This window comes from Mesoplodon bidens (genome assembly GCF_964165515.1).
Source record: "Mesoplodon bidens genome assembly, chromosome: 5".
In the NCBI taxonomy this organism is placed as follows: Eukaryota; Metazoa; Chordata; class Mammalia; order Artiodactyla; family Ziphiidae; genus Mesoplodon; species Mesoplodon bidens.
Window position 1 is genome coordinate 68,503,953 of NC_138161.1, and position 72,089 is coordinate 68,576,041.

At 41.3% G+C, this 72,089-nt stretch overlaps 1 protein-coding gene across 1 annotated transcript; it reads left to right on the forward strand.

Annotated features, from left to right (window-relative positions):
- Nucleotides 1-16,502: 16,502 nt before the first annotated feature.
- Nucleotides 16,503-56,613, forward strand: CD86 (CD86 molecule; the record flags this gene model as incomplete). The annotated part of the gene is made up of 7 exons (XM_081234700.1): nucleotides 16,503-16,534; nucleotides 31,803-31,852; nucleotides 41,305-41,640; nucleotides 43,213-43,521; nucleotides 46,457-46,609; nucleotides 53,985-54,030; nucleotides 56,517-56,613. Exons 1-7 carry the CDS (start codon nucleotides 16,518-16,520, stop codon nucleotides 56,611-56,613), a joined length of 1,008 nt encoding a protein of 335 aa, XP_081090826.1. The 5' UTR covers nucleotides 16,503-16,517.
- Nucleotides 56,614-72,089: the final 15,476 nt, after the last annotated feature.

Below are 72,089 nucleotides of genomic sequence, written 5' to 3' on the forward strand. Positions count from 1 at the left end.
GTATAGGTGATAGTTGAAATTCTCATTGTGGGTGAGATCACTAGGGAGAGGGGATGGTGAACTGAGAAGAAGCCAAGGATGGAAGCTGGAAAATTTTGACATTTAAGGAGGTAGATGAGGATAAAGAGTCCACAGTAGACACCAAGGAGGGACTAGAGAGAATGGGAACAGAGCAGGAGAAAAGTGATATCATAGGAACCAGGGGAGGAGAGAGATGCAAGAAAGAGAAGGACAGCTGTACACCTGAAACTAATATAATATTATAAATCAACTGTACTTCAGTTTAAAAAAAGAGGAGGACATGTTCATGGAAAGACAAAGCATATTTACCAAATTTCTACACTGAGCACATGAGATACAGAAAAAGTGACTAGGGACTAAGGGTTAAGGGTTGATTGTGTCCCCTCAAAATTTATATGTTTTAAGACTCTTGGTACAGAGTCTTAAATTGCTTTCCAGGGCTTCCCTGGTGGCGCAGTGGTTGAGGGTCCGCCTGCCAATGCAGGGAATACGGGTTCGTGCCCCGGTCCGGGAGGATCCCACATGCTGCGGAGCGGCTGGGCCCGTGAGCCGTGGCCGCTGAGCCCGCGCGTCCGGAGCCTGTGCTCCGCAACGGGAGAGGCCACAACAGTGAGAGGCCCGCGTACCAAAAAAAAAAAAAAAAATTGCTTTCCAGAAAGGTTATAGACATTCACAATCCCACAATCAGTAGTATATGAAAGTACCATTCTTCTTAATGATATCTCAGGATGTGACTGTATTTAGAGATAGGGTCTTTACAGAGATAATCAAGCTAAAATGAGGTCATTAGGATGGGCCCTAATCCAAGATGACTGATATGCTTAAAAGTAAGAGGAAATTTGGACACAGAATCATGCATAGAGGGAAGACCATGTGAAGAAACTTGGAAAAGATGGCCATCTACAAGCCAAGAAGAGAGGCCTAGAACAGATCCTTCCCTTAAAACCCTCAGAAGGAGGGTTGTTTAAACCACAAAGTTTGTGGTACTTTGTTATCACAGCCCTAACAAACGAATACATTTGGTGAGTGTACATAATCCTTTGGTGAGAGTGCAAATAGCCAGAGAAAGAAACTGTGAATAAGTATCTCAGAGAGGTTGGTGAGGAACCAAAAAAGGATTAGGTCACCTAAGCTAAGAGGAGAAAAATATTTCAAAAAGTAGAGGGTAGTCATGGTGTCAAATTCTGCAGAAAGGTGAAGTAGGAGAGTGACTGAAAACGTCAGTCCAGAGGTCCGTGGTGACCTTTGCGGAGCACTCCCAGCTGAGTAGAGGGGGTAGATCTTAGAGAGCTGAGAACAGAGAGAGCAGATAGATCACTCCCACAAAACATTCGGTGATGAAAGGGGACCTCTTCACTGAACCAAACTCACCTCTGCTGTCCATAAAGAGCCACACGGAGACACCCTAGAGTCAATCAGCCAGACCTGGAGTCTCCTCTGCTTTCTGCAGCTGTCATTTTACATGTTGGATTTTTGGTACTGACATAGATTCCATTCCCTTTTGTTAAGCCATAAGAAATGTGTTTTTCAAAGCTTCTCAGAGATGAACCCTAAGATGAATCTGATGTTGTAAGGGGGATGTTGTAAGACTGTGGTGAATCTAATGATGTAAAGGAAAAAACAAGCCTGAGTGGAATTTGGGGGATCATTATAACTTAGGTCAATAAGCAGGAAAAAACATAGTAGAATTGGAATAGGCAAGTATTAAAGCATTGTCTTAGAAAGCTTTGAAGTCAAAGTGAGTCTAAAATTTTCCTTCTGTAGCCTCAGGATATTATTGGTCAAGCAATGCAAATGTCACACTTCTATATTATTGGGGATCAAATTAATCAGGTTTGACTCTACTAAAAGATCTAATAAAATTTTTTTAAATGAACATTTAGCGAAATAAATGAATTAGTCAATAGCAGCCAGGAAATAACCATGGGGTAAAACCTGAAATAAATAAGTACCCAAAAGATAAACCTAGATCATCACCTCCATCTTACAACTATTTTCAACCAAGTAAACAACAAATCTTTATCAAGAACCTGATAGTTTTAAGGCAGTATGGAGGATACAGAAGAAAAAGCCAACATACAATTTTTATAATCTAATTGGGAATGGAAAACAACAATTATGAAGTGACAAAAGCAATCCAATGCCATTAATAATTAAGTGATTTTAAAATATACAAATAACAAAAAAATGTTCATTTTCAGTAGACATTGAAGAAACACCAATGAGATGTTTTCACTTATCAGATTAAACAGTAAACAAATAATCCAATTACAAAATGGGCAAAAGACATAAAAACATTTCCCCAAAGAGGATATACAGATGATAAGTAAGCACATGAAAAGATGTTCAACATCATTATCCGTTATGGGAATGAAAATTAAAACCATAGTGAGCTATTATCGTACACCTATCAGAATGGCTAAAGTAAAAAATAATGGTAACACCAAATGCTGGCAGGATGCAGAGAAACTGGATCACTCATACGTTGCTGCTGGGACTGTAAAATGGTACAGCCACTCTGGAAAACCGTTTGGCAGTTTCTTACATATAACCCAGCAATTGCATTCTTGGGCATTTATCCCAGAGAAATGAAAACCTCACACAAAAAACAGTACATGAATATTCATACCAGCTTTATTCTTGTTTTGTTTTTTGTTTTGGGTTTTTTTTTTTTTTGTGGTACACGGGCCTCACACTGTTGCGGCCTCTCCCGTTGCGGAGCACAGGCTCCGGACGCGCAGGCTCAGCAGCCATGGCTCACAGGCCCAGCCGCTCTGCGGCATGTGGGATCCTCCCGGACTGGGGCACGAACCCGTGTCCCCTGCATCGGCAGGCGGACTCTCAACTACTGCGCCACCAGGGAAGCCCCCAGCTTTATTCTTAATAGTCAAAAACTAAGGGGAAAAATGTCCTTCCTTGGGTGAATGATTAAACAAACTGTGGTACACATATACCATGAAATACTACTCAGCAATAAAAGGAAAGAACTACTGATACACACAGAAACATGAATGAATCTCCAGGGAATAATGTTAAGTGAAAATGCCAATCCCAAAATGCTACTGTGTGATTCCATTTATATGACATTCTTGAGACAACAAAAGCATGGAGATGAGAACAAGTTGGTGGTTGCCATAGTTAGGGGTGGTGGGGAAAGGAAGAGGTATGTGTGGCTACAAAGGGATAGCACCAGGGAGCCTTGTGGTGGTGGAACAGTTCTGTATCCTGATAATGGCAGTTGTTAACATGAATCTACACATGTGATAAAACTGCATAGAACTACACACACACACACACACACACACACACACAGAGGAGTGCACATAAAACATAAAACTGGTGAAATCTGAATAAACTCTGTGGATTAAACCAATGTCAGTTTCCTAATTTTGACATTGTACTAGTGTTATACAAGACATTACCATTGGGGGAAATTGGTTGAAGGGTACATAGGGCCTCCCTGTACACTTTTTTCCAGCTTCCTTTGAATCTTTAATTATTTCAAAATAAACAGTTTAAAATGTAATTTTAAAAGACAAAATTTTCATCTTCACTAAGTATTAAGGAAATGCCAGTGCAAACACCAATGAGATATATTCATTTATCAAATTAATAATTTATATTTCATAAGGGAATGGGGGTATTAATGCTCAGAGTATACAGGAAGAATGGTACTTTCATATACTATTGATTGTGGGATTGTGAATGGCTATAACTTTTCTGGAAAGTAATTTAAGATGCTGTATGAAGAGCCTTAAAAATTCAGATACAAGCAAACTTGGCCACTGCCTATCTCTCTATGTTCTAAGTAATTTTTTCAGTTCATTCAGCACCTTTGTTCCAGGCACTATGCCACACATTTGAAATATACCAAAGACGAGCAAATATGATTTCTGTCCTGAAAGAGCTCAGCTTAGTGGTAAATATAACAAATGTGGTGATATTTTTATGAGTGAAGTGTGTGAGTTTCCCCAGGAGCACAAAGGTGTCTGTTTTCCGTTTGCCTGTAGGTAGTATTGTGTCTTAGATAAGTGCCAGCGTTTTGAGTCAGTCGGGCTGGTGTCAAATAATAAGTAGTTAATAAGTAATTTTGTACTTATTAGCGATGTCACCTTGGGGAAAGCTATCCAGCTCCCTGAGCTTCAGTGCTTTCATCTGTAAAATGAGACTACTGGTACTTACCAATGCTATGAGGTTTATAAGAATTTACAATGGATGTAAAGTCTTGTGAAAATGAAATATTTTAGGCTTCACATTCTTTTCTTTAAAATCTGTTATTTCCTATCTTTTAAATGAAGTCTTAAATTTCTTTGGCTCTGCCTTTTCTGACTCAGTTCTAGCAAATGGATTTTTACCTATAACTCAAAAAAGTTGCTATAATAGACCTCCTAATTATAGATAAGAGAAGGCCAGGCTCAATGCAAGTGAATAAGGTGAAAGCCAAACAAAAAAGCCACCTAAAATATATTTATATGAGGTAGGATGCCAAAAACATTAAAATGAAACCCTGTCCTGTGATTGGTAATCAAGTGAGTGTCTTTATGAGGTTGTCCTTGAAACCCCCTTTTTAGCCTTTTGGACCTCAAATATTTTATTTCTGCTTGTCTGCTTTTAATTTATAAAGATGATTTTGCTCATTAGTCATCATGGGTATCATATTCAAATTTACACTTCTAATTCTAGAAGATACATAAACTATCATTTTTCTTTATCATAAAAATACGCTTATTTATCTTGTTCTAATAATTTCACCTTTAGGGATCTATATAATTAGATAATCAGGGATGTTAACAGATTTGTGCACAAAAATGTTTATTACACCATTATTTACTATAATGAAAAATAAGAATCAACCTAAATTTTTCATAGTAGGTGAATGGTTAAGTAAACTAAAAGTGAAGTTGATGATGACTTCTTGATGACAGAAGAAAACATAAGACTATGGAATTATAAAGAAAATAATGCAGAGAAACAAGATAGCAAGCAAATACATCAAAATAGTCACAGTGATTACCTCTAGATTGGTGGGATTGCAGAAATAGGGATTTCATTGCTCTGCTAAGGAGGATGAAATCAAGGTAAAAAGTCATCTAGTAGGGGGGGGTACAGACTCTAAGTCAGAAGTGGCAAACACAGAACACCTTTGAGACCCTCAGATAACAGAAGTGAGTGATGGAACAAGACAGGTGAGATCTGGGAGACAGAAGCTAAGGGGGTTGAAAGTGTGGACCCAGCAAGACACTTCCTTATGGAAGCCAGACCCTAAGGCAGAGGCCACTTATCTTCTTCTCTTCTGACTGAGTTGGGAGTGTTCCCAAGATCTTCCCCTGGGGGTTGGAAGGAAGTGGATTGGGAGCGAGGGGAGAACTTGATTGAGAGCTCAGTGGAGAAGGTGGAAATTCGAGGAACATGGAGAATTTAGACAGTAGGGAGTAGAAAAGTTAATGTGCCCATTCAGTGGCTCACCCAAGACTTTATTTCCAAGAGAATTCCCTGGCTTGTTAAGTGTTCATGGTTGCCAGAAAATAAAAGTTAAAAAAAGGAAAACAGGCTCAAACCCAGGCTCTTTAATGCCTCCCGCTGAATTTTCACACTTACAGGCAAAATGATCCCTTTAAACGCTACTTAGTTATTGATATCAGGGGCTTATTCAGTTCTGGGGGGCCTTAGGAAAAACATCTGCTTAAAGGAACTTTGGGCAGGTTACTTAATTCTCTAAGCCCCAGTTTCTTCATCTGTTAGAAGGTTTAATAGTTTCAGTTTTTCAGAGGGTAAGGATTAAGTGAACTAATGGAGGAATATGAAATGCGTGGCTCAAAGAAGGAAGGAACAGTGATGGCTGTGATGAACAGGGACAGGGCTAGGAACTTACATAGGTGTTGTCCCTGGATCCTTACGATGGCCGTGTGAGCTTGGTATTATTTTCCCCATTGAAAAAAAAAATGAGGAAATTGAGGTTTAGAGAGGTTTAGTAAGTTACTCAACATCACAAAATTAGTAAGGGGCAGAGTAGAGACATGTACTCAAAAAAGTGCCAAACCACACCAAAAAAGTACGCTGACATCTGACATTCTAATGATAGTCACATAGTATTATCAGTTAGAAATTAAAACAGATTCAATTCTATGTACCACTAAAACCTTGAGGTTGCCAGCTGTGTGTCCCTGAGCAAGTGGCCTAACTTCTCTGAAACTTAGTTCCCTCACTTGTAAAACTTTGTATGTTTGTTGTGCAGATTAAATGAAGTAACAGATTTAAAGTACTTAGCAGAGCACCTAGCTTATAAGCAATCAGCTAACAGATATTAACTTTAATAACATTTACTGGACCTGTTCCTTTGCTAAGCACTAGGAACGCAAAGGGGAATGAAACATGTCCCTTGCCCTTGTGGAACTCAGGACAGGAGAGCCATATGAGCAGTGAGATTGTAGCACAATGAGGAAATAGCTATAATGGAAGAATAAGTAATGTGATTTGGGAGCAAGGAAGATATAGATATTGTGAAAAGAGGAGGGGAAGGATGGCCAAAAAAAAGGTTTCAGCTGTGAACTGTGGAATGATCTGGATCTTAAAGGAAGAGGAGCATTTTGCCGACAGAGAAGGCATTCCAGACAGAAGGAACAGTTTGTGCAAAGGCAAAGAAGGCAAAAAAGTCTTGAAAGGATTTGAGAGGGTCAGGGAATAGTGAACAGTTCAAGTGTGACTAGAGGGTAAGTTATATGAGTTGACTGACAAAAGCAGAAGAGAAAACTTGGATTCAGGCTGCCAAGGGCCTCATGTGTCTTGCTAAGTAAGTGTGACTTCTGCCCATGAGGAACAGGGAGTAAGTCTTTAAAGCAAGGAAGTTTCATAATCAGATTGTTTTTGATGAAAGATAATGGTAGGGTAAAGGATAGTGAGAGGGAACCAGCCTGGAGGCTGCTGCAATAGTCCAGACAAATGGTGACAAAGATCCTAACATTGACCGCCATTGATATTGGAAGTGGGTGGGGAGGAAGGGGAAGTGAGGGGGTCACTTAAACACGTGTGAAATCCAAGGTATGAAAATGGCTTGGTCCCTTCTTACCACAGTCATCCCAAAGGACCAAAACAAAAACACAGAAAACCTCTTTTAAAAATAATCTCTTTTGTTTGTATGCAAATAGGCCATGCACAGTGAAAATGCAACTCAAGTGTGATGACAGATACAATATTCTGTCTTCAATCCATGAAACATGAAGATGGAACTGGTTTACAAATGCTGTCCTTCTTAAAAATTCCAACTCCTCACATTAAAGCTGTAGCTAACCAGCGCAAGGCTTATTTGAAATTGTTTTCAGTCTTAAACCAGATATGTGGAAATCTATTTAAGGCACTTTTCAAAAGAAGCTTTACTGACATTGCTGCAGAGTAGGAAGAGCAACATCTTGTTTTACTGGAAAATTTCTTTCATATAGCAACACCTCTGCGTGGTGGTGGGCATTTAGAATTTTCCAGATAAAGGTGTGTGAAGGGAACTGCAAAAATTACACTTCTATGGTTCTGCACCACCAACTTGAAAATTGCAAATTCAAGTTGACAAATACATATTTTAAGGGTTCACAGAAGTCTTATGTGCATTGCTTTTGGTTACAAAGATGACACAGGGAAGTGAGCCTTTGGGTATGAAGTACCCCCTCCCTCAACCCTGCTGTGAAATGGAAGCTTTAAAAAATCCAGTGGTTTTTTTCTTTTTTTTAAACAAGCTTAGTCATATTCGTTGTGTTCTGTATGCCCCAGTCTATTTTATTTTACTTTGTAGTGCACATTTTATTTATACTCCTATATAAATATTTTGCATAAAAAGGTGCTTTCTCAGGTCTTTGTGCTTCCCTAAATTTGAAATATACTGCCATTTGTTAAAATGTGTCAGTTTTGTTATGTATTATATTCCCTTCTCTGCACACAGCAAAAAATACATGGACTTAACTCTTCTAGCATCTTTTACATTTAGAATATTACCTCATTTTATTTCTCCTAACCGAGGTTATAAAGGAAATGGCAAATGTCAAACGCTTTGTGAAAGAAATGACAGTTTCTCAGAATGCGTAAGTGCATACTATTAAGCAAGGGGCCCCTTTAAATTCAGAGATCACAATCTTCTGAACTGAGGTTTAATGTTCCCAGGTAATGCTAAAGATTGAAAGGATGTAAGTTTGGAATCAGCTATTCACCGTTAGATTCTGAAAAGTTCCATCACCAATGTTGGCAGTTTATTGTATCAATTTTTAAACTTGCCACTGTATATATTTCCTTCCTCTTGGAAAGATTTTATGTGGTTTTGTTATCTGTTAACTAATAGGCCATCTTTTGAGTAAACTATCAGAGAAAGTCCTGGGATTGTAAAATTGTATTGTAAACCTCACTGAATAGCTAGAGCATAGAATTGAATCTACCCCTCCCTCAAGTGAGCTCTCTCGATTGCTCCACCCATGACTAATGGTCATGCAGACACTGAGACCATTTAAAATATGAAATATCTCTCAGAGAGCCTATCCTTGAGATGGAGGGCCTTGGAAAATTTTTCTTAACTGTGGCCTACATGATCTAGTTAGAATCTGCCTCATGCTTTTAAGATGGTATTTGATCATTAGGACATCATATGTAACTGAAGTTGTTTATGTTGAAAATCGGTTGGTGGCAAGTACCTTGACATTATTAGATTGCGTAGGTCTCCTGCACTCACCTGCAGGATCTGGGAGGACAGGGACCCTCTGCTTTTGCTCACCTTGGATCCCAGGACCAGCCCAGGGCCTGTACTTAATCAAGGCTGGTTAAGCATTTGTTGGTGAATGAAGGCAAATTAAAAAGTAGAACTTCCAAATGGTGCAATTACATCTGTGGATTTTTAAGAATTATTGAAAAATGGGAAATGTTAACTGAGATACAAAGATCAGTGGGAACACAGGTGAAGCATAAAATGTGTGTATTGGGATGCCACTAGAGTCTATAGTTACTACTAGTTCCCATGTATGCTCTGGCACCAGCCCTGATGCCCTGCCCAGCCCTTCCAGGAGGTGTTTGTGCACTCAGCAGGCAGGCAAGGCAGGAGGGATGCTCTGGATGTGATCTTGCTGGTATAATCCTGGTCTCTGTCCACTGAGTTGTGAATTCCTTGGTTCCCTTAAGCTGCCGTTCTTCTCTGGCTTAACCTTGTTTCTGACCTGTGGTCCAGTTCCCCGCTGGTCCCTAGGGCCTGTCCCCCAGTGAAGGGCCTTGTTCCATGGGGACAAACAAGGCAGTATCTCCATTCACCACACTGTAGATATCACACTTCTCAGAAACTCCTGATTCTGGGTGTGTCGTAGCACACCCCCACCCCATTCTGCCCTGTCTCCATCAGGCCACCGATGCCTCTCAGACCCTGAGTGTGGGATGGCTGGCTCCTCACATGCTGGGGTTGTCGCCCCAGCTCCATCTTCCTCCCTTTCCTCACTCACCCAGACCACTAAAGTAAGAGCTCATCTAAAGGCCACCCCCATCTCCGGTACAACAGTACTTCTTTTTCTAAAATGCATGTACCCTGACGCTTACCCTTTCGACAGTTTTTTTCCTTAACCTACTTTTCAATACATGCTAATGTAATCTTCAATCCAAATAGATGTATTTTGCTGCTGAATATTAAGCCACCGTGTGATTTTGAGAGAAGAATGTTTTGTATTCACTTGATAGAATCTTGCAAAACAACTGTTTGTGCCTCTTGCCTTTCTGACTTCTTAGAGGACATCTAGGCAAAAGTGTATCACTGGGTCCTAGTTTCGGTGTTCAGAAGCTGATCAAATACAAGTTAAGAAACAATACACATGGCCTCTTTCTTAGCATGCATGAATGATAGGTGTGAATTTGCATCATGAGAAAGTGAATAGAAGGAGGGGCAGCTAGGGAGACCAAACAAGCCAGCCTAGGATGGGAGGGGAGCCCGTGCTAGAGGTTGTAAGGGTGAGGGTCTCTCCTACCTTGTCGACCCACTTGTAGGATAGAAATACTGAGGCTGCAGAATTTGGGCTCAGAGAAAAAGACTCTGATGTTTAACTATATAAAATCTATTTTAAGTGTAGGTCAAGATTGTATCTCCCCCTCAAAGAAAAAAGAAACATTTTATTTCTAAGAATGTTCCTCCAGAAACATGGAACTGAAAGCTATTTTTTTTGATTGATCTGGCCCTTAGAAAACAACGGGGGCTTTTTCTTTAATTTACCTAAGGAACTGACATAAAAACCTATGGCTCTGCACCAGAAAGATGCAGAAAATGTCAAACTAGAGGGCAGAACCACAAAACTGGAGATTTTTCACTGCAACATTTTATGCATGGCATCTGATAAGTGTGCAACATGGAGAAGTGAACCTCTGGAGTGTGAAATTCATGCTAATTTCTTACCCACTAGTCTAGAAGCCCTCTAAAATGTCACATCGTTCATTTGGTTGCTTTACCAGGAATCATTGCATGTGATGAGTGTGCATGTCTGTGTTTAATTAATAGATTTTATTTTTAAAACAGTTTTAGATTTACAGAAAAATTAAGCAGATAATACAGAGAATTCCCGTATACCCCCTACACTGTACAGTTTCCCCTATTATTATCATCTTGCATTACTGTGGTATATTTGTTACAATTAATGAACAAATATTGATACATTATTATTAACTAAAGTCCATACTTTGTCTCCCTCTTTGTGTTCTATGGCTTTTGACAAATTTATAATAACCTGTATCTACCATTACAGTATCATACAGAGTAGTTTCCCTGCCCTAAAAATTCCCTGTGCTCCACCTATTCATCCCTCCTCAAGTACCCTGGCAACCACTGATCTTCTTACTGTCTCCATGGTTTATGTCTTTTTTAGAATGTCATCTAGTTGGAATCATACAGTATGTATGCTTTTCAAACTGCCTTCTTTCATCAAGCAATATGCATTTAAAGTTCTGCCATGTCTTTTTGTGGCTTGATAGCTCATTTTTTAATCACTGAATAATATCCCATTGTGCAGACATATCACGGTTTGTTTATCCATTCACTTATTAAAGGGCAACTTAGTTGCTTCTAGTTTTGGCAATTATGAGTAAAGCTGCTGTAAATATTCATGTGTGTTTTTGTGTGGACATAAGTTTTCAATTCATTTGGGTAAATACCTAGGAGCATGACTGCTGGGTCATATGGTAGGCTTATGTTAAGTTTTATAAGAAACTGTCAGATTGTGTTCCAAAGCGCCTATATAATTTTGCATTCCTACCAGCAATGAATGAGAGTTCCTTTTGCCCCACATTCTTATCAGCACTTGGTACTGTCAGTTTTGTGAATTGTAACCATTCTAACAGGTATGTAGTTAGTAGCTCGTTGTTGTTTTAATCAGCAATTCCCTAATGATATATGAAACTGAGCATCTTTTCATATGCTTTATTTGCCATCAGTATATCTTTGGTGACTTTGTATAATCGGATCTTTGGCCATTTTTAAATTGAGTCGTTTGTTTTCTTATCTTTGAGATTTAAGAGTTCTTTGTTCATTTTAGATACCAGTCCTTTATCAGATTTGTGTTTTACAAATATTTCTCCCAGTCTTTGGCTTGTCTTTTCATTCTCTTCGTGGTTAGTGTGTTTATGCTTTAAGGAGGAAGGTTCTAAAAATACAATTTTACAACAGCAGTAAAAGGCAAATGTCATAGCAAATGTACTATGCTCTTTCTCAGGTGGTGTCAGGGAATCCTGTTTGTGGACCCAGCAGAGTTTCATTAAAAGTAGAGTCAGATGCTGGGGTGGCTGACCATCCTGCATTATTAGAGGTTGTGCGACAAGGCTGGGAATAAGAACAGGACCCAGCCCTAGGCTGCATCACTTCTAAATAAAGAAAAATTCAGAAACTGTGTTTACAGTCCAATCTTGGGCCCCCTCCATGGATTATACCATGTGTAGGCTATGAATTTCTGTCCATGAATCCAAGTGTGTAAGAGATGATCACTTTTCCTATTTCTTAATCTCAACTCTGAGCCCCCATTCTGCCAGTCGGACAAGAGACTCCATCTTGATCATACAGGGGTGCCCTTCCCCTCTTGTGGCCCAGTCAGAATTCAGGAAGTTTACCTGGTGCCTAAGAAGTGGTGGAAGTCCTAGTCTGTACTGGTTGCCATTGGCAGCCTTACTTTCTAGCCCACAGTGGTCTGTGAAGTCTGGCAGCTCTTTGCCCCATGCCATGGTGGGGAATGAGGTCACCTACTGAGGCTGGCTCTCTAGGCATGAGCCACTGCCCCTGAGGTTGTTGTCTCTTTGGGAGCAGTGTGAGTGGTGCCTGATTCCCACTACACATGGGCCGCATGCCCCTCTGCCCTCTCTCCCTTCCTTCTGCATCTCAAAAGTACTCTCTGTGTTGTCTCTCACCCTCTAGGGCACCTGTATTGTCTTTTCCAGGGGCTTTCACAAAAGTCCAGAAGTGCCTTTGACTTTAGGTCTCTTCTGCTTTCTTCTCTGCAAAAATCTCTGTGTCAAGGAAGCTCAGAAAACAAACACTAATTAACATTTCAATAAATCATTTCTCTACAATTATTTGTGGAAACTATTTTATCCGGTATCAGAACCACCACCTGGAATACTTTTAGAGTGCCTCTTGACCACTGGCCACAGGAAGCCATTTATATAAAGCAACAAATATGAATGGAATTGGAAAATTCAGCTAAGTGTTTGGCTGTTTCCAAATACCACAGGTTTCTAGCTTTGCCTCCCAGAGTGGACCCTAATGATGTTTTCCCAGAGGAACATCTCTTGAGCAAAGCTGAGCAAGGACATCGGGAAGGGATCTGTTTCCTCCACTCAGCCACCATCTATAAGCCACTCCCCTCCTGCTGCTTTCCTGGTAGCCTTGGCCTCCTCAGACCTTAGAGCATCTGGGAGTGAGGCAGTGGAGGAAGCAGCCCCACACAGAAGGCAGGTTTCTGAGGTTACCAGCAACTTCCTCCTCATTAAACACAAGGAACTGATCTTCATTTTGCTTGACCTCTTAGCATTTGAAACTGTTGACCACCATCACTGCTGAACCTTCTCTGTCCTTGGCTCTGATGACCCTTGGTAAGGCCTCCTTATCAGATATTCAAGTGGCACAGGCTTGGAGGGATGGCTAATTTACAATGGATGACATATGTGGGATTCAGAGTAATTTCGATTGGCTGAACGCTGGCCCCAAATACTGATACACAAACAAGATGGGGCCAGAGGGTGGTGATCTGACTCGACATGTGAAAAACATCATGGTTAGCCAACCTCCCAATGCAACTATTTACAGGCTAATTTGATCTCTGACTCATTAACAAAAGGGATCTTTTCACTGCCCCTTTCATTCTGTGAGCAAAGAGACAGTTGACAAACTCAGGGAGATGGGTGCCAGTGCGAGAGCCACCAAGTTGATTAGGGTTCTAGAGACCAAATCATATGACGAACAGTTGAGGACACTGACCATATTTAGTTGAGAGAAGAGACTATTAAGGAAATTTATAATATCTGCTTTTGACTATTTGGAGGAATTTATATCTAGATAGATATAGATACAGATATAGATATAGACACACGCATACATATATTCTGGTAGTTGTAGAAAACGTGTCAAGGACAACTAGATGGTACTTATGGGGGTGAGGAGTAAGGAGTGAGAGATTTGGGATTATTATAAAGAAGATCTTTGTCTTTTTTTTAATTAATTTTATTGGAGGATAGTTGATTTACAATGTTTTGTTAGTTTCAGGTGTACAGCACAGCGATTCAGTTATACATATACATACATTCATTCTTTTTCAGATTCTTTTCCCATATAGGTTATTACAGAATATTGAGTAGAGTTTCTGTGCTATACATTAGGTCCTTCTTGGTTAGCTATTTTATATATAGTAGTGTGTGTATGTTAATCCCAAGTTCCCAATTTATTCCTCCCCCCCATGTTTCCCCTTTGGTAACCATAAGTTTGTTTTTGATGTCTGTGAGTCTGTTTCTGTTTTGTAAATAAGTTCATTTATATCATTTTTAAAAATTAGATTCCACATATGAGCGATATAGTATGGTATTTGTCTTTCTCTGAAGAAGACCTTTGTCTTATAACTGTCTTATCAGGTAGTGAGTTTTCTAATATTAGTGAAAAAGCAAAGACTGGACAACCATCTATCAGAGATGATATCGAGGGGGGTCGTTACTTGAGTGAGAGACTGGAATGACTTCTGAGGTCCCTTAAACAACCCTGCAACTCAAATTAAGTCATAGAGTAGGAGAATTCCATGACACTGTATCATCTTTTATTTCTGCTGCCTGTCTCATCTCCCTGCACTTCTATGTTACAGCTTTGGAGGAGGCTGCTCTAAGCAAGAACTAAAATAAATGTATGAAAGAAGGGATATGGAAAAAAGAAAACAAAAACAAAAAACCTTTTTTAAAAAAGGACCTACTACCTGCCAGAATCTGTGCTAGGTATCATGTATATATATGTATATATGTCATCCTATTTGACCCTCACAACAAGCTTATAAGATACTTAGTATTACTTCTGTGAGGAAACTAAGGCTCAGAGAAGTTAAGTAACTTCCCCAAGAACACACATTTATTAACTATTGGAGCTGGGGTTTGAACACAGGTCTCTGTGATTCCAAAGTCCAGTGTGGCGTGTTATTTTTATTCATCCTTTATTTATGGCAAATGATACTGCTTTTTAAAATTTTTAGTATTGACATAAGGATTCCTTTTAAAATAAATTCACTTAAAGTAAGTTAAGAGAAAAATATTGTACAAAGAATAGTACAGATTTTACATGGGTATGAAGTGGTACTAGTACCTAGAATGACTGAAGTTTGGGAAATACTATTCCAAATATTTTGATAGCAGGACTTTCCAATTTAGTCAATCTTATATTTTGACTGCTAAGTACAAGGACGAGAAGAAAATTTGAAGAGTAAGTTGAATGTGAATTAGTTCCCTGTGCTCTGATAGGTGGGGTAATTTCATGTGTTACAATAAGGAAACCAAATGGACCCTTTCAAATTAAAAACTATATGATTGTAAAATCCAGAGGAAAACCCCAGGTGGGGCCTATTCGAGTAAAGGATGACGTTGCCAAGGTATGCACACAGAGTGGCTGAGGGGAAGTAGTGGGGAAGAATGATCATCACCTTTCCAGTGATAGAAGGAAGATCTTTGTGGAAAAGTCAAAGTGAGAATTGGAAAGTCCAAAAAGAAGATAGGAAAGTAGTAATGAAGGCTAAATAGTGCAGAGCTTGCTCTGTGTTGGGTGATTTACATGCAAGACCTCATTTGTTTTTCACAACAACGCAGCAAGGAAGCTATTACTAGTCACAATTCATAGATGAGAAGACTGAGACTGGGAGGCGTTCAATAACTTGCCCAGGGTCCAGTGGCTCAAGCCAGGATTTGCCCTTGGGCTGACCACCAGTTCCAAACCCGCACTACTTCCCCTGCACCACACGTCCTTGCTTGGTTGGACCTCCTCCACCCAGACAACATCAAGCAGTTTTCACTTTGTCACTCTTAATTTCTCCAGCCTTGCAGCCACAACTAGCCTCCAAGAGGCGGGGAGGCATGCTCAGAGGGGGCTGCCTCTCTCCTGAGCTGCAGACTCAGAGGCACATAATTGCTCCCAAAATTGAGCAGAGGGCACTGTAGGGTCTGATCGGGTTCAGAAAAAGAAGCTATGCGTTTGGGGCAGGATTATATATGTGAGGCCTATTTCTGCCTAAGCACTGGAGTTGGAAAAATCCACTTGGAATTCACATACTTTCGTACTTCTTCTTGTGACTTTTCCCCAGACTCAAGAGTACCATCCACTTCCAGGAATAGCAAACCAAGGTAACAAACATTCTAGGCTACGACAATTTGGATTAGATTAGGGTAATGTGAAAATAGGGGCTGTGTAGGCTCATTGGGTTCTCGCAGGATCCATGGAGTGGTACTCAATGAATGATTTTGTGGGGAAGGTGACAGGTGAAACACCGGGACTCTCTGCTCTCTCTCGTTGAGGACTGTCTCCTGCAACCTGGCAGAGCCAGACACAGTATCTGGCACATGGCTGCCCAGTAAAACATTTGCTGAACTGAGCTGACTCTTTACCTGTAGACCTCTGTAATCTGTCAGAGAAGGTGTCTTTGCCATGTTTGTGGCGGGGCTGTCTTTAGGGGGTTTCCTCAGGGCTTTACAGTCACTCGCTCTCAGGAGTGCATTTGTAGTCATTCTCATCAGTGGAAATGCCCACCTGTCAGCAGAAGTTATCTGGAACCAGCGAGAACACTGCCACTGTCTGTGGTGTTATTTCTCTCTGGTCAGTTCCCCTTTCTGCATTTGAGATCTAGCCTCAGCCCTGACATTCTCTCTCTACTAGGAGTGTTAGGAGGTATGGGGAGCTCACAAAGGCTCCTCTTCGTTTATTCTTAATACCTTGTTTCTGTGTTCCTCGGGAATGCCACTGGGCTTATGCCTCTGGTCTCTGGGAGCTGCAGTGGATGGGCATTTGTGACAGGTATGTTCTTATGAAGCTTGTATGCCTGGGAGAGCATGGTACGGGATCAAGCTGCATCTGGGGCAGATGTTCAGAGGTGGGGCTGACAGCCAACAAGGGAGTGGGTAAGAAGGGGTGAGGGGTACGTGCTTAAAACCTTTGACCATCAGGCTTGATTCTCAGACTGGCTACGTCGGAGGTGGGACATTATCAAAACGTGTCTCTTTCAGTCAGATCCCTTTGTCTGCTTTGGTGAGCTAAGAGACATGACAGGCAGGAAATAGAGGGCACCACTTACCAAACAACTGGCAGCCGCTCTTGGCCTTGGAGTGCTGGGGGCTACAGGCAGCTCTGCTCCAGGAGAAACTGTCCAAGTATGCTAGCCCTGACTGAGCCCCTTGTGCCAGCAGAAAGTCCAGAGGACGGGGACAAAACTTACACCCTCTGAAATGGCCTCTGCTTTCTTGTTTGGCCTTTCCCTTCTCCTGTCCAGAAATCTTTGCCCATTTCTTCCTCCCATCCAAGTGCCCCATCCCAATATTGGCCCCTTTTGGCACAAGAGACCAATAGCTTATTTGGAAAGAAATAGTCCTAGGTCAAAAGGGAGCCCAGGCAGTGGTTTATCATGTTCTGTATACCATGAACATATTTGCATTTGCAAATAGGCTTAAAATAGCGCCTCCACTAATAGTTATTTAAGGCTCTGGAGAGACAGGTGAAAATAATTTTTGGCCAAGGGAACTTCCCACTCCTCTCAAATTGTAATAACTGAGGAGTTGACCTGTTCCTCCCAACCTCAATCTTGGGCCTCAGGCTCTGGACTAAAATAAGTCAATTTAATTATGTGCACAAGTTCACAGTTTTATTATTATATCTTCTGTTTGCTGCTACAGATACCACTAACTCTATTTACATGAGCTATCCTGTTTATAATGGAAGCTTTTTCAAATCTCTGCTCATTTGTGTGTTCTAAATACATTTATTGAATGCTTCCTACATCCTAGGTACCGGGTTTCTAACAGGGAGCATAAAAGACATGGTCCTTGTCCTCCTGAAGCTTCTAACCTAGTGGGAAAACAGTGCTAATTAAATAGTCACACTAAAAAATGACCATATAGCAACAGTGCTTTGAAGAGAAGAAATGGTTCTTTGTGATTGTGCTCACTGTTCAATAACTATGCCTTTGAGCTTGATATTTTGGTTCCTCTGATATCCCAGATAACAGATGTCCCCTCCTGGTGGAGGTGAGGACTGGATTTCATGAAATTGAGGCTAGGGTGGGAGGGGAGAGAACATGAAAGGTGAAAGGGTGAGCCAAGCTAGATTCCTTAGGAGAAAAATCAAGGTTCAGATACCATGCTTCAAAAATTAGATGGGCTTCCCTGGTGGCACAGTGGCTGAGAATCTGCCGACACGGGTTCAAGCTCTGGTCCGGGAAGATCCCACATGCCGTGGAGCAACTAAGCACATGTGCCACAACTACTGACCCTGCGCTCTAGACCCCGTGAGCCACAACTACTGAGCCTGTGCCTTAGAGCCCGTGCCCCATAACAAGAGAAGCCACTGCAATGAGAGGCCCACACACCGCAACGAAGAGTAGCCCCCGCTCTCTGAAACTAGAGAAAGCCTGCGCACAGCAACGAAGACCCAATGCAGCCAAAAATAAATAAACAAATAAATAAATTTATTTAAAAAAAAATCAGATAGAGGTGGGAGTTGAGTTTAGGGGTCTCTGGGCCAGGAGATTGAAGCTGTGAAGACACAGAACTAGAGCAAACATGTCTAAACAAGCGAGGAGGTGGTGGGGAGTTTCCTGGAGTCATTCAGAGTCCAAGCAAGTGGGGACACTTCACCTTTCATGGCCAGGAAGGATGGATAGGGCTCTAGGCTGAGCATATAACCATTTATTAGACCCTTATCCTCATCTCGAATCTGATATAGAGACCTTCTGAGCTGCACATCAGAGTATACTTAGGCTGAGGTTTGGGAGAGAGACACCATTTTGAATATATGTAGAAGAAGAAAAGTATCCAGCACTTTCTGTCTCCCCATCAAGATGGGAAAGGTCCCATTCCCTGTTCTTCTCCCTCCTTTCATGAATATGATTTCTTTCCGAGTTCCATTTCCTATTTAGATAAATTAACTTGAACTTAACTTTTTTCTCTTTTTTAATTAATTAATTTATTTGTTTTTTGGCTACGATGGGTCTTCATTGCTGCATGCAGGCTTTTCTCTAGTTGCGATGAGCAGGGGCTACTCTTCGTTGCGGTGTGTGGGCTTCTCATTGCAGTGGCTTCTCTTGTTGCGGAGCACAGGCTCTAGGTGTACGGGCTTCAGTAGTTGTGGTGCACAGGCTTAGTTGCTCCACGGAATGTGGGATCTTGCCAGACCAGGGCTCGAACCCGTGTCCCCTGCATTGGCAGGTGGATTCTTAACCACTCTGCCACCAGGGAAGCCCAAACTTAACTCTTAATAGCTAAAAACAAAAGACATTTCTCCTTTCCAGATAGCATTTGCATTTTAACAGGGGCTTTCAAAAAATGCCTTTACCCAAGGAATGAGTAATTTGGGAATTCCAAGCACCAGGGTAGGGTTAGTACATGGAATGGGGAGAAGGGAACATCCCTCAGATTGTGCACTTGAAACTTTGGTTTTCTCTTTTTGACCATGATTCTGGTTCTGAGAGAACAGGAAGGGGCTCCCTTAGGTTGCCGGAATTGTCATGGCTGCCTTTTGGTAAGTTCTGTGGGTCTTATTCATGGCAGGCAGAGCTCCTGATTGGGTGTTTACAGACTCAAAGAGAGGAACTTGTAAAACTTTGCATGATACTTACCCATAGGAATTTTTTGGCAAAAGGGGAAAAGTGGTTTCCAAAACCATTGATAATTTGAAAAAGCAGTGCTTCTTGACTCAGAAAGGTCCGATTCTAGATACGACTAGGGAAACTGGGCATCTGTCTCATACACAAACTTGCTGTTGGGAGACTGGAAAAGCTAATTACTATTGCCATGTTACGCTCCTTCTTCTGGGTAAGTGAGGGGAATGGACTCAATTTTAAGACTTTAGTTACCTACAATATTGGGGAGTGAAGAAAAGCATCCCCCTGCTCCTTATGAATCTGCCTAGACATTTCTTCTTTGTACCTAGGCATCTTTGATACTGCTCCCCTCATATCTGTGTGGAAACACTGTGCTCCCAAATGGGTGAGGAAAAGGACAGCTAATGAAAGGAAGGCAGTGTTAGGTAAGAAACTTCTCTGCCAATGAGGGCCCAAAGGGATTTGCTCCAAGAAGAGACTGGAAACCAACTCAGACATATGATCCAGCCTAAGCTAGGAGATGTGGCTGGTGGGGAAGCTCAAGGAAAGCAGAGCTCAGGATGGGTGACATGTATCCATACCAATCACCTCCCATGTCCACCAGACACCAGGAAGTGTTCACGTTTTCATCAAGGCATCACTCATGCCCATATTCTTTCATGTCATGCCTGCTGCCCCTAAGCTGGTTCAGCCTCTTCATCTCAAGGTCTACAAGCCTTTAACATTGTCTTTCTTGATCACCCTGATATCAGCCCTTGCCTCCTTCCTCAGGCCACTGACAGGATTATTTTCTTTAAATTTTCATTACATAATTTTTTTGCTCCCACACTATTAATCCCAAACTCCCAATTTTCTATCAAATCAAATATAAACTCTTTATCTGACTTTCTAGGCCTTGTTAAGCTATCCTACGCTGCTTACAGAAACTCATTTCCCATTATTTGTCCAGAGTCAACCATCAACCTCTCTTCCAGTCCAGCCTGATTTTCTTACTGTCCTATAAAAAGACCATGGTCCTTCCCATATTTCCAGGTGTCATAACATTACTATATTTGATTGTGGCTTAGGAAGTTGCCAAAGACTTTTATACTAGTAAGAAACATTGAACACAGGGTTCTGCCTCTGTTCTTATACATGTGCGTGCACCTCAAGAATATGGATAAAATATTTATCCAGTTAAACTCAATCAAACATTTAAAAGTGGTTCATCAGGAGGCAGCAGTTTTTTTTTGTTTTTTGTTTTATTTTTTGCATTACGCGGGCCTCTCACTGCTCTGGCCTCTCCCGTTGCGGAGCACAGGGTCTGGACGCGCAGGCCCAGCGGCCATGGCTCACGGGCCTAGCCGCTCCGCGGCATGTGGGATCTTCCCAGACCGGGGCAGGAACCCGTGTCCCCCGCATCGGCAGACGGACTCTCAACCACTGCGCCACCAGGGAAGCCCGAGGCAGCAGTTTTTTGAGACACATTAACTGCATGCCTAGGATGGTACTTCTTCAGGAATCTGTTTGAAGGGCTGTCCTGGGAAGAATTGTTGGAAGCTTGCAAAGGCTTTCAAGGACAGAGGCAGATAGCCACCACATCGAGTTCTGAACAATCAACAATTGCTAATATGAAAGGAAGACAGAAATTCTCCTAGAAAGATTCTGTTACGCAGTGGCCTAGGCTGACAAGTCTCTGGAGTGGGAGTATCAGAATGAGTGGGCTTAGGTGGAGCACTGGGTAGAAGCCTTATCTGCTCTAACAGAACTTGACTCTCTCCAGCAAGCACTAACACCCCTAGCTTACTCTGTTCCTGTCACCAGAGGACAGATCTGAGACCAAATCTGACCTACTTTTAAGTCCCAGGTCAGTTATCACCATCTTCACCCCACCCTTCTGGACTATAGGAGTGCTTGCTGTTCTCCATCTCTTCTGAAGCCTTAGACCACATGTCAGCTCAGCAGACCCTCCACAGACCCTGGGATCCTCTAAATGCACCCTACCATATACTATGCTAAAAATAAGAGGGGGTTTCCCTGGTGGTGCAGTGGTTGAGAGTCCGCCTGCCGATGCAGAGGACACGGGTTCGTGCCCCAGTCTGGGAAGATCCCACATGCCGCGGAGTGGCTGGGCCCGTGAGCCATGGCCGCTGAGCCTGCGCGTCCGGAGCCTGTGCTCCACAACGGGAGAGGCCACAACAGTGAGAGGCCCGCGTACCGCAAAAAAAAAAAAAATAATAAATAAAAATAAGAGGAATGGAATTGGGTGGGGGCAGGGAAAGGTGGTGTGTCCAGGTTTTCTCCCTTATTTTTCCTCCCTCCTGGGAATGGAATGAGAAGCTTCAAGGTAAACTTAAAAGTTATGAAGTTCAACCACCCACCCAATTCAAGCATCTCTCTTAAAATGTCTCTCTGCATTATTACCCCACTTTTGCTTGAGCAAGTCTGGTGATGAGGAGCTCATTACCTCACAAGAAAGTCCAGTCCTTGGTTGTACCACTCTATTCAAAGTCCTTCATTATCTGAAGCTGAGCTCTGGCTCCCTGTAACTTCCAATTATTGGAACTACTGGCCCTTTAACAACAGTGCATGTGTCTTCCTGTGGGAGGGCCATTAAATATTTGCAGAGGGCCATCAGGTACTTGTAGGCTTCTCTTCTTTAAGTTAGTTAATCCCAGGCCTTTTAACTGTTCCTCATTTGACATACTTTCACTATTCCCTGGTGAATCCCTTGATAAACTCTAATTTGTCATTGTCATTCAAGTATAACCGACCGTGGTACCACAAGTGATGTGGTCTGATTAGCACAGAGCACATTTACCACATTCTACACTAAGAGTGAATTAACTTTTGGTTAGCCTTGTCATGCGAACGCTTATATGATTTTTACCTTTACTATGGATAAGCTACTTCTCTATTGTCTACTTAACTACTTCACGTAAGTGCAGATCTTCATGTGTATCCTGAGATTCAGCATGCTAGTATCACACTTTCTTTTCAGGCTTTATAAATATTAATTCAGCTTACCAAATGACCAGTAGCTACCTGGCTCATTCTTGTACACATTTTTATGCACATCTGCACATTTGAAAGCAGAAGTATGATTTCTGTGCTTTCATTCATAGTTTTACTAAATATGTGAAAGTGAAAAAGTAAAAAAACAGCCCCACAGCATCCACCATGGTATCAGTCTATTAAACAAGAATGGTTCCTGGCACTCAGTTGTTGAGTGAATGAATCAATCAATACCTTGTCCTCATTCCCCATATTTAACCCATCACCATGTCCTGTTGGCTATAATCCTGCTTGAACCTATAAACTTCTATCTACTTTTGCCACCACAACCATAGGCCATCTTCTTTCACTTAAACAACTAGAGTAGCCAACTGATTGGTTTTCTGGACTCTGCCCTGGCTTCCCTACTATCCATTTGCTACACAGCAGCCAGTCATCTTCAAAATGCAAACCTGATTATGTCACTCCTCTGCTGTTGATGTTGCTCTCAGAATAAAGACCAAAATCCTTAACTGACCCATAAAATGAGCATGGTCTGACCCTTGCCGACCTCTCCAATCTTGTCCTCCACTGCTCTCTCCACATTGACCTACTCTCATGTGCCCTCAGTGCCTTTGCACATGCTATTCCCTTTGCATAGCATCCTTCCAAGTCACCCCCCCAACCCTTCACCTACTTAGCACCTATTCAATCTGCTCTGCTTACCTATTGATGCATCACAAACTGCCCCCAAACTTAGCAGCTTACAACAATGAATACCTTACTCTTTCACAGTGTGGGAATCAGAAATTTGGGCAGGCTTCTGAGTGATTTTTCTGGTCCTCAGGGCATCAATTGAGGTCACTTGGCGGTATTAAACTGATGAATGGGCTAGTCTGGAAGTACACTGTCCAATTCAGTAGCCACTAGCCACATGCAGCTACTGACTGCTTGAAAGGTAGCTCATCTTAATTGAGAGTTGTTGTAGGTATAAAGTGCCCACAAGATTTTGAAGATTTAGTACAGAAAAAAGAATGTAAAATATCCATTAATAATTTTTATACTGATCACATGTTGAGGTTATTATATTAGGTATATTGGATTAAACAAAATATATTATTAAAATTAATTTCACCTATTTCTTTTGAATTTTTTAATGCAGCTACTAGATATTTTCAAATTACATATGTGGCTTGCATTATATTTCTGTTAGACAGTGCTGATCTAGAGCAAGGGTCAGTATTTTGTTTTCTATAAAAGGCCACATAGAAAATATTTTCAGCTTTGCAGGCCATATGGTCTGTGTCACAGCTACTCAATTCTACCATTGTAGTACAAAAGCAGTCATAGATAATAATTAAATAAATGGGTACGGCTGTAGTCCAACAAAACTTTGTTTGTAAAAATAGGTGATAGCCTGATTTGGTCTTCACGCTGCAGTTTGCTGACCTCTGATCTAGATGATTCAAGGTTTTATTCACATGTCTGGTGGCATGGAAGAGATGGCTGGAAGGCTGGGTTCAGCTGGGTCTATTGACCCAAACACCTACACATGGCCTCTCCAGCATGGTGGTCTCAGTAGTGGGACATCTTACATGAGTATTCCAAGAAAGACAGAAGCTGCAAGGCTTCTTTTGACCTAGCCCCAGAAATCCTAAACATCCCTTCTAGTGCACTCTATTGGTCAAACAAGCCTCTAAGGCCAGCCCAGACTCAAGAGAGGAGATTAGCAAAGACTATGTGTCCATCTTTAATCTATCACAACATTCTTCAAAGTTTAGACTAGACCTATTATGGGCCCTCAAAGTACTATGAACCTCTCCTCTGTAGCACTTGTCATCATTGTAATTTTACATTTATTTGTATGATCATTATCCTGCTCCTCTGCTAAACTGTAAGCAACCACATGAAAAGGAGTCCTTTCTGGTTTTGCTCATCATTCTATTCCCAGCACCCAGCACAAGGCCTGGCTCCCTAAATATTTGTTAAATGAATGAACGACATTAGGGCACAGCTTTTCAGCCAAATAATTGTATGAGTGTATATCCCATATTTCTCCATTGCTCTCAAGCATATCATGAGACACCCTGTCAGAAGTTAAAATTCAGATACAGTCAAGTCCCAGCAACCTTCTTATTTTGCAGTTCAGAAACTTCGTAAAAAAAGGAAATAAGCCTACCCTATTCCTCCCAGGGCCTCAGAGGTTATCATAGCTGCTCTAAAGGTAGAGCTTCAGGTTCTGGTGCCCTGAGAAGTGATTCATGCAGCACGTCACCCCAAGGCCAGCCAAAGCCCTGGGGAAGCCTTGTCCTCCTCCTGGTCTTCACTCTCTTCTCACCCGGCTGGCTGTGCCCATCCAGCACACCTGGCTTGTCCAGTCACAGTGTGAGCTGGCAGAAGGCAAAGGGCCAGGGCCTGAGCACTGGGCTGAGGCCCATCTAGTCCTCCCTCCACGGAGGTTGTGGTGTCTCCCGCTTCGCTCGGAACAAGGACTCTCGTATGTGCCAGGAGAAGATAAATGAGTCCACCTTCCACACTGGCCTGGAGCTTGAATGGTAGCTATTTGTGGACATTCTGTTTCTCTTTTTAGTGCTGGGTCAGGGACCAAGGGCTGCACATCTTTACACTCCCCCATAACCTCTAGAACAAGCCTGATGCTGAGCAAATTCACTACATGTTGGCAGGAGACGGTCTCAATGAACAACCTTCCTTAGACACCAGCAAAACCTATCATCATTTTTCCTTGTGCCCTGATCACCACTAATATTCTAGACGAAGTTGAGAAATAGGGAAATTTTTTTGTTGCTCCCCAACTTCTGCCTTGGAATCCTTCTCTCACTTCCTGAGTCATCATGTCTGTGCTCCCCTGTCCCACCCCATGGCTGGCCACCCCTACACCACACCTCTGCATACTGCCTTTTGCCTGAACTAGATCCCACATCCTCCTGCAGACCCGAGATGAAAAAGAACTCTTCTTAATCCTCTCCTTTTTCTGCCCCAATACCTGTAGTTCCCTGAGCTCTTCTAGGTGAAGCTTAGCTGAAACACAGTAACATGTATCTGGAGGTCAGCCCAGGCCAGGAAACTGATTACCTGTCTAGGGCTGGAATGGAGAGGAGCATTCTCCGCCTGGCACATAGTGGGTGCTCAAGCAATATTTGTGGACTGAATGGCAGCTCAGGACAGAACTTTTCCGGATACACAGGAACACTTATGGCTCCCTCCTGCCCGCAGCCCAGCCTGTCCCCCTGAGTGTCACACTCTGATTCCAGGAGCCACCATCACACTTGGCCCCAGGGATGTGCTGCTCCCCTGTTGTCCTGAGAGGGTAGAACTGGGATCCTTTCACTGGGTCCTACAGCACATCTGAAACCAGCTGGAACTTTTAAAGGAACCACACCAGTGTTAAAAAGAACACAGCGAGTGACGGATGGAAACTAAATTTTTGGTGGTGAGCAAGCTGTAGTGTATACAGAAGTGGAAATATAATGTTGTAGACATGAACCTTATATAATGTTATTAACCAATGTTACCTCAAAAGAATTTAAAAAGAATGCAAGGAGGCTGTGCAGGTTGAAATCTCAACCTCGGATCTCCACCTCTCAATCTCAATCTCAACCTCCAGGTGACTCAGAACTTTCTTTAACCTCTCTGAAACTCCATTTCTTCATCTGTAACATGGGGAGAAATAATCTCACCTTGTTGTGGGGCATAATAATATACTTAGTCATTCAGCTGACTCTCACTCACATTCTATGATGGCCAGGTATGTAAAGCAAGGGAAAGTAGTGTCTGATGGGTACTTTTCTTTGGTTTCTGAAGTGAACCTCCAGCTAAATGGAAGCTACTCATTCTAGGTTTTTGACCAGTTCACACACCTACAGACTTTACTCTGCTCATAGCTGACAGAAATCTCCTCTCAGAGAATCCTCCCTGTAAATTCTTAGGTTCTTTCCTCTCCCATTCCCCTTTTTGCTCTCTCCCTCCAAAGGCTAGAGTGTCTACTTCTCAGGCCCTCTGGAAAAAGCAGTGACTCATAGTTGGGGTTAAGAGTTCATTGCACAGGAAGCAGTGACATTTCTGCTCTTCTTCAGAGCCGATGACATTGAAGAACACTGGCTTCCTAAGTCAAGCCTCTACCCTCACGCACACTCCATGGCTAGAGGTGAGAGAAATTTTTTTCATGGGGCATTTATACTGTATAAGAGAGAATCATGTCAATCTCAAGTGTTTTAGCCCTACATTTTAATAGGGCCTCTGATAAACTAAGTGTCTAAAGTGTTGGCCAGGATGGTGGGCAGTCTCCAAATTAATGTCAGTGAAGTTTACTAGGAATGTCACTGCTGGGCCAGGATTTTGAGAACAACCATGATCTCTACCCCCCAAATCCATGAAGGGCTTAGATAGAAGTGTGGTAGACTTATTCTGCATAGTTTGAGAGATCAACACCAGTATCAATGAGAGGAAGTTAAGGAGAGGCCGCTTCTCACTTGGGAAGAGTTTCCAAACAGAGAAGTCAGAAACGATGTTGACTTCCTTCTCATACCCAGTGCTCCTCCCCGCTGCACGAATCACAGGGACCATCTGTCCAGGATTTCCCAGGGCCATACCAATTTCATGTAATTGTTTGAATTAAAGGTGATTCATTAAATTTATAACAAAATATAATTTTTTTAATTTTTAAAATTATTTATTTATTTTTATTGAAGTATAGTTGATTTACAACATTATATTAGTTTCAGGTGTACAACATAGTGATTCAATATTTTATAGGTTATACTCCATTTAAAGTTATTACAAAATGATGGGCTACACTTCCCTGTGCTGCACAGTATATCCTTGTTGCTTATTTATACATATACATTTTATTTTATACATAGTAGTTTGTACCCTTTAATCCCCTACCCCTCTTGCCCCTCCCCCCTTCCCTCTCCCCACTGGTAACCACTAGTTTGTTCTCTATAACCATCTGTTTCTGTTTTTTTACATATATTAGTTTGTTTTATTTTTTAGATTCCACATACGAGTGATAATGTAGAGTATTTGTCTTTCTCTGTTTGACTTATTTCACTGAGCATAATACCCTCTAGGTCTATCCGCATTGTTGCAGATGGCAGAATTTCATTCTTTTTTCTTTTTTTGGCTGCATTGGGTCTTTGTTGCTGTGCATGGGCTTTCTCTAGTTGTGGCGAGCAAGGGCTACTCTTTGTTGTGGTATGTGGGCTTCTCATTGCGGTGGCTTCTCTTGTTGTGGAGCATGGGCTCTAAGCATGTGGGCTTCAGTAGTTGCGGCACATGGGCCCCAGAGCACATGGGCTTCAGTAGTTGTGGTGTGTGGGCTCAGTAGTTGTGGCACATGGGCTTAGTTGCTCCATGGCATGTGGGATCCTCCTGGACCAGGACTCGAACCCATGTCCCCTGCATTGATTGTGTGTCCCTGTTCGACACATCACCCAGGGGAAAAATATCTTTGATTACGTCAAGCATACTGATATTTGGTTTGCAAACAATGGGAGATTTTTACACTAGGTGGGAGTTCAGACTCAAAGGGTTCCTAGTCCTCAGATTCTATGATAAATAGGATGCTGGCGGTGATTTAGGATGAGGAAGTACACAGGAATCAAACAGAAAACCCCTTTACCATATGATCCAGCAATCCCACTCTTGGGCATATATCCAGAGAAAACTCTAATTCAAAAAGATACATGCACCTCAGTGTTCACTGCAGCACTATTTACAATAGCCAAGCCATGGAAGCAACCTAAATGTCCACTGACAGATGAATGAATGGATAAAGAAGATGTAGTACATATATACAGTGGACTATTACTCAGCCGTAAAAAAAGAATGAAATAATGCCATTTGCAGCAACATGGATGGACCTAGAGATTATCATACTAAGTGAAGTAAGTCAGACAGAGAAAAGACAAATATCATATGATATCACTTACATGTGGAATCTAAAAAAAATGATATAAATGAACTTATTTACAAAACAGAAACAGACTCACAAACATAGGAAACAAACTTATGGTTACCAAAGGAGGAAGGGGGACAGGGATAAATTAGGAGTTTGGGATTAGCAGATACAAACTACTATATATGAAATAGATAATCTACAAGGTCCTACTGTATAGCACAAGGAACTATATTCAATATCTTGTAATAAGCCATATGGAAAATAATCTGAAAAAGAATATATATATATATATGTATGTATATATAACTGAATCACTAGGCTGCACACCAGAAATGAACACAGTGTTGTAAATCAACTATATACTTCAATTAAAAAAACAGAGAACTCTTTTTCCAGACTCTACCACTGAGTGGTGTCAGCGCTGGCCCAGCAGATAATGCCTGAGTTCTGAAACCTATTGAAATCACTGGAAGGAAGGCAGAGAAATTGGGAGAGAGCATGAGGTGCATAGACTGAACACCTACTGTGTGCTTCAGCAACTGAATATATTTGCAATTCACTGTCACAAAGCACTAATTTTCTAATTGTTTACTAATCAGCACTAATTTTTTAAATATAAAAGAGTTCCTAGAAATCAATAAGAAAAAAGGCCAAAGACCCAAGTTAATAGTAGGAAAAAGAAATGTACAGATATCGAACAGGAAATATTATCTCTCATACATTTGAAAAGACGCTCATACTCAGAATAAAAGAAATTCATTTTAAAATTACAGTGAGAACCACCTCACACCCATTAGCATGGGTACTAAAGAAAAAAATACAGAAAATAACAAGTGTTGGCAAGGATGTGGAGAATTGCAACTCTTGTACACGGTTAATGAGAATGTAAAATGGTGCAGCCGCTATGAGAAACAATATGGAAGTTCCCCCCAAAATTAAAAATAGAATGACCATATGATCCAGTAATTCCACTTTCGAGTATATACCTGAAAGAAATGAAAGCAAGGTCTCAAAGAGATATTCGCACATCCATGATCATAGCATTATTCACAACAGCCAAAAGGAGGAAGCAGCTCAGATGTCCATCAACAGTTGAATGGATAAACAAAATGTGCATATATATACAATGGAATATTATTCAGCTTTAAAAAGGAAGGAAATTCTGACATATGCTACAACATGGTTGAACCTTGAATACGTTACGCTAAGTGAAATAAGCCAGATACAAAAAAAAATATTGTCTGATTCTACTTACATGAGGCCCCTAGAGTAGTCAGATTCATGGAGACAGAAGGTAGAATGGTGGTTGCCAGGGACGGAGGGGTGGGGGAGAGTGTGGAGTTAGTGCTTAACGGGTACAGAGTTTAATTTTGGCAAGATGAAAGAAGTTCTGGAGATGGGTGGTGGTGATAGTTACACAACAATGTGAATGTGTTTAATACCACTGTACACTCAAAAAATGAGTAAGATGGTAAATTTTATGTGTAATTCATGACAACAAAAATTTTTTAAAAATTACAGTGAGATGTCATTTTAACCTTCCCTATTGATAAAGATCGCAAATTAGAAACCTTTGTTGGCAAAAGCTACATGAAACTAAGCACACTCATGTTTTGCTGCTGGGAGCATAAACATAAAATTTTAGGGGAGAACAATTTTTTCAGTATCTGTGAAGATTAAAATTGCAATTACCTTTTGACCTTTTGGTCAAGGCATTCTGCTTCTAGGAAGATAGCTTACTCTCACATATGTGATTTGGCATATGATCAAGGTTTTTCATTGCAGCAGAAGATTGGAAAAACCTAAACGTCTATTGATAGGGGCTGGTAAAGTAAATTATTGCCATCCAATAGAATACACCAGAATAATATACGACTGTTAGAATGAGGATACTCAGCACGTGCGGTTACAGAAAAATCTTCAGGGGAGTGGTTAGTGTGCAAAACTGCATTATAGTATGCTAACATTTGTGTTTTATAATAAAATGAAAAAAAATATGGGTATAAGTTTTCATTTCGTTTTGCCTAAAATAACTTCAAGTAGAGGCAAGAAACTGCTAACAGGTATCAGTGGTCACTCCAGTTATTTCTATGGGGGAAAATCAGACTGCTAGGGGGCAGGGTTGGGAGTGAGTTGCTTTCCACTATTTATCACCTTTACATTTTAAATTTAGTACCATGTGCAGGTATGATCTACTAAAATTTTTTAAATTAAAAAAGAAATGTTATAGTACAGAAGGGAAGAAACAGACACTTTTGGCCCAAAGCTGTGTGCTGGGTGTTATGGGAAAAGAAAGAAAGGGTGTCTAGCCTAGCCCAAAGTCATCAGGGATGGCTTCTAGACAAATCACCCCTAAGAAAGAAATTTCTGCTATTGCATCAGGAATAGTTGCACACTTTCCCCTGAGCATTGGTTTGTTTTAATCTCATGGACAGATCTGTAAATTAATTCACCAATTAGGTTTACCTTTTCTCTTTGTCTGTTAAAAAAGCTACAAGCCAAACTTGTGACCCACACCATGCAAAGTGGGCAGAGTTCTATGGTAAGCATTTAGCATTTGCCTTGTACTCGGCTCCATTTTATATTCCTGCATTTGGTTTGCTTTTCCCCTGTTTGTAATGTTGGTCATCTTTCCTATTCTGTGCTTCCCTGTAAGCCACTCTATAGCCTTTTTGGTCTAAGTTGGGGTAAGTGGGTGAATGAAGAAAGACAGAGAGCAGGAGAGTTAAAAAGAGAGGATGGAGTTTATAGAGCAATGCCTGTCATTTTCCCTGGCTCCATCATGTAGATTAAGTGAACACTCTAGCGCAGTGGTTCTCAAAGTGGGGTCCTTAGACCAGCAGCATCGCTATCACCTGTGAGTTTGTTAGTCATGGGCTTCACTCAATCTACTAAATCAGAATCTCTGTGGACAAGGCGCAGGAAACTGCTTTGACATGCCCTCCAGATGATTTTTGTGCACAATAAAGTTTGAAAACCACAGGGAAGCCAAAGAAAAATTGATTTCTAAACATAAATACTTTCTGTTTGCCCCGCCATACCCATTTATTGGTCAAGATAAGTAATGCTAGCTACTGCAGTAAACAACTCCCAAAATTTCATTAGCTTAACACAATAAAGTTTTATATTTTGCTCATGTCACAGTCCAATATAGATCACTGTGGGGTGTTAAGAGCTGTTTTATTAATTTGTCCAGCAAACCAGCTTCTTTCATAGTGAGGCTTTGCCATCTTCTAGGCCCTTGGGCTCCTCCTCTGGATCCTCTGCATCCAAGAAGGCAGGGGAAGGAGGCAAGAGAGAGGCTTTAGTGCTGCTGTATCTGGAAGTAACACCTGTCACTTCTGCCCACAGTTCTATTGGCCAAAAACCAGTCACATGGTCCACCTAACATGGGGTGGGGGGACTGGGAAATAGGGCGTGTCTGTGGGGTTAGGAGGAAAAGAAAATGGCTTTGGTGTACACACTGTTTGATCTCTGCCGCACCCATGGGCCTGAGTGAATTTCAAACTCCACTTGTTATATTTTGGTTTTTGGTTTCATTTTCTAATCAAGCTTTATCTTCTCTTTTTTAACTTTAGCACTATGGGACTGAGAAACACTCTCGTTGTGATGGCCCTCCTGCTGTCTGGTAAGCACCCTCTGGGCTTTATAAAGTCCTAGAATCCTCCCACTGTCTCCCGATGAACCTGACCTACAAGCTGGGGTTTGAGATTTGATGGGTTTTACTCACTTTCTATTCAGCGTTCACAATACCACATGCAAAAGACTTTCATGGAGAAGAAGGAAGTATCACAATCGAGAACAAGTATCTCAGCTGATGGCGGGCCCAGCCTGAGATGGAGCCCTACACCTTCTGTCGTCTCACACCCGTGGTCCTGGATGCACAGAGGAGGGTAGACTGGCCTGTCCATCGGTGCCCAGGGAGCTGGGGGAGGGTCCCTACTCTGAAAGGCCTGAGGCTTAACCCTTCTGCTCCCCTGTTCCCACTTCTGGCATTCTCACACTTTTAGGAAATGGCTGACAGGCTTCTAAACGTCTCCTTGCACCAGCGATCATTGTTTTTCTCGTTCCCTACCTTCCCTCTCCCCCACAATCCACTGGCCTCCCCACCAGCCCGTGCCCATAGATCATAGTTGGCACTGATTACTGGGAGGATCAAGAAACCCAGCTCTGCTACCACCTGCTTCAGTGACCCTCAGCTAATTGTATCAGCTGATTTACCGTCAGGATAAGGGACTCAGCTTCAGGGCTCCTCAGTTGCACAGCTCTTTCCAAGCCCCTCCGAGACCCCAGGAGGAGCCCTAACAGTGTGGTCCTGTGTCTTAAGCCTTAGTAAAATTTTCATTAATAAGATATTTTAACCACAGTAAGTTAAGACCACTGTCTCTTTCCACTGCGACTTTTCGACTTTTGTCTCTATCACATTCTCCCCATGTTGAGTGGCACTGTAGTGGCCATGGGCATTTTGTTTTGTGTTCTGTATTCTTTTTCTGAAAGAGCTCTTCCCCCTCAAAGGAAATTTTAGAAGTGTCAGGCCTCACAAAACCCAGACCTTCCCTGTTTACTACTCTCTTTGAGTTTCAGTTTCATCTGTAAACTGGGGTTGGCCGAGGTTCCTGCCGCCCATCCTGTGACTGGATGCCTTTAGTTTCTCCTGGCCCATCCCCTTCCTGCTGCTTGTTTTCCCCACCCTTAGCAACGAGAGGGAAGGCATCCCGTCCTGGTGTGGGGCAGACAGGGAGGGGGAGCCCAGCCTGCTGTTTGGCTACAACAGCACACAGGCTGCCCCTGACTAATTGGCCTGGCCATGAGCTTACCTCCTTCTGATAGCCACACACCAGGCCTTTGGCCACTGTCCTTGTCCCTGCTGTGGGTAAAAGGAGTCAGGCTACAAGGGAGAGATGCTCCCTCAGATTGATGCTGGCTGGGACAGGCCTTTTGTGATGTGTTTTCTGTTTAGCACCTTGGAGCTTGTTGGGTCTGTGCTATAGATGTGCTGCCTGATCTATAGATGGGCTAACTGATCACTTTACTGACTTAGGTCATAACAGTAGCTTCCACCTCCCAGCACCAATATGACCTGTTACTCTAGCTCTTGGGGAGGTAGAAGTTATGTGTGAACAAGAGAAAGAGAGAAAGGGGATAAAACAAAGCTTTGCAGGACATTATCCAGCAAGAACCCCTTCCCATCCCACTTCTTATTTTATTTATTTGACAAAACAGAGATGTAGTGCTTACTTTGTGCCAGGTACTGTTCTAAGCATTTTATGAATATTAACTCACTTAAACATCATCATAACTCTCTGCTTTAGGTCTTGTTATGATTCCCCACTTTACAGCTGTGCAAACTAAACCCAGAGAGGTTAAGTAATTTGCCTAAGACAACATTGCTAATAAGTGGCAGAGCTTGGATTCACACCCAGCAGTATAGATTCAGCCTCTCTTCACTTCACCTTGACATTATGCTGTTCCTCCTAACTCTTGCTAGGGAACTCTCCATAATACTATGATTTGTCCCTTGGGGACTCAAACAACTTTGATAGATAATGTGGCTTGTGCCTTAGCCAAGTTCACAAGTTCCCCACCAGGTACATCCTCCACCTTCCCAGCAGCTGACACCTTAGCTGTCCCTACAGCTCGGGCCCTGGCCCTTCTCATACAGTGACCAGCCCAGCTCTTATGACTTGGGAGAGAAGAAAGAAAAATGTCCTGGAAACAGTTTTTCAGAAAAGCCTGGATTGAGATACCATTCACCACCACCACCAACCCCCCCCCAAACTTTCTGACTCTGCCCATGGAAAGTGAGAATAAAACTGAGAAACCTTATCAAAACTGAGTCCAGGTGTCACTTTTGCCCTTGCCTTGCATTTGAAACTGCTTGGACACTTCCTAAATTCTAAAAAGAGAGTTATCAATATTGAAACTTTAAAAATAACTCCCCCAAATGGAAGTCATTTAAGCTTTATGGTGGTGAGAGAATAGTAGTTATATTTTTGGCAGTAGAAATTTAAAGTGGGATAGGAAAATGGTGACACCTGATTGGAAGATAACATTGCCAATACTTAACACATGATTAAAAATAATAAAACAGATTTCATTCTTTTTTAAAGAATGAAAAAGAATCTATTTGAATTTTATCTTTCTTCTCAGGGCACATCTCTGCTTGCTAGGCTGGCAAGCAGTGACCTGCCCATAGGCAGGAATCCAAAGGGAGAAAGGAGATGCAATTGACCCAGATAATCCACAGCAAAAATGCAGGGCTGAATAATTCATCTGACAGCAGAGATAAAACAGTACAGTGAAATAATTCTGTTTCTCCTTTTCCCTCCATATGTTTTGTGTCCTCTCCTAGTCATGGAAATCAGACATTGTAGTTGCTGCCATGGCCCATGAGGCGAAAGTTGGACGAGAGTTTAAAACCTAAAAGGGCGAGAGGGCAGCCATGGCCTTGCAGAATTAGGTTATAATTTGTGTTTTGTATTCATAAAGCTAAAGGAATGTTGAAGTGCCACTTGCAAAGGCACCTCTAACTGTCCAGCTCTGTTGGCTGCTATCTCAGCACCTCCAGCAGTACTTAAAGCTGGAGTCAGAGTGGTATTTGGAAAATCAGTAGCTCACGTTATCAGGAGGAAGTTTCTTCCTAGTTTGACTTTCTATGGTTGCTCTTATTGTCTGGGGGTTTTCTGGGTCCTAAGGCTTCTCATTTCTCTTGAACAATACCTCTGGTTCAGTTAATGTACCAGGAGTATAGTTGGTGGTCTTCATTCACTTTAAGATTTACATAAAATTGGCTCAAACCCTCATTTCCTATCTTGTGTAAAGGTCTACTGTTTCCTCCCAGGTTTCTGCATGTTCCTACATGGGTGGCTGCATGAGGATTATGTTTATATGATTACTTTGACTCCCACTTCCTGTTGCTGTTGATAGTTGTCACTATAATCACAGAGGTGAATAGATAGATAGTTCAGACGTAATTCCCAAATTCCCAAAGAATTGTCATGGAGCCTAGTAGTTCTCCTATTGGAGTCACCCCTTTATGTTAAGGTACTGTCTCAGAGGCCTTTGAAATAGATGTTTGCTCCCCAGTAGGGAGTATCTTACTTCCGACGTAGTGGATCATTTTAGTAGAGTATTTAGTAGGTTCCAGAGAGAATGGGCTGTCAGACAAGTTAATTTACTGGAAGATGGTCACTGAATAGGATAAGTAGAGGGCTGATTGGGAGCAAGAGTGAAACTTGTAGGGAACAGAGAGGCTCCAATGGCAAACAGACTACTTTGGAAAGGAGCAAGAGTTTGAGAGACTGTGGCGCTGTGGCTTGTTTTTACTCTGTAAGAGATCTTAATACCATTTCCAGAGTATGCAACTCGGGATTTTGGCCCCCTCGGTACTGTTAAGATTCACAGAAACAAAAACACTTGTAGCCCTTCCTTTATAGCCATTGCCAGTCATAGGGCCAAGTTCCAGGACCTCAAAATTATGAAAACTCTTTCAACAGTCTCTAAGAGTATTTACCCATTCTTGGTTTCATTTTCACTTTCTTTCATTCATTCTCCCTATAGATGTCTCCATTGAAAAGTAGTCAACTCCCTCCACTACTTAAAAATCACTCCTCTGGGAATTCCCTGGTGGTCCAGTGGTTGGGACTTTGCCTTCCAAAGCAGGGGGTGTGGGTTAGATCCCTGGTCGGGGAGCTAAGATCCCACATGCCTCGCAGCCAAAAAAACCAAAACATAAAACGAAAGCAATATTGTAACAAATTCAATAAAGACTTTAAAAATGGTCTACATCAAAAAAAAAAAAAACCACTAAAAAAATAGAAAAAAAAAATCACTCCTCTGGTCCTCACTACAGTGTAATAGACAAGAGAGTAAAAATAGTTATATATAGTTGTGACCACAATATATAGGCAAATCCCTGAATATGTTCTATTCAATATTGTTTCATACACACTTTCTCATGTTTCTAAATTCTTTTCATTTTTATAATTCTTGAAATTGTATTAGTCCAGTGGGTTGAAATGCTGTAATTTGCTTTATTTGTATGTGTGTGTGTTTTACTCATTCAGAAGTTATTGCCCCATTGTCTTCTTTGGTTTATGGTTGCTAAGGAGCTTTCATTCTAACTGTCATTGTTTTATAGGTATTCTTTCTTCATTTTTTTTAAAGAATGAAAAGATTCAATTCAATACTTCTTCTTTGTAAATTTGAAAAAATATTTTATGCTTTTTGTTTAGCAGCTTCACCACAACATATCTAGGTGTGGATTTATTCTCATTTATCTTACTCGGTACTTAGAACACACTTTTGATCTGAGGTCTGAAAAGTGTTCTGCGTTTGGCAGTGGGGGGAAGCCACTGACAACATCTGCCAGGGAAGTTTCAGCAGAGAGGTGGGGACAGAGGCTGGGGGTGGAGGCAGCAATCTCCACTTACTCTTTCAGAGAGTTGACTAGAGTCTGTCATACAGAGTGAAGTGAGTCAGAAAGAGAAACACAAATACCGTATGCTAACACATAAATATGGAATCCAAAAAAAAAAAAAAAAAGGTCATGAAGAACCTAGGGGCAGGACGGGAATAAAGATGCAGACCTACTAGAGAATGGACTTGAGGACACGGGAAGGGGGAAGGGTAAGCTGGGACAAAGTGAGAGAGTGGCATGGACATATATACACTACCAAATGTAAAACAGATAGCTAGTGGGAAGCAGCCACATAGCACAGGGAGATCAGCATAGAACAGGGAGATCAGCTCTGTGCTTTGTGACCACCTAGAGGGGTGGGATAGGGAGGATGGGAGAGAGACGCAAGAGGGAGGAGATATGCGGATGGATGTATATGTATAGCTGACTCACTTTGTTATACAGCAGAAACTAACACACCATTGTAAAGCAACTATACTCCAATAAAAATGTTAAAAAAAAAATAGGAGAAAGAGAAACTAAAAGCAGTAGCAGAGGGTACTGCTGAAGTAACTGCTGTGAGGAAGGGAGAGGGTGGTGAGCAGGGCGAGCAGCTCAGAGGCCAAGTTAAGTGGAACTAGAGACTACCAATTTGTAATGTCACCAGCCTGATCAACTGCATAATTTCCTCCAGGAGTGCTCAAACATTCAGTCCTAAGAACAGATATGTAGATCAAAAGTAGATTTTGGGATGAAATCTGCACAAAGGGGCAAGTTTATTGAAGTTGCTTGCAAGAGAATGATTGAAAAAATATTCTATCACTGTGCTATCCAATATGACAGCCACCGGCCACATGTGGCTATTTAAATTTAAATTAGTTAAAATTAAATAAGATGAAAATTCAGTTTCTCAGTCATACTAGCTACTTATTAAGAGAGTGCTTTTGGAAAGCACTGCATTATAGGGTCTAGACTGGACAGAGCTGAGGTCTTAATAAAGTTGAAGAACAGATGTAGGTAGAGTAATCAAGAGCAAACCTTGGTGGAAAATATCTTGTGGACAGAGATTGGTACATTGAGATTCTAGGGGCAGAGGTGTTCTTCGTGAGAAGGTTTAGGATTATGTCATGGGAAAGGGGCTGCTGAAATAGCCTGTGGATGAAGATCTTTGAAGTGGAAACGATCAAAGACCTTTGAGGCAAGGGTGTTGGTAAACTCATCCATGCCAAAGTCACCCAATTTGATAGGAATAATTGACTGGAAAGAAAGACCTTGCATCTAATGACAAAAATCTTCAGTGAGCAAGGAAGTAGTGACAAATGATTAGTAGCTAACAGCAGTGAGGGAGGAGAACACCTCAAAAGGGGAAGAGTGTTGCTCAAGGTCCCTCTGATGTGTGATAAAACAAGCAGTGGCTGGAGGCATGTGACATTCTTTGGGTTGGGCCAGATTTCAATGAAAGCACAACCCTGGGGGAAACATTTGATGAAGAGGTTGAAGACATAGAGGAGTTTATTACAATGGAATGAGGCTTCCATAGGGCCTAGTAAAGCTTTGCAGGAAGTTTAGTAAAGAAGGGAAATCCATGAGTACAGATAAGCATAGTAATATGAGGAAGATATGACCCTAGAATACATAAGACATGCATGCGGGGTAGTAGCTGGGGAAGACTGAAGTCCCAGGTGGGGTCAGAGACCTCACAAAGTTAGAAGACTGTAGTTTTTGTCTGACAGACAAACAGTTTCTTGCTGATGACGTCCTCAAGTATCCTTTGAAAGAAATGTCTCCAGCTGATTAGGGAGGTGTCTAGATGGATTCTTGAGTGCCTAGCTCCTATCATCATCATAGCAACCAGTTATAATTAGACCCAGACCATTTCTATGACTCAAGTGCTAGGAAAGAGAGAGAATCGCGATGCTTACCCTCCAGTGGAGCCCAGCAAGTCCTGTAGCTGGGTGGCATAAGGTTTGGGGTCATAACAGGGGAGGCCTGAAGCCACTTAGAAAAAACAGACTTTGAGCTAAATCTTCCCCATATCATCAGAGAGGCAATTAGCATGCATAGCTCTAAGTGATGTCATGGAAGCCAGTGGTTGGCAAGGAACTATGGAGTAAGTTGTGAAATACTTTCAGTTGCCCTCAGAATGGACTTCAGAGTGATTTCCACCCCAGGGTGAAGAGACAGGGTTTGGAGAAGGATGGATGGAAACAAATTTTTCTTGTTCTGTCATCTCTCTGTTCCACTCTGGAGGCAGAGATAGAAATACTCTATTGCAGCTTCTCAAACTGGAAGTCTGTTACAAATGCAGATTCTGACTCAGAAGGTCTGGAGTGGGGCCAGGGATTCTGCATCCCCTTGGGGATGCCGATGCCTTTAGAGCACAGACCACACTTTCGGTTGGCAGGGGAGAGGGGAACAGTTACATGGGTGGAAAGAAAATTCTGTATAATCTTTGGGAGAGGGAGCCTGGGTCTTGGACCCCTCTGTGAGTGGAGAGAATGGGTGGGCAGGAGAAGAGGCTCTGTGAGGCTCTGTAGAGAAGCAACCCTAAGTCAGGAAGACAGAAGAAGCCAAAGGCAAAGTCATTTCCAGGCCAGAGGCACTGCTGAATAATAACGTAATGGTGACTGTTAACTGGCAGAATTTTCAACTATGTGTTTGGTTTCTCCACCAGGTCATCTGCTCTATATCATATGGCAAGTTAGTGATAAAACCAGTGTGAGTTTCCCCAGAGATAGTTGCTAGAAGCTTTTACAGTAGGTGACACCCTTACATTATCATTCAGAGTTTAGCAGAGGAGTACCAGCACCCCAGGAGTGCCTGATAAGTAGTTACTGAACACAGTAAGTCTTCTTTAGGTCCCCCTTTCACTGTTCCAGGTACCCAGGTAGATTTTCCCGCTTCCCTCCAATATGGGAATGCATCTTGTACAGACTGTACTTTCTGCTTTCAAGGCCTTCACAGGCTTCTAGTGAGTGTAATGCAATAGGCAGTGATTCAAACTTGTGCCGACTCTCACTGATGCCTGGAGTCCCTTCCCAAAGAGCTCAAGACTACCCCAGGCATCCACCCCCTTGATTATGGTCCTCACTGGGCCACTCTGCACACAGTTCAGTTTCACCAAGTGCATGTCTACTCCCTCTTAGAAGAGAAACCTATTGATCAGATCAATTTAATTTCTCCTTCCACCCCTCAAAGAACGCCTCAAAGCTTCCCTGGTAGCGCGGTGGTTGAGAGTCCACCTGCCGATGCAGGGGACACGGGTTCGTGCCCCTGTCCGGGAGGATCCCACATGCCGCGGAGCGGCTGGGCCCGTGAGCCTGCGCGTCCGGAGCCTGTGCTCAGTGAGAGGCCCGCGTAACGCCAAAAAAAAAAAAAAAAGGACGCCTCAGATAACTCCTCTCATCTCCCTCACCAACCTGCTTCTCCTTTCCTCCTTAATGTCAACATCCCTTTACTGAAGTCTGGAATGATGAAGCTTTACTTAGAACCCATCCTAACTCCCTCCCCAAGGTGGCGTCTAACTTCATATTAACTAAGAAACGGCATTTCTCCCCTAACCCTGCACTTCTCACTCACCACTACTTAATTTCTTGGCCGGGTCTCAAGTAATTCTGTGATCCAGAATAGGTCCTACAGAAACCCTATAATCAATCACTTTTAAGGAGTGAGGAGACCCAAATCCCTCCACAAACCCCAATATGCCCTCAGGGATGAAAGCCTTTCTCTGAACTCTCCCAGTACATTCTCCAGGGGTTGAAAACATTTCCAAAAGCAATGCATGCTGGGGAGAGCAAGTCTGTGGTACCTGGGGATTCCCCAGTACTCCAAAAGTACATCCTCACCTTCCCATTTATGATTCATTTCCAGCATTTCATTCATGTACCTTAAATGGTCTTCGACCACCACAATCCCAAAACAACCATCAAATCTGCCTAGTTCTCTTTCTGATCTCTGAAAGAGCTTAGCGAGGTCACAGAATAGAGGCCTTGGTTGACCATTTGTGTCATTTCCAAACTGTTTTATACCCTTGGGAGAGCTGGCATGGGAGCAGCAGTCATGAGGGAAACTTTATAAAGGGAACTATCTGAATTTCAAAGATATTATTCACTGTGATCCCCAGCTACCAAGGCATAATGAAAGGAGGGATATCGGAACTCTTTTCACCACAGCAGGCCAAGGAATAAGGGGAGAGGGAGGGGAGAAGGGAGCTTTTGGTCATGGTGAAGAAGTAATGGAGCCTGTAACAGCTACAGTGAAGAGAATCAATATTCAGATTATAGGGAAGTAAGCAATGGGTGAATGAGTTGTCTAACTTTGCTGATTTTCTCTGTTCTGGGATTTAAATTCACAGAACCATAGTACTGGAAAGAAACTTAGAACATTTAGTCCACCCCTTCATTAAACAGATAAGGAGACTGAGCCTCATAGGAGTTGCAGTTTGCACAAGGCCACCCAGTTAGTTATCAGTAGAGTGAGGACAAAAGCCCCTTCCTTTCTGCACATGCCAATGTGTATGCACAGTTCCAGAGTTTAATATCTACTTCTTCAAGATCATTACTGATAAGATAGCATCTGGGTATTGTATAAAGAGAAATGGAGTTTCTGGGTTTGTTTTTTTTCTTTCTTTCTTTCTTCCCTTTTGTGTCTCTTTCCCCACTTTCCACCTTCCCTTCTTTCAGGTGCTGCTTCCTTGGAAAGTCAGGCATTTTTCAATGAGACTGGAGACCTGCCATGCCACTTTCCAAACTCTCAAAACCTAAACCTGGATGAGCTGGTGATATTTTGGCAGGACCAGAATAAGTTGGTTCTCTATGAGCTGTACAGAGGCCAAGAGAAGCCTCACAATGTTCATCCCAAGTATATAGGCCGCACGAGCTTTGACCGGGACAGTTGGACACTGCGACTCCACAACGTTCAGATCAAGGACAAGGGCTCGTATCAATGTTTCATCCATTATAAAGGACCCCAAGGACTGATTCCCATCTACCAGATGAGTTCTGACCTGTCAGTGCTGGGTATGTAGCCAATGGCGCATTCAGATCCGGGGCCGTCTCGGATGAGACTGCAATAGGTGGGGGAGAGGGCCGCCTCCAGAGAGGCAGAGGACAGCCAATTCTGGGAAGCCCGTTTGAAGGGAGTGCAGGGCTTGGGAGTAGGAAACTAAAAGTCCTTCGTACTTTTTATAGTTTACTTCTGAATGATCTGTAAGAATCTGCTCTGGGGACCAGATAGAGCTAACTAAACCAAGGTAATGTGGCTAAGTGAAAACCATGGGTGATTTGGCCCTTAAGTTTATATGAACCATATAGGTCTCAAATCTCTTTTACATTCATTTTCTCCTTTAGTCCAAGAGTTCTCACCCACTAAATCTTTGCCTGGAGCTCCTACCTAGGGTGACAGCTGGCTGATTTGGGCTTTCCCTTCAGCCTCCTGGAGGTTGCTTATGACTTGTTTGCTGCCCAACCAAAAGCCCAGTAGACAGGAGGGAAATAACCCAAGGCACACAATCTAAAAGCTGACAAACCAGCTCCCTTGTTCTTCCAGGCCTTGAAAAACCTAGATGTCACTACAGATTTTTTAAAATTAAAATACAGTAAAATTATTTTTATTTTGGTGTACAGTTTGGTGTTCTATTAATATGAACTTATGTATAGATTTATATAACCAGCAATATAAACAGGATACAAATCATTCTCAGCACCCTAAAAAAATTTCCCCATGCTATACTCTCATAGTCATACCCTCTCTATACCCATAACCCGTTTTGCAACTTATAGTCTTATCTTTGTGTGAATGTCACATAAATGAAGTCATACAGTATGTAACCTTTTACGACCAGCTTCTTTTATTTAACGTAATGTCTTTGAGAGTCATCCAAGTTGTTGCATGTATCAAAAACCTGTTCATTCTTATTACTAAGTAGCATTTTGTTTATCTACTCAACCCATGGAAAGACATTGGGTTGTTTTCAGTTTGGGGCTATTATGAATAGATTTGCTGTAAAAATTCATGTACAAATTTTTTGTGTAAACATAAGTTTTCATTTCTCTAGAGTAGATACCCAGGTGTGGGATTACTAGGTCCAGATTAACTATTGTTAATGAGGTTTAAAGTAGGTAACACCATGGCAATCCTCCTTCTACCAGCCACATCACATACAAGCAGAGTGCTTAAGGAGTAGGTGGATATAGCAAAACTTGTAACAATATCATGCGAATCACTGAAGTTTTAGAAACAATATACTAAATTATAAATTAGTATGTAGAACCTGCACAGTACCTACTGACTACAGAAGAAGAGCAAGGGATTTGGCTGGCAGAAGGAGCTAGCCCTCCTGTTGCTCAGAGAGCACCTCCTTGATTGGGGTAAGCGGGAAGTAAGCATGGTGGCCCCAAACTCCATTCCTGAAAAACAAATGTGGGATCATTATGTGGCTCTCACCGTGGGCTGAGGTCCACAATTTAGACACCCTGAGGCCTGCCAGGTGTGCCCCCAGTGAGTTCCCAGGATACCTAGTTATTTGTTGTTCCCTTCTAGATACATCTAAATTTAAACTGATTTTTTTTGTATCTCTATTCTGCTTTCAGCTAACTTCAGTCAACCAGAAATAAATCTAATTCCTAATCAAACAGAAAATTCTAACATCATAAATTTGACCTGCTCATCTACACAAGGTTACCCAGAACCTCAGAGGATGTATATATTGCTAAAAACTAAGAATTCAACTACTGAGTATGACACTGTCATGAAGAAATCTCAAAATAATATCACAGAACTGTACAACATTTCTATCAGCATGTCTTTTTCCATCCCTCCTGAAACAAACGTGAGCATCTTCTGTGTCTTGCAACTTGAGCCAACGAAGACACTGCTTTTCTCGCCACCTTGCAATATAGGTAAGCCTGACAGTTTCTTTTATCAGGTATTATACACAGATGGGTAAGGCAGATCATCCAGTGTCCCCTGCTTGCCAGGAGACTCCAACTGGGCCATTTTCATACTGTTAGGAAAGACCCAGACAGAGGGCTCCTGTTTCATCTGAGTGCTACAAGGTCCAAGAGGCTATGAAGCTATGCTGCTCTTGAGGAAGCACGTTCTTAGCCTTGACACTGGCCCAGTCTTTTGGGCTACCTTTAGATAGAAGATTCTGAATTTTAGGTTCGAAGATGCAGGATTTCTCCAGGCTAAAATTCTTCCACTCATTAAAACACACATACACACACACTTTCATATATACATACAGCACTTGTTATGAGTACAAAACCATTCTAGACATTGTTGGTTTCAGGGGAGAAAACCAAAAGGTATAAGACACGCTCTCTGCCCTTCTAATAGAATCAGAACTCCACGATGGACATACATGGTAAATTGGATTGTAAAAGGATTGAATTAGAATCTAAATTATATCCCATGGAAATATACAACTAAACTTAAAAACAAGAGTGACTGATAATAAGATTTATAGGCATTCAGAGATAGGCAAGTTCTTTGAGGGTCAGTGAAGGCTTCCTAAAGGACATGGGACCTTATATTACCATAACAGAAATAAATGGGCTTAATAAGTGTGGTAAAGAGATGACAGGTACTCAAACTTGTGGTATCTTCTGAAAAATTCTGAAACAGCATTCAGGCTTGGGAGGTGAGAGGGCCACAATCTATTAGCAGTATCTGCCATGGGCACAGGCAGTGGTGGCCATCATTACATATGTGTCAAGGAAATATGCAGAAGCAGAAATGCTTGTGGCATGTTGACAGTGTAGTATGGGGGCCAATCCCACTGGGAAAGGGTTGAAACTAAGCAGTGTACACTAATAGGAGCCTGCCATTTTAAATTCCTGGCTTTGCCCTAGAATACATCCATATTCGAGACCCCACTTTTGAGGAGCAGTAATTGCAAGAGTCTCTCCTGCAATAAAGGCACTCTGTACCCACACTGCCTTCAACACTGCTTGTTCTGATCCTGACCCCTCCCCCCACCCATCTGCCTTCTGTTTGCCTTGGCCCCTCCTCCAGCTCTGGCCCCTTGGTTTGCCCCCTCCTAAGGCATCCATCCAGCTCCTTGCTCCATCCTCTGGCTTTAATGCCTCCCCTCTCCTGGTGTTTCATTGTTCAAACATAACTTGGCCTCTTGATGCATTCTTACGGACAGTCTCTGGGGCCAGTCCCCACCAGCCAGCTTAGCTGTACCAGTGGGCCAGTCCCCTGTGCAGGTGCTGATTTCATTCTGATCAGACACCTCTGACTCTTGACAGTTCAGTAACTAGCGAGGTCACCCTGTCTGTCCTGGTTGCTTCCACTGTAGCCTCTCTTGGCCTGATAGAAGCCTCTCCCATACTGTCCTGAAATTTAGCACCTTCTTGGCACTGCCAACATCACCACACATGACACACCCTGGGGCTCTCTGCCATGACTCCCACAGGAACAGAGCCTTGCCACCACTAGAGCCTCATCGTGGCTCACCTTTCTGCCGTTTCTCAACTGCTGCCAAAACCCTCCTAGCTGCCACCATCTTCAGAAATGTTTCAGCTCTAGCTGCCTCAGGAAGATGGGGCTTGCCTCTCTGTGTCCCTATTCTATGGCTAGATCAGATATAGGTTAGGCCCTGTGTCAAGGAATCTTTTTGGGTATCAAAAGGTAGCAGCCTCCATGTTAACAAGTATTACCCTCCTTTACTGGGAGGCCAAACAGGTTCAAGTGAGATTAAACTGGGATAGACAAAAAGTGTTGAATGTGGCCTGCAGTACCAACAATTCCTTTTCTTAAGGTCCCATAAACAGGGCATGGGTCCACAAAATGTCTCTAAGCTAATGGGAGTTCAGCTGGTCCTATTCTCCTGTAATTTGAGATTAACTACCAGACCTCTTCCCATAAATGTCTATAAAATAGGCCACTCAGTCCTAATTCTTCCGCCCAAAGCCTGTTTTTTAACTTCCTGTAAGTTTAGGAGTCCTTGTGCAAGGAAGTAAGTCCTGACTTCCCAGGAGCTGATTCTGACCCTGATCCTCAGGGCATGAAGACATATCAAAAGTTTTCCAGTATGAGAGACAGGCTGAAAGCCATGCTTGAGGTAATCCACCTAGACATCAGGGGAAAGAACAAACAAACCTGGAGATGGGGGCCTGTAAAGAGGCTGCTATGTTTGTCTGGGTGAGAGGTGTCTGGAGCCTGATTTAGAGATGATAGTGGATGGAGGAATTACTATAAGAGAAACTTCAAAACGTGGGGCCCAGGGTTTCCCTGGTGGTGCAGTGGTTGAGAGTCTGCCTGCCGATGCAGGGGACACGGGTTCGTGCCCTGGTCCGGGAAGATCCCACATACCATGGAGCGGCTGGGCCCGTGAGCCATGGCCACTGAGCCTGCGCATCCAGAGCCTGTGCTCCGCAACGGGAGAGGCCACAACAGTGAGAGGCCCGTGTACCGCAAAAACAAACAAACAAACTTGGGGCCTGACCACATAGGGGGCTGAGGAAGCTGGGTGCTGCCCAGATGACTGTACCTTCAGAGCCTCAGTACAGGTACATTACCCAGATTCCAAAACCAAGGGCCAAGGTGACCCTCTTCTAGATCATCGTCATTGTCATCTCAGTCTCTGGGAAGGGAAGGCAAGGCAGCTCAGTCCAGGCACTTGGTCAGAGTCACTGGCTTGGTTCTCAGTCAGCTGCCGAGGCCCTGAGACTGGGATTTTCTATAGCCCAAATCATGTGGATTTCAGGCTGCTCTGGCAGTAGAGCCCTGAGGAGATGATGGCATGTAAATAAAGAGAAGAGCAGCAATTATAAAGCTTTTATAATCAACCTTCCTGGCTGATTGAAAACTTGGGTTCATTTTTAGATGCAAAGCCGCCTGTGCCAAGCCCCCCTGTCCCAGACCACATCCTCTGGATTGCAGCTCTACTTGTAACATTGGTCGTTGTGTGTGGGATGGTGTTCTTTCTAACACTAAAGAAAAGGAAGAAGAAGCAGCCCGGCCCCTCTAAAGAATGTGGTGAGTCAGTGCTTGTCCTCTCTGCAGATTGCCACTTTGCAGCTAACTTCCCAATCAGCTGCCTTCTGGAGCTCGTTGGCTGAGCCCAGTCTGGCAAAAAGTCAGCAGGTGTTTGGAGGAAAAGGTTCCCTCAGGGTTTCGAGCCCATATATATGGGACTCAGCAGCTGATAAGGTTGCCTGGATTTCCAGGAAAGGCAACACTTCTAACCTAAGGTTTACAAATGTACTTCTGGTTTCCAAACAAAGCTGATTATTCCTTGCCTTACCTACTTTATTTCATGAGGTTACTGTGAGAATTCAATGAAGTAAAATGGTGAAAACACTTCTAAATGTTCACGATTATGGACCTGATGATGTTCAAGCAGGGATGTTTGGTGGGAGAAGGGGAGGATTAGGTGACCATAAGATTTGCCTTCTCATCTCTAAAAGTCTCGGTTTACTGAGAAGTAAGTTAGATGAATTATTCCCCACTGACTTTAAAAAATAATATTAACTCATATGGATTACCAAGTAGTACATATCCATTACCAAATATACTGAAAATAAAAATCACCTATAGTTCTACTAGTAAGAAAAAATGATTATGCCGACATTTTAGTGTAAAACTTCCAAATTTTTCTATGTATTAATCTGTTATTTTTCCATAAGTGGGATAGTATTATGAGGACTGTTTTTCACAATTTGAATAATATAACATGTACTGTTTTCTAACTTTTTCATACTAAATGTTGGAAGAATATTTTCAGTGTCACTAAGTATTATTCTACAGCATCATTTAAAATGGCTGCAAGATACTCCATTATGTGGATACACCTTAATTTATTTAACCAAGTCCATATTGTTGGACAGTTGGGTTGTTCCCATAGTTTTGCTATTTTAAACAGCATTGCATTGAGCAGCCTCCCCATTGACTTCTGTTGTAAAAATGCCCTGTGTTTAATGGGGGGCAAAGTGGTCCCTGACTTTGTAAGAATCTCATGCCTGTTTGTGGTTTGGGCTGGTTTGGATGAAGTTGTAAGATAAGCTTGGACTTTATCTCAGTAATTGCCTCCAGTAAAGTTTGGTTGGTGCTAATAATTAAGGTAAAACCTTCTTACTCACTTATGGTAAAAAGCACAAGATGAGTAATGCTTCTGGTCAGCATCTTAAGATTTCAGGGTGCTGCTTTTAAGATCCATCTAGAACATAGATGGATGACATTAGCAGTCATTCATTTCATCCAGCTGTATTCCAAAACCAAGAAATTTAGGAGTGATAATCCAGTTTCAATAGATTAACACAAAGCATATGGCAGAGCCATTCAAACTGCCAAAGTACAGGGTACACTGAGAGATTTCTATGATACACAATGTAAAATTCACAGTGCAGGGTCAGATGTACAGATATATCATGCTTGTCCAGCCTTTGACTTTTCAAAATGAGCGTTTTGAACTTCTCTTTCTCTCAATCTCTTTGCCATTTAGAATTAGCTAAATGTGCAGAAGCAACCTTCTGCTTGGAAATAAACTGTCTCCTAAATCTGGTTTTGCATTGGAATGATTAGCTTACAAACGAAACAAAGAAAAGGGATGGAGAAAAGCCAAGTAAAATGTTTTTTCCCCTAAAAAGCAATCAGAAAAATTCAGGAGACTAGATAAAGGGAGTTAAAGAGGATGTGTCTGTATACATGAGAGAGTTGTAAGGGTGTCTGTTGCATTTGAGATGGTCAAATTGAGCTATGAGTATTAAAAGGCAGAAGACCACAAGAGAGCATAGTACATATACGACCCCCTCAAGAATGTGATAAAGAATATTGGTAGATAAAAGTTGTTTGGTCAGATAGTCACATGTGCCAGTAAGTTTGGTCAAAGAAAAGAGCCTTGATATCCTTGGAGGAGGGAGATGTACCAAGTAACTATGCCACGTAGATATGAGATGTTTGTAAAACTGGGTTTTGTAACTTTAGCAATGTCTGCTCTTGTTTGTGGATACCCCTGGCATTGGCTGTATGATAGGCAGAATAATGCCACCAACAAGATATCCACCTCATATACCCCAGAATCTGTAACATGTTATCCTACATGGCAAAAGGGACTTTTCATACGTGATTAATATACTGAGTTTAAAATGATGGGTTTATCCGGGATTATCCAAGTAGATCCAATCTAATCACGTGAGTCACAGAATCCTTCCCACCTGGATTAGAAAGATGAAATGGAAGGAGGAGAGATCCAAAACTTGAGACAGGCTCAATGCACAACTGCTGCCCTTGAAGATGGAGGAAGGGGCCGTAAGCCAAGAAATGTGGGTGGCCTCTAGAAACTGGAAATGGCCCCCAGCTGAAAGCCAGCAAGGAAATGGGTATCTCAGTCCACAAGGAACTAAATTCTGCCAGTAGACAAACATGGAAACAGTCATGACCCATCCACAGAGACACAAGCTTACTGATGAGTAGAAATTTCTCCAACAGTGCAGCTTCCTCCTAACCCAATATTAATCCTCTTCTCAGAGGAGACAGCCCTCCAACTAACTAACTTGGCATCAAAAGTCCTTTCCAGTGATTGTTCAGTAGGTACAGTTTTTGTATTCCTCAACCATACATATTTACCCTGTTTAGGCTGTTAAATGAATAAAAGGGAAATGCCATGGTTGTTCTAGCTGGTTTCTAATCTCTCTTCCCTTTTTTTGTTTTGTCAAATAGGGCAGTTAAAGCATGAGAAATTGTAACCTTCAACTACTGTCTTTTCCCAATCAGAAGTTACCCTCTCAGCTTACCCATTGGGGAGAAAGACTAAAATAGCTCCTCCTGAAGTTTTACTTCCTCATTTGGTTCTTGTCTGACTGAAATCTGTCTTGTAATAGTGTCTAGCAACCTACAATTTTTACAACTTGCCTCCCTCCTCCAAATTTGGAAGAGCCTCGGCTCTTTCAGGAATGATTTCTTAAAGGGCAAATGTCTTTTCCAAAATAAATCATTTTTAACCACCATTTAAACAGAAAGTTTCACAGGGCTTAAAAACTGAAACTAGGTGATATCATCATATCTACTCTTCAAAATGCTAAATTTGTAATCAAATCCAAAAGTTTAGAAGCTGTCTTTTTATTGTCTGCTTTCATTTTAAAATAGAAGCTTTTTTTAAAAAAAAACGGTGGTGATTTTTTCATGAGTATGAAAGGATAATATTATTTGTGTTGGTGTACAGACATCCTGAAATACTGTATTCAGCTATAAGAACCATTATTTTTAAGAGGAACTTTGACAAAAATAGAATGTAACTAGATTTACAAAGTATCTGGAAGATCAGTCAAATATACAATGGAATATTACTCAGCCATAAAAAGAAACGAAATTGAGTTATTTGTAGTGAGGAGGATGGACCTAGAGTCTGTCATACAGAGTGAAGTAAGTCAGAAAGAGAAAAACAAATACCATATGCTAACGCATATATATGGAATCTAAAAAAAAATGGTACTGATGAACCTAGTGGCAGGGCAGGAATATGGACGCAGACATAGAGAATGGACTTGAGGACATGGTGGGTGGGGTGGGGGAAGCTGGAGCAAAGTGAGAGTAGCATTGACATATATACACTACCAAATGTAAAATAGATAGCTAGTGGGAAGCTGCTGCATAGCACAGGGAGATCAGCTCGGTGCTTTACAATGACCAAGAGGGGTGGCATAGGGAGGGTGCACGGGAGGCTCAAGAGGGAGGCAATATCAATATGAGGATATATATATGCATATGGCTGATTCACTTTGTTGTACAACAGAAACGAATAAAGCATTGTAAAGTGATTTTACTCCAATAAAGATGTATTTAAAAAAAAGAAATATCTGAAATAACTGAGAATGCTCAGTCAGGGGAAAAAAAAAAGCCTTGGGGAGGACACAAGTGCTGCCTTTAAATATCTAAAAACTGCCATAGGGTGCAAGGATCATACTTAACTGAGGCTCTAAAGGGTATCTCAATGAAGGTTATAAGAAGGTAGAAGGAAATAAGAGACTTTTCTAACAGTTAAAGCTCTTTTAAAATTATATAGAAGACACAGACTTTTCCTTCCTCCCATTAAGGATTAACTACTACAGGAATTGCCCTCCTGCCGTAAACAACTAGAACCAGACAAAATATATGCAACAACTGTTTTCAGATATTGGACAACAGGTTACAGAAAACTATAGTCCCTGAGAGAAGGGAAAAGATGAGGTGAGCCCTATGATTGTCCACAACTTACTGCCTGGAGTCAGTTTCTAGGCTGCTCTGAAGGCAGGGGGAGCCCTAATACCAAAACTAGAAAAAGACATTACAAGAAAAGAAAACTACACATATCCCTTGTGAACATAGATGCCAAAATGCTCAACAAAATTAGCAACTGAAATCTAGCAATGTATTAAAAGTATTATACATTATGATTAAGTGGGGTTTATTCCAGGAACATAAGGTAAGTTTAACATCCAAATATCAAGCAATAAAACTCACCTATTGAAAGACTGAAAAGAGAAATCATGTGGATACAGAATACATGTCAATGGATACAGAAAAAGCATTTGGCAAAAGTAGTACCCATTCATAATTTTTAAAAAGAAAGATAAACTCTCATAAAAGTAGGAATACAAAAGAATTTCCTCAACTTGGTAAAGAACAGCTACTAAAATCCTTTAGTTAGCATCATAGTTAATAATAAAAGACTGATTCCTTTCACCTAAGATCAGGAATAAGGCAAGGATGTCACTCTCACTGCTTCTGTTCAACCTTGCACTGGAAGTCCTAGCCAGTGCCACAACTCTACAAAAAGAAATAAAAGGCATACATATTGGAAAGAAAGAAGTAAAACTGCCTTATTTTGCAGATGACATGATCATGTTTGTAGAAAAGCCTAAGGAATCCATTAAAAGCTATTAGAACTGATTTAGTGTAGCAAAGTAGCAGGATACAAGGTCAATACACAAAATCTATTGTTTTTCTACATACTAACAACAAACAATTGCACACTGAATTTTTAATACCATTTACAGTAGCATCAAGTAATATTAAAGGCTTTGGAATTAATTTTTAAAAACAAGTACAAGACCTGTATGTATACTGAAAACTAAAAAACATTACTACTGACAGAAGTTAAAGTAGACCTAAATAAATGGAGAATTATGCCGTGTCCATCCATGGTTTAGAAGACTAGCTATTAAGATATCAGTTCTCCCAAACTGATCTTTGGTTTCAATGCACTATCAATCAAAATCCTGGCAGGCTCCTTAGTGGAAATTAAAAAGCTTATTCTAAAAGTTATGTGGAAATGTAAAGGATGTACAATTGCCAAAACAATTCTGAAACATGACAACAAAGATGGTGGACTTATACTACCTAATTTCAAGATTTATTATATAGCTATAGTAGTCAAGGTGTGACACTGGTGAAAGGACAGACACATCAATCAATGGAACAAAATGGAGTCAAAAAATATGATTTTGTCAACTGATTTTGACAAAAGTGCCAAGTTAATTCCATGCAGAAAGGATAGTCTTTTCAACAAATGGTATTGGGTCAGTTAGATATCCACATGGGAAAGTATGAACCTAGACACCCAAAAACATAACTTGAAGTGGATCATAAACCTAAAATAAGAGCTAAAATTTAAAAACTTTTGAAAGAAAACATAGAATAAAAATTTTGTGAGCTTAGGTTAGGCAAATCTCAGATAGGACACGGTAAGCACAAACTGTATTATAAAAAGATAAGATTGATAAACTAAACTTCATCAGAATTAAAAATGTTTGCCCTTTGACTTTAAGAAAATGAAAAGTCAAGCCACAGACTGGGACAAAATGCTTGCAAAATATAAATATAATAAAGGACTTATAACCAGAATACATACTTATATAATACTACTCAGTAATGAGAAGACAATCCATATAACAAAAGGCAGAAAGTAAAAGACTTGAATAGATACTTCACATAAAAATATACACAAATGGCCCATAAGCACAGTCACACAGTCGTAACACCATTAGTCATTGGGGAAATACAAATTCAAACCATAATGAGATACCACCACATACCCACTAACATGGCTAAAATTAAAAGGACTGATAAATATCAGATGTTGGAGAGGATGTGAAGCAACTGAAATTCTTATGCTCTACTATACAACCCAGCAATCCTTGATATTTACCCATGAGAAATAAAGACATATGTCTTCACAGAGACACAGACACAAATGTCCATAGCAGCTTTCTTCATAATACTGAAAATCTGGCATCCTGAATTTTTGCAGTTGATGAATGGATAAACAAATGGTGCTATATACATACAATGAAATACTGCTGAGCTATAAAAAGGAATGGACTACTGGTAACATAAAACAACATGAATGAATTTCAAAAGCATTATGCTATGTGAAAGACACTAGGCACGAAAAGGCTACAGATTACATGAAATCCTAGAAAAAGCAAAACTACTGTGGCATTAAGCAGATCAGTGGTTACAGGGGATGGGGTGGGGGGAAGGAATTGATTGAAAAGGGGCTGGAGGGAACTCTTTGGGCTTATATAAATGTTCTATATCTTGGTTGTGGTGGTAGTTACATGGCTGCATACATTTGTTAAACTCATCAAAATCTGTATGGAAAATGATTGGATTTTACTGTGTATCTTACCTCAATAAAACTGATTATTTTTAAACACACACACATGCACACACAAAGAGAACTGTCAAAAATAGGAAGTGTTCAAAACCATTAGGGGTGTTGTTGAAAGGATTGCTGTGGTCCCTAAATTCCACCATGGACCCTGGGTTAACAACCCCTGCTATAAGGCTCAGAGTGGGACAACAGCACGGTCATAACAGTCAACACAGAGGAATTTTCACCCAAAGTTGCATCAGTAGTAAGTCCATGTCAGTAGGAACTCAGGCTTTGGGAGGTCTAGCGCACTAGAAATTTCCCACTTGAACCTCTCCATGCAACCTTGTGTATTATTTGGTAGCACCAGCTGGCTAACCCATTTAAGCACCAACATCTGCAAGATTTCCTTTTCCTCCTCCTTCTAAACCTTTCTTTCAGAAAAGGATTGGAAACTTTCTCCCCCATCACTAAATGATTGCTAAAACTAAATGTATTATACCTCCCAGTAGTATTTTTAGTTTAGTAAAGAATAGAGCTGTAAGTAAAACCTATTCCCAACATTAGAACTTAAGGCACAATGAACAAAAGAAGGCATTTACTTTTTCGATGAAAGAAGCTTCTCAGTCCCCATGAAATTTCATCAAGGAACCATCTATTCCACATATATGGCAACAACGATTTCTCTCTGAGTCCTAGGACTTAGGAGCCTCTTCAAACTTTCCCTCTTTTAGTATTTATGGGCAATACATTTTCTGAAGTTGTTTTTGTCTCTTTCAGAAACCATCAAAATGGAGGGGAAAGAGAGTGAACAGACTGAGAAAAGGTGAGTCCTGACCCTACAACATTGTTGAAAGAGGTACAATCCCCAGAGAGTCTATAATTTAACTAGGCTTGGTCTGAGGCATGCTGGGACCTCAGCATACATGAACTAATGGAGAGAAAAAGGAAAGTGAGACTAGTTAGGACTTGGAGGAAAATATTCTAGCTATAAATGGATGGCAGTGTGCCCTATGCACAATGCCCAAGGGTCATGGCAAGTTCAGTTGTGGTCAAGTAAAAAATTAATACCAAAAGGGTCTGATGTGGTGAGCATGGGCTGCATCTTATTCACCATGGTAACCGCCGTACCTGGCACAGTGCCTGGGTGTCCTACATGTGTGGATTGAATAAATAAATAAGTGAGGAGTGATAATACGTACCCTCTAGCCTCAGTGTCTTTGCATCTGCTGTGCCCTCTGTTTGGAATGTTCTTTGCCACTTCTTCACCTCATTCTTCAGATCCTGACTCAAGTTGCACTTTCTTAAAAACCCTTCCCAAACTAGATTGTGTCAGCCTGTTATAGTATCATGTGGATTCCTGTGTTTTTTCTTCATAACACCAGGTTATACTTATATACTGGTGTAATTATATTATTAAACTCTATAAACTTAACTAAATCAAACTTTATAGAGGGCAGGGAATATATCATTGAAGCTCATCATTGTGCTGCCAGAACCTAGCACAGTGCCTGGCATATAGTAGGTGCTCAATAAATTTTTTAAACTGTGAAATTGCAGCAGTAGATATGTTTGGATCTATAGAAAGTAGCCTTTTAATAATACTAACAGTTTTCAGTAGTTGTAATTTTCATGGTGAATACAGGTTGAAAGATGATAAGACTTATAGAATTTACACTCTAATGGTTTGATAAGTATATAACATGTTGAAAAGGAGTTTTGTGGAAAAATAAACATTATTCTGGGCTTTACTTTCTCTTACGTTTGCTTTCAGCTGAGCAATAATTTAAGATGTTTGTTTGATTTGTACTTATTTTTCATTTATTTGGCTTTCTTTCTAGATCCTTTACCTAATCAAATTCAAATAAGAACAGCACTTAAGTAACCCTAAATATGGCATAGGGAGAAGTGTGTATATCCTTTTCTTTATATTTTCCTTTGTTCACGTATGAGGGCTGTGGAAGGCAAAATTTGGTGAGGTGCTTTTTTTCTTTAAGAGTTCAAGTTTTCAGATTGTTTTAAAAAATTCAATTTATTCAAACTAAAAAAAATTTACCCATTTCTCCCACCTCCATACCCCCCCCAACCTCTGGCAACCATCAATCTGTTCTCTGTATCTATAAACTGATTTTTTAAAATTATTATTATTCATTTATTTTTAGATTCCACATATAAGTGAAATAATATAGTATTTTTCTTTCTCTGTCTGACTTATTTCACTTAGCATAATACCCTCAAGGTCCATCCATGTTGTCACAAATGACAAGATTTCATTCTTTTTTATGGTCTACTGTATGTGTGTGTAGGTGTGTGTGTATCACAATTTCTTTATCCATTCATCCATCAGTAAACACTTAGGTTGTTTCCATATCTTGGCTATTAAAATAAATATTTGTTGAAAGAATGAATGTATGCATGAAGGAATACACAAAGATTCCTGGTGATCCATCCTTTCACAGCATGATGCAATCAGATTGTCTGTACTTCCACCCACCCTGAGAAACTGGACTCTCAAGAATATCAAGGCTCTGGTCACATAGTCATGGGGTCAAAGCAACCCTAAGTCAAAAACCTGGTCACAGGGCTTCCCTGGTGGTGCAGTGGTTAAGAATCCGCCGGCCAATGCAGGGGACACGGGTTTGAGCCCTGGTCCAGGAAGATCCCACATGCCGCAGAGCAACTAAGCCCATGAGCCACAACTACTGAGACTGTGCTCTAGAGCCCGTGAGCCACAACTACTGAAACCTGCACGCCTAGAGACCGTGCTCTGCAACGAGAAGCCACCGCAATGAGAAGCCCGCGCATCTCAACAAAGAGTAGCCCCTGCGCACCGCAACTAGAGAAAGCCTGCACGCAGCAACGAAGACCCAATGCAGCCAAAAATAAATAAATTAAATAAATTTATAAAACAAACCTGGTCACAGAGACACAAGTCATGATCCCAAGGTGCACAGCTCCCAGTGTGCCCAGCACTTCTCTGGATACACCAGCCGCTGTGAGTCTCGGAATCCAGGATGTTGAGCCTAGGTGCTGAGATCTTGCCTGTCCTGTCAGACTTAGTTCAGAAGTGGTCCGGAAGAGCTGCGGAGGGAAGGCAGCAGGGAATCAGCATAGGGCAGGGGCAGGCCCAGACACAAATCAAAGATAGTAATTTAGGAAGTGTGGACGGTACATCTCCACCTCTCTTCAGTAGTTTATTTCTCCTCATTGCTATTACAATGTCCCCTTATATTCTGCCCTATCATTGAAATCTAGAAAGAGAAAGTGGCTCTACTGTGAAATCTCACTGAATTCTTTTCTCTGTTTTTCCAGAGTAGAACTCCAAGAACCTGAAAGATCTGATGAAGCCCAGTGTGATATTAACATTTCAAAGACAGCCTCAGGCGACAAAAGTGCTACACATTTTTAATTAAAGAGTAAATGCCATATGACTATCCGGTTTTTATATGCTTTTCTTTTCAAGGTTTGACTGACCTTTTTCTTGTCTCTCTAAGCCTTCCCAGAAGGCAAGAAAATATTACTATTAATAATAGAGGGGGCTTCACAATTCACTCTAAGTGAAATAGCCTCCCTACAATGCCAGCTCTGCTCTCTATGCCAGGAGCAGACTTTAACTGTTTCTTTTCATTTCAGAGCACACTTGTGGGTCAAGCCCACCTAACTGGTTCCTGGCTCAGGAATCATGTGTAAGACTAACACCTCCTGTTTCAGATTCAGTCTCTTTTCTTAACGTTATAAATTGTGTTTTATGTAAAACTCCCAATTCCTGGAATTGTGGCTTTTATCTACTCTGAATCTCACGTAGTGACCCATTCCATCTTGTATACCTGTGACCGAACAACTACCTTTTCAGTCCGGGTGGGAGTTATGTATTTTATGGCCTTATAGTGTTAATATTAATATTTTGAAGTATGAAGAAATATGTACTATAATAATGTAATTACTGAGAAAAGTCCACCCTCTGCTAAGGAGTTCCTGTCCCTCTGTGAGGGTCAGTAAGGAAAGTGGTGGCCCAGTGTGCTGACAACAATGAGCAGACCAACTCAAAATCTGGGAAATTAGAGACAGAGAAGGAACCAGTTCTGTAGCCATTACCATCTGGGCTGTTGCTAATGTTAAGGAGGATCCACCTGCCCAAGAAGCTACTGCTGAGCCTTAGCGAAGAGTGCTGGATAAAGCAGGAGAGTGCTGTGCATCATAAGCCCTACTTCTCTTCTCAAAGAAAATGACTGAGACGATGGCCTGGGGCAACTGTTCAAGAGCCAAGAGAGAGATCGCAATACTCAAAACAGGAAAGAAAATGAAAGATCTTGACCAACAGAAATACACATTAATGTTCAGTCTGTCCAGTCCTTCGACAAGCCATAGGAAGAGCAACAGATGGACAGTCTGTCCAAATGGACTTAAGGCTGACTGCAGTTTCCTTGGAGGTTGGTGAGGGGTTTTGATGATAGCCAGGTTGTAGTGATGTTTCATCTGGCTGGAAGCAGAGCTGTGGCGGGGAGAGGAGAGCTATCATCTTAATAATGGGGTGAATGGAAGGAGGCTCAGGGCTCTTTCAATGAATGGCTGAGAGAGAAGGAGCTGGGGCAGAATTAAAAGGACCAGAATACAAATTGCCCAGAGGCTGACTTAGCCTGCAGATATCCTAAGGAGGTGATGGTTGGCCCAGAGCAGGGCTAGCAAACTTGTGTCTGAGGACTGTCTATGCGTCATTCTCAATGACAGGAAACTTGGGCGCAAGAGAGGAATACATTAGCCCTGTAGAAATGAGTTAGGAGACTCTGGCTCTAAGGCAGCATCACTAAGGGGTGGAGAAGCCTCAGTCCAAACCTAAAGAGAACTTTGGGAAAGCCACAGAAACAGTAGTTCTTCTTATTCTACGTAAAGGACCCTAAAGGGTTATAGATGGCTATGCTAGCCATGCTTGTACTTGTAATAGTACCATTTGTGTGCTCTGCCCTGCCCTTGCCTTCATTAGGCTCTAAGCATCTTGCTGTTTTGTAACATGTTTTTTTTTTTTACTTTTTATTTTATATTGGAGTATAGTTGATTAACAATGTTGGGATAGTGTCAGGTGTATAGCAAAGTGATTCAGTTATACATACACATGTATCTATCCTTATACAGAGCAGTTCTCAATAAATTTCTATTAAAATGATGTAAAAGTCTAAATTTTCTTCTTCTATTTTAACAGTACTTACAGTCTGATATTACTCCCTCTATCCTCCTAATGTATGTCCTTCCTCTTAACAGCTCTAAGGTAGCCCCATTCTCCAGTCACCTAGCTAAAAGCCTCTGACTCACCCTAAACCCTCTCCTTTTCCCTTTCCTCCGTGTCTCATATGAGTCTATGTTTATCTAGTTACTGAGACATATGTCAGGTAAGGGATGTTGTTTCTCTGGATAACTAGGAAATCTGAAGTTAAGGAAGGGATTCTTGCTTTTCAGTTTGTAATGTTTTATTCCATGTAATGTGTGCTTGCATGTACGTTAAACAAAAGCTTAGTATAAAAATTTATTCATTGAAAATACTTTGATTATAAAATAAATGCATGTAATTGTATATTTGAAAGTTGCTAAGAGAGTACATCTTAAAAGTTCTCATCACAAGAAGAAAAATTCGTAACTATGTGTAGTGATGGATGTTAACTTATTGTGGTGATCATTTCATACTATACACTATATCAAATCATTATGTTGTACACCTAAAAGTAATACAATGTTATATGTCAACTATATCTCAATTAAAAATAAATAGATACATGGCATGTGAGAAGAGTCATTATGGAAATTATGGAAAAAAGAAAACTGTCCAGGCTCTGTGAGGGCAGGAATGTGTCTAATTTCTTCACCAGTGGATCCCAGGCACCTAAGGTAGTACCTCAAAACTATTTGTTTAAAAGGGACTTCCCTGGTGGCACAGTGGTTAAGAATCCACCTGCCAATGCAGGGAACATGGGTTTGATCCCTGGTCCGGGAAGATCCCACATGCTGTGGAGCAACTAAGCCCACGTGCCATAACTACTGAGCCTGCGCACCACAACTACTGAAGCCCGCGCACCCTAGAGCCCGTGCACCACAACTACTGAGCCCATGTGCTGCAACTACTGAAGCCCATGGACTCTAGGGCCCATGTGCCTCAACTACTGAGCCCACATGCTGCACCTACTGAAGCCCATGGGCCTAGAGCCTGTGCTCTGCAATAAGAGAAGCCACCGCAATGAGAAGCCCACGCACCACAACAGAGAGTAGCCGCTGCTTGCTGCAACTAGAGAAAGTCTGCATGCAGCAATGAAGACCCAATGCAGCCCAAAAATAAAATTAAAATTAAAAAATAAATAAATAAAAAATAAAGATTGAATAAAACATTAACATGTCCTCTGGTGAAAACATCCCCTCTTTGTACATTAAATTCTCTAGGCCTTCTGTGTTCCAAGTCTGAGAGAAAGAACCCCAAGAAAGGTGAAAAGTGAAACAGTACTAGCTAATATTACTGGTGTTTATTTTGTACCAGGCATTCTTATAAACCTTTAAACTCACTATCCCATCTAATCCTCACAACAACCCTCTGATGAAGGTACTGGGCCATTATGCCCATTTTGCTGATGAGGAAACATAGGCACAGAGAAGTCAAAGTGATTTACCCAAGGTCATTAACTTAGTAAGTGGCAGAGCTGGGGAAAATCTTGTGAATCATCATCCCTTCCACCTCTTTATTTCCCAGCCTTGTGTTTTCTGGCCATGGAAGAGGCCGCATCTTGGTTGGTAACAGGTTGAGTGCCTACACTCCATCTTACACTACACTACCTCAGCCTTCCAAGGTAGTGCCTCCAGAAGACCCATCACTGAGTTTTCCAGAAGCCATTCCATCATCTCATAAGTCCAGAAGCTGTGGATGATAAGGCACATGATATGACCAATGAATATGTTTTTGGTCAGAGAAAACGTGAGCTATGGTTGCTGACTCTAACTCCTTCCTCTTATTATACTTTTGCAATCCACCCTCCTCCCTCTGCCATTCTGAAGCCAGTTTCATCTACTCAGTGTCCTCACATTTGTGAACCCAGGCTAGAAAGCAAGGAGTCATCTCTGACCACTGCCCTCTGACCTTTCCCTTGGCGCCCACTGCCCACCCCCACCCTCCTGCCACATCTGGTCATCACCAGGCCAGGCAAAGGTTCCTCCAGCTTTAGCATCTACCCACTGTTTTCTCATTCAAGCCCGTATTTCCTCGTTCCAAGAACATGACAATCACCAACCAAATAATCCCAGTCTACTGTCTCTCTTACCCTGCATTTTGTCCAAAACATCAAAAGGAACAAGGAGATAAATAGTGAAATGAAGGTCTTCCTCACATTCCTTTTCCCTAGCCACGAAGAGGCAGCACTGATCTCCAGCTTCTTATGCATCTTTCTATAGATACACTATGCCTCTAGGTAAGTGTGCATGTGTGTTTAACATGTGTATACATATATACACACATATATAGTATGTGTATACATATACATACATACACATACATTTATATGTGGGTGTGTGTATGTTTTCCCCTTATTCAGGCAGATTTGCTTTTACTCTATACCTAAGCAACCTAAAGAGCCTAAACTAAGGATCTTGCAAAGACAATTAAGAGAGATACCAGTCTTTAGTATGACCCTTCAAATTAAAAACGTACTTCTTTCATGTGTCAGTTTTCAGTCTCACCCATATGCCAGAATTATTATGGATCTTATAAAAGTGAGGTTCCATTGGCTTTCACCATGGCTACCTGTTCACACCAGGAGAAAAAATACATATAGACACAGAGTCCTGCACTGTCTTTAGACACAAATTTCCAAACCTGTTCCAATCTGAACAAGCTAGATCCTAGGTCTGGTGAACAAATTCTGCACTGGATCTCCTGTTTCCTGCATTTCATGTATTTGTCTTTATTTACTCACTCACTTTGGTTGTACATACATATCCACCAGTAACTTTCTGAGAAAGGTATGTAAGGATTAAATTTAATGAGATTTTGTGTATCTGAAAATGTATTTATCCTACTCTCTCAATCATTTGGCTCAATAGAGAATTTTGGATTAGAAATCATTTCCATTGTCTCTAGCTTCCAGTGTTGCCCTTGAAAAATTGGTAGATATTCTGATTCCTTATCTTTATGTGGAAGTTTTTAGGATCCTCTCTTACCTCCAGTGTTCTTAAATTTTGTAATGAAATACCTATTCACCCACTGTTATTAGCACTGAGGTGGCCTTTTCTATCTGGAAACTCATGTCCTTCACTCCAGGAAAATGTTCCTGAATTGTTTCATTGATTATTTTTCCCTCTATTTCTCGCATCTCTCATTCTAGATTATTGGATTCCAGTGTTGTACCTCCTAGAATGATCCTCCTATTTTCTTATCTTTCTCTCCTCTTCTCTGTATTTTTGTCTTTGTTCTATTTCTTAAAGATTTTCACAACCCAATTTTCCAATCTGTCTGTTGTATTTTTAAATTTCTGCTATCATGTTTTAATTTCCAAGAGCTGTTTTTTGTTCTCTGAATATTTCTTTGTTCTTCATCGTTCTTCAAGGACCTTGAAGAACCTTGTTCTTCATGGTTGCAATATCATCTATCAACTCTCTGAAGATATTAATGATAGGTTAAGCTTTCTTTTTCCTGCATTGTCTCTGTATACTCCAAGTTGTTTCTTCCTGCTTTGGTATATATCATCCATGTTGGAGGATTCCTTAAATATCTAATATTCCTTGATTGCCTGTTCATGTTAAAAGTGCAGAACTGAAGATTTATTTGGAGGATCTGAGTCTATGGATGGCCTTGTTAACTTTAGCTTTACTGTAAAGGGATCTGGCAGGAGCGCTTTGTCAGGAAACCATCTTTAGGTCTTTCGTGTTGGGCTGGTAGTTTTCCAGTATCTTGCCTGAAAGGTAGAATTCTGGCTGTCAGAATTTTGGGAGACAATTGAGAGAAGAGGGGTGTGTGTGTACGTGTGAGTGTGTTAGTGGTGGAGTCTCTGCAATCTTTATTCAGTATGTATAAATTTACTCTGTCCCTATGCTTTCAGTAGGGTAACTCCATCCTCGAATGTGTGAGATGTCCCTCTTTTCAAAAACTTTCTGCTTTTCCCTCTCCAGATAATAAAACCCCAGATTTCTGCCAGGGTGGGAGAGGAAAGTTCCCCAGTGGTATGGAGTGGGAAAGAGAGCTCAGCTTCTCAAACAACTTTTACCCAGTATTCCTTATTTTGGCCCTCACACTCACTGTCAATTGGTTCCCAGTCTTGCCATTTCCTGAGGCTTTTGATGACTCTGGTGTACAAATTGGGTTGTTTCTTGGTTTCTACACTGACAGGAAAGATTTGGCTATCCTGCCTTCCTAAGTTAGTTACCAGGCATCCATCTATTTTTCAGATTCCAAACTGTTGTCCCCTTTCTTATTCTTGTACTTGAAATTAAAAAATATTTTTTCTTTAGTTTTAGTGGAATTTCAGGAGGTAATGGAATTAGATGTGTATATTTAATCAACCCTATTACCTGGAACTCCACTATTCAAAATTTTCAAGGACTCTACCATTGGCTGCCTTCAGCCTAAAATCCAAAGTCATCAACAATGTGACTCAAAACTAACTCAACTCTTTACCAACTTTATTTTTCCCTCTTCTCATATTGGATAACCATGATGCTGCCAAATTTAACTACTAATAGTTTCCAAAATATAGCTTGTATTATCTGGGTTGTTTTCACTTGTGCTATTCTGTGTGTCTCTGGAATATTTCTCACCATCTCTTTCTGCTTATTGGACTCTTGTTCATCATTAGAGCTCGGCTCAAATACCACTACTTCTGTTGGGCCACATACCTCACCACTAGCCAGGCTACACACAATTGACACAGTATCTTGTGATCCAAGAATACCCATTCCAGCAATAATTCATTCCTGTCCCAACACTTCCTTTCCCCACCAAGCACCATGACTCTGGCCACTGGCCAGTATATAGAGCAGCTCCAGGTTTCCCAAGGGGAACCTCAAGCCACTGAATAAGCAAGTGTTCTTGCTCACAGCCTTAGTCCTAAACTTCTTGGTCTGGGTAGTTTCATGCTCTACCTGCCATCTTCACCCCAACCATCCTATCTCAACCGCCCAGCTGCCTCCTGTCCTTGCCACAACACTCAGACCTGACAATCAGCTCCACCTCCCAGGTTAGAACTTTAGTTTCCCACTCTAAGAATGATTTGGATTTACTCCCTTAAAAAAGCTGCCTCTGGCCACCCAGGATAACCATCCCCCCATCATCTCAGCCTTCAGAACCCATTATTTTAGAGTGTTCACACCAGACGAGCTCTTCCCAGACAACAGGAAGCAGGATCACAGAGTACATACTTGACTCTATACAGGAGGCAGAGGTATCTACCCTGTATCTACCCCTCAATTTTAGTAGAGATCCTTATTAACTAAAGTAAAACCCCTCATTTCATGAAATCATATAATTCTAGAGTTTAAAAGAAGTCAAATAGTCCTTGGCCCTCATGGGAGATGGAGGCTAGGTACCACAGGAATTGGGAAGCAGGGTCTGGAGAGATGGGAAAGAAAGTGAAGATTCAGTCAGAGATGGGTGGGGTGGTGGCAAAGTTAAATTAGACTTGAAAAGGAAAAATGTCCATTAGAGCAACATTTCTGAACTGTGCTACACTTTGTTTGCCAGCATGTAACAAAATGCTTCTAATTATGTAGGCAGTTATCTATCTGTTCCTTATAACTTTCTTAAGAAAATATTTTCCTGCTGACAGTGCATTAACAAACATTAAGGATAAAAGGCATGATAATGAAGGAAACAAAAAGAGATCAGAATCAGTAGTTTCCACATCTTATAAGAAGCACATAAGATTTCCTACTGCTCAACTTATTTCTTATTAATTTACACTTTCAATTAGAGTGATTAATAAATTTTCTTTAGTGGACAAGGGAAATACATCTCAGTATGTATAGTGTCCTAAAGTAGTACTCTACTTTAGTAGAGTCTAAATCAGAATCACAGAGTTTGGGGAACCACAGATGCTATGCCTTAGGTCAAGGCTATCTACTAATGACGCTTTCAGAGGAAACTTATACCTAGCCTTCCTCATGCTGGCACCAATTATGTTCTTCCCTATTCATAGTACACAAGAATAATGAAGTATTTTTCATAAACAAGTGTAACTCAACAAAGATTAGAGTGCTCAGTACCTTTTAAGTGTTTTTATTATGAAAAGATGCCTTTTAAAAATACACATAAACTTATTTCAGAAAGTAGCTCTCCACCCTGGCAGTAGTGCCAGCTTGATACTACTCAGCACATGTGGCAAAGTGGCATCTCTTCCCATGATCTGATTGTAAATCATTGTTCCTGAGGTTAAATGCTGTGAACTCATGGATTTCCTAAATATAGAGAGTACAGAGTAAAGAGTCACTAAATAGTCACTAAATAGTCCTAACAGTCTATTAGAAATGGAAGCAACATAGAAAGCATCCAGTAGAGCCCTTCCATTTTATGTGGCAAATGAGGGCAGAGGAGAGGGATTCACCAAAGATTAAAGAGAGCTATGACCAAAAGTCAGGTTCCCCAGCTTCAGTCAAGGGTGCTTTCCACCTTACTGTGCCTTTCCATGCTTCCTGTTACCCGGACCATCTAGGAAATGGGCATTGACAGCGTATAACGCAGCAAGAGCGTGGACTTTCGGTCAAGTAGACCAGACACTGCTATAGTTAGCATGTAACCTTTGGCAAATTACTTAATCTTTCTGATTCTAGGTTTTCTTATGTGTAAAATAGGGTTAATAATACCTCCTTACCTACCTCATAGAATCAGGGGCAATCCAAAAGATACAAGGATTATACAGTTAAAGAAGGGAAGGGAAGGGGCTTCAGCAAACAAGCAGTTGGGTACCTTGTTGCAGCAAGGTGGGGCTGGTGGTGGTGAGGGAGCATTAGAAGTAGGAGAATGGGAACAGGAAGCCATGGTGGAGTAATAGGGGCGTGAGTTCTTTCATATAACACTCAGCCCAGAAGTCCCTCCACACCCTGCTGAAAGCCAGAAATGCTCCTACAATACCTCCCACATCAGCCTCACTTGAAGAAGTCTCTCAGCATCTAAACCCAGGGACTGAGATGATTCATGCAATCATGTTATGCACATGGGACTTTTCCATCCTTACCGACTGAGGCCAAAGCCATCTTTCTAAGACCCTCTTTATATTTCCTTTGTCAAGATTACTTCCAGACATGCAATAATATCTACTTCTCTGTCATGGTGGCAGAGAGCTCTGTCCTTACTAAGTATAACATGAGATTCTAAGCAGCTGGACTGAGAGGAAAAAGGGGATCTCTCAAGGGCTAGGGCCTCTCTGCTAAGATTCTGGAGGACTTAGTCTTAAAGGGTAGTCGTGCAGAGGACGGTTTGTTGGGGGAGTGGTGTACAGGAAAAACAGGAAACTGGCACAATTAACCCCTACAAGTTTGGCATTTCTAAGGAGATGAACTAGGAGAAGCCTCTTGACATTTCCACGCTAGACCCCAGAGTCCAGGCTCATCAGACCGAAGGCAGGATCAAGTAGACTCCACTACAGAAGCAGATGCAAATGACAGGGAAATGAAAACTTAAGTGAGCTGCTTTAGGAGAGATGGACCACAGGAGTTCTCTGCACTCAATCATAATGGGAGGAAAGAAATCCTAACAGTGGATATTAGAAAAATTATATGATTCAGGCATAGCCGGCAGACTGAAAATAGTATTATCAATCACAGTCTTTGATTTAGTCACCAAAGTGAAAAAACCTTTCTCTATGCTATAGACCCAGCATGGGGTTAGGGCAAAGGTTAATTTCAGATGTGAAAGCCCAGAGACACAGAGCGGGAAGCAGGGGCTCTTTGCTCCCAGAACACTGGTTACCTAATAATTAAAACCCTCCCTATTCATATTTGCAACCCAGGACATATACCTGAAGCTTATTATTAGAACAGGCCAGGGTATGGTCACCGTGCTAACTGGTAACACAAACTAGTTACATGCTGTTTCCACCAGTCCACCTGCCACTTTTTAACTGCACACATCAAGTATTTACCCTCAGGCTTCAGGCCTCACAAACTCTGTTAGAACAGCTGAGCTGTGTCCACTTGATGGGAAAACATCTAGCCCATTCCATTAAAAAAAAAAAAGCCAAACCAAACACTTAAATCAGTCTTTTACTTTTTTTTTTCCCTCCAGTTTTCAATTTACTTGTTGAACTGTCTTGGAATCACAGCTTCAGAGTTATATCTGAGACTCTCATTATCAATTTGAAAAGAAAGGAAAAAGAAGGAATGCTTTTTTAACATTAAAAATAAATCTTGTTCCTGTGTCCAAACCAGCCATGCATATTAACATGGGTGAGTGTCCCCAGGGTTTAAACTCTGGCTGGAAAAAAAATATTGTAGCAAGATTCAAAGAAACAAGATGACATATCAATGAGAATTTTAAGAATTTTCATTCTCCCTAATTGCTTATATTAAGAACTTGATAGAAATGGTTTATTTGCAGCAGGAAATATAGGTAAGATATGAAAAAGATCTCGTATCAGGGTGTTTAGGATTGGAAACAATTGTCAAATCTTCCCAACACTAGGTAAGGGGTCGATGCTGCCTCATTGCCATTGTCATCGTCATCATCATCATCATAGCTATTTATTGAGCACACTACATGCCAAGCACTATGTTAAACAGCTTACATATATTATCTTGGGAAAAAGGAAGAAAGGCTGCACCATCTTGTAGAAGTTTAAGAACTCATTTTAAGACGAGAAGGGGGAACCAAAAGGAAAGTGTAATGATATGAGATAGTATGAGAATTCAGAGAAGAAAAAAAATTATGAGAGCAGCAGAACAGTGAGCAATTATGTTACTGTAGTGGGGCAGAGTGGGGGGGTGCAGTCTAAACACAAATTGTCCTACACTAAGACAGGTATAAGTGATCATGAGGAGAGAACTGGTGGGGAAGAACTGGTGATTTTAGGGAATAATTCATCCTAAAAAAAGAGAGAATCCAGGCATAGATGTTTGATTCAAGAATCATGGAACTATTGCCAAGAGAGGTAAGTAGATTTTGAGGAAACCAGAGTATCTGTCCCTCGGCTTATTGTCTGATTCACGTTTAACCTGAAGATGGAGCCAGTCCTAAGAAGCAGATCCAGGAGATAGATCCTGGTGATGTCATGCAGGCACTGTTCCCACCACACCTGAAACAAATGTACTCCTGGGCTCTCCAGTTATGTTTTTCTTTCTCACTCTCTCCCTCTCCTCTCCTCCCACCCTTTTTATTCCTCAAGTTGGTTTTATTCCTTAAGTCATACTTTCTGTTCTATACAACAAATATATTCCTAATTGAAACACCATAGAACAGAGAAACCTTGGCTCACCTGAGTCCAGCACAATCAATATTTTTAGGCCACTCTCTAGCTTCAGTTTTGGCTCAGGTTTTCTCTGCATGTTGATCTCTTCTCCTCTTACAGGCATATTCCTTCGGTGGAGCTAGAAAAGACATCCACAAGCAACTCTAACTTATGTTGTCCAGAGCATCTTTTCTGTTAGCTCCAGCAGAAATATCCTTGAGAGGAAGCTGATTGGGCTTGTTTGGGTCACACGTTCATTCCTAAAGTAATCACCATGGCCAGAGATTTTTGACCTTATGAAACAGGTCCAAGTATTATTCTCCTCTTCTCCCTCCCCAAAATGCTAGGGGAATGGAGTCAACCCAAACTTAAATACATGGAACTGGGGAAAGGTGGTGTACTGGATGTTGCTGGTGCCCCGCCCAGGCCCCCTTTATATGCACGGATCCCCCAGATGCTGTGAATGTTGACTGACAACGAGCCACAGCTGCCCTGTCTTTGAGACTTGCCCTTGGCCAAATAGGAACCTCCTCCCCTAATTCTCTTTATTTAAAATTTGACTTTGTTCGTTGTGAGTTTTGGGGGTTAATTTTGATTTATTTAAAATGTTGCATTTAAATAGTATTCACCTTGATTACTGAGATTTTGGTACTCCTCTAACTTTACCCTGCTCACCTCACCCTAGTCCTAGCCCTGGCTAAGAAGCTGCACTCCAGCCCTCTGCCATCCCCTCTGGAAGCAGACCTCAGCCAATGATTAACTGATGTAGGGGTACAAAAGGTTAGCCCCCTTGCCTCAAGATAGGACAACTCTGCAGTTGAACTTTGTTCTAGAACTCCCCATGGGATCAGATTCTACAGCTAGTCTGCAGCTAGGACCACATTCCTGCTGGTTTTCATTCCTGCCCTGTTCCTGCCTTCCTCACTCTCTTTTTCTAAGAGTTTTCATGGCAAGTTACTTGGATAAGATTCCCTGTCTTCAGGGAACCCTACCTAAGATATTTGATACCAAAAAAGGTCCTAGGAAGTACACACTAAGTGTGAGATTTTGCAGTTGGATTACTCACCAGCTGGATGACAATGAGGATTAGATTTTGAGACTGCCTGGATGCTGTAGTAGTAGACTAAGACTTACCTGTAATGAGCTATAGAGGGATACAGGTACAATGGGGTGTACTAACTGGTACAATGTCCTAGCATTAAAGTCACCTGGTAACCTCTTAAAAATTCCTAACCAAGACCACACCTAAGATTAATGACATTGCAATTTCTTGGGGTAGGACACGGGCAGCAGTACTTTTAGAAGTTCCCAGATGATTCCAATGTGCTGACCAATTTAGGAACTACTGTGTCAGGCAGTTGAGGGGTATGGGAGCAGTAATAACTGTAAGGAAGAACCATGGAATCAGATAGCTGTTGGTAATCACTACTGATTCTTTGCAGAGAGAAAATCACAGGCTCAGCTGTACTCAGCAACAACTTTAAGCAGTGAAAGAGTCAGAGTATTTCCTTGACAGCATTTAAAAAGACACTCATATCCTACAGCTGGAGGGGAGGCACAGCTGAAGATCAGGCTGGGGATTTAATGAGAACTTTGAATTGCCTGAACCCTCTCGGCCTACCGAAGTGACCAACTCTCCCTTGTTGGAAGAGAGAGGACTTCGGCTGCTTAAAGGCTATAAAGAGGCCTCAAATGAGGCAGTAGGGTCACCAGATAATGTGCAAGATGTGCAGTTACATTGGAATTTCAGATAAATAATGAAGAATATTTTAGTATCCTAATCTCCTGTATCCTATTTTTTTATTTGCTAAATCTGGCAACCACACTTTCAAGGCAATCCTTGCCCTCTTCAGGATCTGTTCCCACCTCCATCTGGCTATGAGATGCACAGTTAAGACCAAGACTCTGTAAAACCTGACTGAGGGAATACAGGCTTGATAAGAGAAGAAAGAGAAAATATACCAAAAGAACTGCAGGACCAGGCTAGCATGTACTGGCAGGAACTGGGAGTAGATCCTGGGGGTGCTGGATCAAGGGAGGAAGAATAAAAATCTAAAAAGGGGATATAACATCTGGTTATTAAAGGGTTCTGAGTGACATTTCTAATACACCACTGGGATGGTGCTTGAAGATTAGAAAAAAACATGACACGTATGTAGCAAATGAAGTAGAGGTACAAACTGTGGAGGAAAGTCTCAAAGGGCTTTGGGAAGTTGGAATGCTAGAATAAGCCTGCTTACAAACCTGAAAACCTATCACTGTCTCTGTTTCTCTGCAGGGCCTGGAAGATACTTCATTAACCAAGGCGATGAGAAACATGCTGGTGAGAGAGGGACACACATTTTCAAAAGTCCAGTAATATCTGTTCTCTATAGGCCAAGACTGACAGTAGAAGACACTTCTACAGAAGTGGGCTTTACAGTATCAATGGGGATGACAAAATTCTGGAATAGCAGAGACCAGGGGTGGCACTTAAACATCAGAGATATTGGTCATAGTTAATGTGATGGGCAGCCAGTTTGGAACAGCAGCCGGGAAGTGGGGGGGTGCTCAGAGATCCCTAGAGATTGCTCATAGAACACAGTATTCCGTGGGGCAAGGAGTTAGGCTGCCATCAGAGGCCCTGTGTGACTGCCCTAGTTGTATGCCCCATGAAGCTGACCCTGCGTAAAATATTCATACAATATTCATACAATAGAACAACATAGAGCATTTAAAAGGAAGATGCTATAGGTACACATACACTATATGTATAAGTCTCAGAAACATAATATTATTTGAAAGAAATTAGTCACACATAAAAAACCATACAGTATAACTCTATTTATATAAAATTTGGAGTCCTGGGCAAATTAGACTATATTCATTAGGGTGCATACATAGTCTGTAAAACCATAAATCAAACAAGAAAAGGTTTATCACAAAGGCAGGATGAAGACTACCTTTGGGGGGAATGGTGGGCTTTTGACCTCAATTTTCATCTCATTCATTTTTGATCCCAGACAATTACTGATCTGCTTTTTGTCATTAAAGATAAGTTTATAGATAGTAGATTGATTTTCAAAAATTTTACATAAATGAAATCATACAGTGTGTATTGGCTTGGTTACTGGCTTCTTTCACTCAGCATAATTTTGAGGATCCACTTATTCTTTTTTTTTATCTTTTAAATTATTTATTTATTTTTTTTGACATATAGTTGATTTACAATATTGTGTTAGTTTTAGGTGTACAGCAAAGTGATTCAGTTACATATATTTTTTCAAATTATAGGTTATTGTAAGATATTGAATATAGTTCCCTGTGCTGTAGAGTAAATCCTTGTTGCTTATCTATTTTATGTACAGTAGTTTCTGTTAATCCCATACTCCTAATTTATCCCCCCCTCCTTTCTCCTTCAGTAACCATAAGTCTGTGAGTCTGTTTCTGTATATAGATTCATTTGTATTAATTTTCAGATTCCACATATAAGTGATATCATATATGTCTTTCTCTGCCTAACTTACTTCACTTAGTGTGATATTCTCTAGGTCCATCCATGTTGCTGCAAATGACAATATTTCATTCTTTTTTATGGCTGAGTAATAGTCCATTATATATATTCAATTTTATACAGACACACACACACACACACACACACACATATATATAATCTCACATCTTCTTAAACCAACTATCTGTTGATGGGCACCTGGGTTGTTTCCATGCCTTGGCTATTGTAAATAGTGCTGCTATGAACATTGAGGTGTGTGTATCTTTCCAAATTAGAGTTTTCATCTTTTCTGGGTATATGCCCAGGAGTGGGCTTCCTGGATCATATGGTAGCTCTAGTTTAGTTTTTTAAGGAACCTCCATACTATTTTCCATAGTGGCTGCACCAATTTACATTCCCACCAACAGTGTAGGAAGGTTCCCTTTTCTCCACACCCTCTCCAGCATTTATTATTTATAGAATTTTGATGATAGCCATTCTGACAGGTGTGAGGCAATACTTCATTGTGATTTTGATTTGCGTTTTTCTAACAATTAGCAATGTTGAGCATCTTTTCATCTGCCTGTTGGCCATCTGTATGTCTTCCTTGGAGAGGTGTCTATTTAAGTCTGCCCATTTTTTGATTGGGTGGTTTGGGTTTTTTTGATATTGAATTGTATGAGCTGTTTGTATATTTTGGATATTAACCTCTTGTCAGTCGCATTGTTTGCAAATATTTTCTCCCATTCCATAAGTTGTCTTTTTATTCTTCTTTTCTGATCTACCTAAGGCTATAAAGTTCCCTTTAAAATCTGTCTTAACTGTATCCCCAAAATATGCTATGAAGCATTTTCATTATTGTTCAGTTCAAAATATTTTCTAAATTCCACATGGGTCATTTATAAATGTGTTTCTTATCTAAATATTTAGGGATTTTTTAGTTTTTTTGTTTCTTTTTGCTTTTACCAATTTTATCTTAATTACACTGTGGTCAGAGAACATGATCTGCGTAAT